Source organism: Rhea americana, unplaced genomic scaffold (genome assembly GCF_003343005.1).
Source record: "Rhea americana isolate MKP2758 unplaced genomic scaffold, rheAme1 scaffold_121, whole genome shotgun sequence".
Classification (NCBI taxonomy): domain Eukaryota; kingdom Metazoa; phylum Chordata; class Aves; order Rheiformes; family Rheidae; genus Rhea; species Rhea americana.
In genome coordinates, this window is record NW_028185273.1 from 2,343,520 (window position 1) to 2,415,608 (window position 72,089).

At 36.9% G+C, this 72,089-nt stretch overlaps 1 protein-coding gene across 2 annotated transcripts; it reads left to right on the forward strand.

The window, feature by feature from the left end:
- The first annotated feature begins 22,428 nt into the window (after window positions 1-22,428).
- On the forward strand, window positions 22,429-50,945 carry PI15 (peptidase inhibitor 15). Of its 2 annotated transcripts, none has more exons than XM_085325279.1 (6): window positions 22,429-22,448; window positions 23,605-23,942; window positions 41,022-41,140; window positions 41,427-41,559; window positions 41,718-41,833; window positions 44,925-50,945. In XM_085325279.1, the coding sequence occupies exons 2-6, from the start codon at window positions 23,670-23,672 to the stop codon at window positions 45,058-45,060; spliced, it is 777 nt and encodes a 258-aa protein (XP_085181405.1). In that variant the 5' UTR covers window positions 22,429-22,448; window positions 23,605-23,669; the 3' UTR covers window positions 45,061-50,945. The 2 variants fall into 2 exon arrangements, with proteins under 2 accessions (XP_085181405.1, XP_085181395.1); XM_085325269.1 differs by lacking the exon at window positions 22,429-22,448 and adding an exon at window positions 22,836-23,046.
- The last annotated feature ends 21,144 nt before the right edge of the window (window positions 50,946-72,089 follow it).

The following is a 72,089-nucleotide window of genomic DNA, read 5'->3' on the forward strand; positions in this document are numbered from 1 at the left end:
TGTAGTGATTMCTCTCCATATCTGCATATCTGTATTGGCTTCTAAAATTCTGTTAGGATAACACCAGTAAAATTCCTCTTCCTTTTCTTCTTCTTCTTTTTTTTTTTCCCAATCTATCATATCAGCAAACGCAAGTGATTCTTCACCTCTTTCATCTTCATTCGTATCTTTTCTGAACAACTTAGCTATTGTGTATGTATAACTGCTATGCTTCAGTTAGTCTACTGAAGCAGTTATCTACTTTCCACTTGCATCCCATAATTCTGTTCCCTTTTTGTGTATCTCCAAGTTGTATGTCTTTAATCAAGTTGTATATCTTTACTAAAACTTTGTGTATAGGTTTCATAAATCTCTCAGTTCATCTCCTCTCATCTTAAATTAAAGATCTTTTGGTTGTCACAACTTCTACCCAAAAAAGGCTCTAACCATATACCCTTGGAAATTTTCTTTTCCTTCTAAATTTCTTTTCCTTTTTTGCTTTTTCCCTTCTGCTACACACCTTTCCTGTCTTCTCTATCCATTCTTACTTATTTTTTGCTTCATGCCCGATGGTCTATTTCTCAAAATCCTTCATTCCTTTTCTCAAATATATGGAAATGATTCTGCCTTTGCTGTAGACCTGATCCAAGCGTACCCACCTAAAACTCCCTCATTCTCTTTACTGTCTCTTTGAAAAAAAATCTGGTTCTCAGGCTTCAGTGTGGCAGCTTATGTCATTTTGGCAGCTTTTCTGACTTTTGTCATGCTGATGTCCTTGCTGTAGGTCCTGGTATCAGTACCACTAATGGCRCTCAATTTGGTTTTGCTAGCAAAAGTACCACTTAGCTTCAGATCTCCTCCAAGGTGTTAGAGYAGGCCGCTGTAGCATAAAACCTACAGGCCAATATAGCCCATAGAGCTACTCATCCAATTTTCCATGTTAGAAGGCAGGATTAGCTGTTTTTTCCTGGTGACTTTGTCCTTCCAAGACAGTGACCGGATAGTCAAAACATTCACAGCCGTGACTATCCATATTCTGTCAGAAAACATACACTGACAGGCCAGGAAGTAGTTGATCCTTATTCTAGTTCACTGCAATGGTTTACCAAAAAAGGAAAAAAAAAAAGTTACTAGAGCGTGCATATATGCATGTACRTAATCCCTAGCTACAGAAACTGCCTAGCTTTAACATAACAAGGATGAAAGCCTGCAAGCACAGCCTCATGAGCACTCTGTGCACTACTAGTAAGAACTCTCGTCATGTTTTGTGTTTTTGTGCTGCATTTGCAGGTGTCTTCCAAAAGAACCTGTTTACCTCCCTGTCCCAAGAAACAGCATGTAACATGTGGCCCTGAGTCACAGGAGTTGCCTCAAACAATTCTTGTTTGTTTAGGGAGGATTCCTTCTTGAAAAATATTTCTTCTACAAAGGGGGGTGATGTGTACTTTTATAAGCTCAACCAAAAGATGTGTTCTGAAAATACATTTTCAATAAAAATAGTTTATTTTGGACTGATATGAGATTCATGTTTTTTAGCATATTAACAAAATGATCTAGTATTTCTGAGTCTTTGGGCATCCAACTGTTGTTGTTTTATTCCATTGCTAGAGAACATATTAAGACAAGGCCATTAAAAAAAAAAGGCTTTCAAGTGACCTGAATGTGATAAAAAAAGTCCGTTCTATGCCTTTATTCCCACTCTCAGCTCCAATTTATTTCTCCTCTTCAAACCAGCACCCTAGGTCTATGTCCTTGCCAATCCAACAAGCCYCTGGCTTCATCTTTCCTTACTCAAACCCCTGTGGTGCTCTTTTCTAGTCCTAAGCCAAAAGCCTTGCAATGGTCAGCTTCCTGCAGATCCTGGAGAGCAGGAAGTCACTGACACATATGCAGATCAGCAAGTATAAGCAACTTAGCAATCTGAGGCCTTATATATGAGTAAAGATGCCGCTGCTGCACGTGTCTAGTACTTTGAAATGATTTGTATTTCCTTTGTGATAGCTCTACTATTGATTCATAATCTAAAAGGGCTGTGGTAACCAGTTTGGACACAGTAATACTATTTTCATTGTGAAGAAATAAGAATGTGGTTAGAATAGCAAATAAATACATACAGAAGACAAAATATTTGGTCTTATATTATAAGAGAATTGATTTAATTCCAAAGCATTTCCTGAAAAGTAAATTAAGCTTTGTTATAGCAGCCATATTTCTGTAATCTATTTTTAGCCTTGTAGACCCAGGAGAAACAGGCAAAACTGTCTAACATTCCCTGCTCTATTGACTCAGCCTGAGCTTTTTGGAAATACTTTATAGACTAATGCAATGAGTGATACGTGATTTGATCCAATGTTTCTTTTGACCAAGAAATCAGAGATCTAAATTCTGGCTACAGCAAGCAACAATAGCTGTTGCTGTTCAGTAATTGAGACCTGAACAGTCTCATGGGCAGAGGGCAGTACACGTATGCTGCATAGGTACTAACCTACCTGTTCTTTAGCTCCCTTTCCTGCAATGTGGCAATAGATTTACCTGACAGACTTTTGTGCAGTTTACTAAATAAAGTATTTTTCAATTGTCACATAAAAAGACTCATGGAGTTGTGAAATGATTTGTTTTATAGAGCAGCAATAAGTAGCTACTGAATTCTATCATCTGTATGACTGTTCATACAATTTATCAGTTATTAAACCATACATAGGTCAGCAGCAGGTAGAACACTGAAGCCAGTATTTTTTTAAAATATATCTTCTGTTGAATTTATATAGGCTTTAATTTAACTTTTCAAATAAAATCTAAATGTAGGTACTTGAAAAAAATACAACCAACCTGTTCCTTATATAGTAATAATTAATTAAACAGAGTGTTTAGTTCGCTGCCATTGTTCCTGGGACTGGCAATATTTAGAAATGACATATCCTCATCCTTAGATGAGAACAGAAATGTCAACCATTATGTGTCAACTATCAACTGCAACAACAGATGAACAAAATGGCAGCGTGTGCTGATTAGACAGACTTTGTTTCATCAAAATAAGAAGTCAAATGTGTGAACTCAAAAAAATAAGACGAMTTCTCCCTTTCCCAGTATTGTCGTATGCTTTCATAAGCACAACTTTGGGAGATATAATAAAATAAACAGATTGTTTTTTAAACAGATGTTCTTGTACTGGTCTGCATGGGAACAGCTGATATATGAGGGAATAGTCTAAGATCCAGTACAAAAATAATATTTAAGTTGGAACAAGCACTCTTGTGATTTACACCTAACATTGCTCTCACTCTGACAAACAGCCAAATGTTAGAGAAAAAATATCCAGTGTGTGTTCTCATTTTGAAGCAGCACAGAAAATTTGTATAAAGAAAAGCAAGAAAGATGAAAGATCCCTTACAGAGTTTGCTATAAGATGCTGTTCAGTGAGTTGTACTAGGCTTTTGACTACAGCTTGTACAAAAAGCTAATCTACAAACTTTAAAAAGCTATATATATATACGTGTACTTAATAACTAGTCTAGCTTTAAGACTGGGAGTTTCAAAAGTGTCTAAGAGAATAAAATATTAAATTATTAAATTCCTTTTGAGTTTGACTCCTTAGCTGCCATTCAAATAACCTGATTCAACAAGGCCCCTGGGAGCTGAGAACACAGAACTCTTTGCTGGATCAGATTTTATGTCAGCTTCTAAATCTTTTCCATACTGTGCTAACTGCTAAAGCTGCATGCCAATGAGAGATCTCCTTCTTTGCTAAAAGCGCTATTTAATGAGAAGAATAAGATGCTACAAGATGGAAAATTAGTGTGAGGAACATCCTGTGCAGTTAGAGATGAGGAACATTACACTGAGTGCATTAGGAAAGTTTATCTCACAGAGGACAAAAGTGTGGATCAGTGCAAGACATTTAAGGATCTTAGAGGCAAGGTCTGATGGGTGCTCCTGTTGGCCTTCTGTTAAACAGGTGGAAGAAAATGTACCGTGACCAGAGTCATGCTACATGAAGAGAGAAACCAGTTCCCCACTGTCTCCAGCCCTTATCATTACAGGGCTGCCAGTCAGCATGCAGAAGCTCTTATTCTGGGCAGTAAACACGATGCCCACATTGGAGATGGGCTATGGACTAATGACATTTAAAAATTTGGCGGAATATTCAGACTGGCCCATAGCACAGAGGAGTAAAGAATTAAATTCTTCAGGAAAAAAAAAAAAAAAAAAAAAAAAAGAGCCTCAGTAAGGGGCAGTCTAAAAAAATCCCATCTTATATTTGGCGATTAAAATCCTGATAAGTAAATGAAGGTGTGGCCACACAAGTACCTGCAGTTTTTACTTCATTTCAGAAGATCCTGCCATGCAGCACAGACATTCCATCTGTTGAGCTCTGACTGTGGAGAGAGGAGTGATAACATAAAAGCTTGGAATTGAAAAAGAAAGAAATGGCCCACATCAAAGCAAAGGAGAGAATGTCATAGCTTTATTTTATGAAGTCAGGCATTYCTTAGAGCTCTGCAAGGAGCTCTCACAGAGGTTGACTTAAAGCAGAAACCAAGAAACCAAGGAGATCAGGCGGAGTGGCAGGCCCTAGGTTAATTCTGTAGTTGCTGCCAGATCTCTCAGTGAACCACATTGCACAGTGATGGCTGTACTAGATTCTAAGATAATTTTTTTAAGAGTGGTTCTGGAGTGTCTAGTGCAGTGTATCATGAAAATGCCTGTGCCCTTGCCAGCATGGATCCAAACGAAACATGCATAAGCCTGGGTTACCCTAGAGCTGATCTTACTACCAAAATTCCAAGCACAACTCAAAATATTACAACTGCCTTTTTCCTTATTTTTTTGTTAAAAAAAAAAAAAAAAAAAAGAACAGACTTTTTAGAAGAGAGAGAGAGAGTAAAAAATTCTAAGTGAAGAGAAAATGTTGCATGATCCCTTAGCTAGACATCTGGAAGTCAGTCAGGCCTTGAGACAGTCTTGGACTGGGTATCTGATTCCTTTATCTTTTTTTATCCACAAGTCTAGTTCATGTAAATACAGATCAAAACCCAAATTCTACCTTTGAAGACTCAGAAATATATTCCAAATATTTTTAGTTGCCTTTTGTGTTTGGCAGAAGACACCGAACTTGGATGAAATTATCTTTCCAGCTTGTGCTAGGCTGCAGTTTTCAACAGAACTGTTCCCTTTTTAAAATTTTTTTCTTTCTTTTTAAAGCAGAGATTTTTCAGGAATATTGGTAATTTAAATGGTAAAACATTTGGATCCATTTTACTTCCTGCTTTTCTACTCCTGAGCTGATAATTCTGTAAGATTGCCACCAGATGGCCAAAACATTCAAGTGCTTTCTAGATACAATTCTCCAAAGTGCTCTCCAGAATAACAGGCAGGGTAGAATTTGCATTATGAGCTCTGTGTCATAGGCTTTCTCTTAACCTAGGGTATGGTACAGGCCTTTTATTCATGCTTCCAGCACTCAGGGTTTAAATAATGATCCAATCGCATTGGACAGAACAGTGAAGGCAAAAATATTGATAAAGAACCATACATCTTTAATAGGAACATAATCTTTCCACCAAACATCCTACATGAAAAAAAAGATATCAAATTCCTCTACTGACCTCTACTCACTTACATTTCTTTGACTGACTTAACTTGATATTCCAAGTACTATCATCTCAGGTCAATTAATTTTATGCTATTTAGTATGTTAGGTGCCAAAGAGATATTTAGTAATAGCAATAATTCAGCATGTAATGTGATATACTAAAAAATCTATGCCTAAGTTCTTATGCAAAGAAAATATAAGGAGCTTAAGGTACACTTACAAAATACAAAGGGAACAGTGTTTAAAGCTAAATTTTGTTTGTATATGCAACTTATTCTGTCCAGCATCGGCTAAAAGATGCCCTCAGGTAAGAGCCCAATGAAAACTGGTCTTGAAGAAGGCTCTTTCAGATTTATCTTTTGTAACAAAAACGTAGAAAAGCAAAATAGCAGACTAGGAAAAAAATTGCCAATACAACAGGGACCGAAAAAAAAAAAAAAAAGAAAAGAAAAAAAATGATTGCAGGATTCTGCTCTATTCATATTCTCAAAGAGCCTTCATCATGTGACGAGAAATGAGCGCGAGCATGTGCCTTGACTCACACTGGGTCCTAATTCCTCAGTCATACAGGTCAGAGACTTGATCACAGGGTGCTACAAGTCACTTCCAGACCACTGGAAAGAGATGCTAAGCACAAGGAGGGCTGCGGGGCTTCTGAGTCTTGCCCTTACTTGGGATCAAGAGAAGGAGAGAACATGGCTGCTGATGAAAGAACTGATAGATGTAGCTTAAATTACCCTCTTCAGAAAAATCTCTCTTGCATTATTAAATACATTGGGAGCCTCAGGAAACAGAGGAAATTGGAAAATTTTAAAATGTTCTCTCTAAAATCAGTGGTGGTAAATTAAATTCCTATTCTGAAGAGCTCCTCTCTCTGTTGACTAGCAGGGGAAGCTAAGGTAGAGCCTCATCAGACTACTTATGTGACTCTCCTTCAAGGCTCCCAGTGTTGGTATATAAAGTAAGCATTGAAATTAAGTGATAGACCTACCCTATATTAGCACCCTATATTCTTTCTGATTCATCCTTCCCTCATGGTAAGACACTAGAGCATTATTTTACTGTGTGCGCTGGATGAGTCAAGGTCAAAAATATGTCTTGTTCTCCTACTAGAACTTAGTGAGATTTGTAAAAGACAGTGATGATGAGGGTAGTTCTGGGGGCATTTCACTCTGTGTTTTTGGACTAGTCCCCAGGAAAGCTATTCATCCAGCGCAGACAACAAATAGCAAACAAATAATAGTGTTTCACTTATAATACTATCTTTCTTTGAGTTTAAAAATGATGCCTTACTCACAGGTCTGATTTATGTGTTTGCATTTTGAATCATTTCTACTTGATTTATTGACAAAAATAACATTTTTCTACATTTTATTCTTTTCTCTAGAGCCAGGGTAATATGAAAGATGGAGTTGCACATTCAGTTCTATTTCTTCCTTCTCAAATTTGAGATCTTGAGAATCTCTTTTGTATCATTACCTACACATCGTTTTGGGCATTTTTGAAAGAAAGTCTAAGGCTATGCCCTAGTTTTCATACAAACAGGCACAGGGGTACAGAGGTGACTCTGGTCATTTAATTTCACTTAATGAAGTCTCATTACCAGTGATGATACTGGAAGAAAATCAGTATTAACTGAAGAGTCTAGGCTGAATATAGTGCTAGTTAAAAGCAATACTTCTGCTTGGGAAGTACTGTGGTTGCTCTAGAAATCATTGATATTTAATAAGCATCAAGTATCCTACTGTTTTTTTTTTTTTTTTTTTTTTGTGCCAAAGCTATACCTTAAAAGTTGGGGATGGTAGCATTTTTAGCGTAATATTTCCTGCTATGCTGTATAAACTCAACAGTTCTGATACATAGAAGTAATTCATTACAAATAACTATATATTTCTTTCTTGAATTTAAAGTATTTAAATCATTAGGTCCTGTGTAAGTAAGTTTTCCTCTAAAGAGAAATATTAAGAAATGAACACTACTAACATAAATGTCAGGATTTGTGGATCTTGTCTTAGTCGTTCCAAAGGTTTCACAAAGTCTGAATTGTCCTTACAGTTTCAGGATGTGATAATGTCAGAAGAACTTCACTGAATATCAGCGAAAGCAGTAAACTTTGGTGAAAACCATACTTGAAATGAAAGTACGTATTACAGAAAGATTCCCAGAAAGAGGACCCAAGTTCACTCAAAAAATTAATGTACTATTTGATAATTATGAGATGACTTCTAAGTATCTGACAGTACTGCCTAAAGGTCAGAGATTTTGTAATGACGACTTTTCATAGCTCCTACTATTAATCGCCTGTTACCGACACACTCTGAACAGCAGAATAGCGAAAAAATTAACCTGAGGTGTGAACTCTCAAAGAGGCAAAGGCATCTTGTAGTTTCTTTTGTACAGAGCTTTTGTACAGATTAGGACTTGGCAACTTTGTAAAGAGCTTACTTAAGTAAATAAACAACTAAATAAATGGACAAGCTGAAAATGCACAGATGTTGACTGGAAATGCTTCTTCCATAGTAATGGCCTGGTTTTAAGCACRTTATTTAAAACAAGGAACTTTAGCRGCCAAAAAGAAAATTGAATGTCATTTATGTCACAGTGATACTCAACTTTGGAAATCTTCACTTCAGATTTTACTTTGGCCATTCAGTTTCCTCTTGTGGATGGAGTAGTCAGGACATACTAAACCTCCTTCCAGTTGTCACTKAGTAAAGTTAATGTAGTAGTATTGTTTTCAAAACATTTACTCAATTTAAGTTCAGGTAACATACCTCTGAGTATAGCCCTGAGTACTGGTATCAGTTTGAGATAACTGTTTTTTTCAGATTTTAGTGAAAATAAGCAATTCAGTGTATGTGTCAAGCTCATTACAGAATGTGTTTAAACTATCTTCTCAATTATTTTTCAGCTTTTAAAGCAGCAAAGAAAGACTTGCTTCTTGTTTGCCATTGCTAAAACAGGTGTAATAGCACCAGCACTGAACCACATTAAGGTAAATCTAGTGAGCTTGATTAAGGACCTAGGTTTCATCCAGTTCAAAGAGAAGATGAAAACATGAAAGAATAGAATAAAACATTTTCAGTGCAAAATTTGGTGTGATATAAATGATACTTATCTCTTCTTCATCTTGCTAATATCTCTTTAATATTTTAAGTTTCTATTTAGAAACATTTCAGGATGCTAGGACAAGCRGTATTTCCAATTAAACTTAGGAAAAGACTGGTGATTTTCCTTAAGCCAGTTCATGCGTCATACTGCTTTCATTTGTCCAGCTGCTAATATAAATGATGATCTGCTGAAGTGCATCTCTCTTGGCAAAATATAAAGCTGGCAGGGATTTCCGGACAGTTGTGTGCATTTACTTTATGAACAAGTACGCCATTCTGYGCACCGGCACTTACTGCCTTGCATTAAACAGTTTTAGAAGTCTGGGGTAACTTTTCTGAGAGATTTACCTAACAAATCTTCTATTGCAGGAGTCTAAGATGATTATGCAGTGACATTTTATCAGAAGCGATACGTATCTTTAAAAATTACCACTCTGAAATTATGAAAGAGAGAAACTAAGTTAATTTGAAAGTGAATAAGAGAATGAATAGTCTTCCTTCTTCCCTGCCCTATACCAAATCTACATATACCATAAATATCTGGAATGAAACTATGCCAAAATTCTCTGACTTCAGTATATCCAAGATTATGTCATTGCTMTACAGAGTTCTTTGTGCTTAGAGCAAGAATGCTGCTATCATAAGGTACACTGAGGTAGTAACTCGTTTCATGAGAATGATTTGTGCATACTGCTGGGGGACAGCAGTCATATATTATGTGGAAAATCATTTGAAAATGTGATAAATTGCCTTGGTTGAAGATCTGCTCTACAATGCAAGAGGACAGTAAGATCTGATCCTGACTGATAAAGATTCAGGTTTATACCAGGAAAATACTATTTGTATGTGGGTTTGAAAACCATGTTTCCACTCTCTTTTTAACTTTTAAATTGACTAGCCTGTGAGAATTGGACCCTGGCCACATCTTGGAAGCTAATAATATGTTACAGAGTATACTGGAGGAGTGTACTGGTTATTTGCTTAATGAAGAACATTAAAACTGCAAAGAAAAAAGAAACCCTCATCAAAGATTTTCCCAGTTGCCTGTCCATCATGGTCTCAATTTATGCTGCAGCATATTTATTCATATAGTCTTTTAGAATTGTGCTGAAAATTTAGAAATGCTTTTCTAATATGATCATCGTTTCAAATTATGCTGTGGAATGGAAAAGGTTAAGAAAAATACCCATAAAATCTCATTTTCTATGTCACTGTACTTATTGCACCACAGTTCACTGATGGGCACAGTGCTGCAATTATAAACACACCAGTAAGAGTTTAATCATTTCCATCAGCAGTGATTTCATCCATCCTCAGACCTTTTTAGATGGACCATCTTTGAGCTGTACCACCATAATCTACCAGTTCTGCACCTGTTCATTAAGGAATAAGGCCATCTTCACTAAAAAGAGGTTACTTAGCATCCTGTTACCTTAGACTTTAAAATAACTAAAGGAACTATAGTCAGCATATAATTGTTACCATTACGCATTTTCATTGCTAGAGTAAGTGCATAAACACGAAAAAAGCTTCAAAGTAAGATTAAGCAGTAGATGAACTGGTGATTTAGCTTGTGGCATTCATCCTTGTAAGTCAACAATGAACTACCGGTCATTTTGGACTCATTTTCCTTAAAAAAATGAAATTGAGGACTTAACTGAGTACAGTCATTAAAAAATCACACTGAGCTCTGCAGAAGAGCATGGGTATTCTCCTAAATGTTTTGGCTGTATTCTAGTTTGGATGCTTATATTCAACCCCAAATTTTCTCTGCTGATTGACAGGAAATGTTCTAATTTTTCATCTTTTGTTTTWTTCCATTGTGTTCTGTTGGAAGTATTTTGTGCTGACAGGCGCACAGCTAGCTTTGGCACAAAGAGATGAAAACCATTTCAAGATAAGGGTGGTGGAGCCTGTTCGTCAGATTTGTAGTTGAGGTTATAGATTTAATCAAAATAAAATGTTCATCTTCCTAGCATATCTGGAATTTGCACCTGCAAGTAACTGCTGGCCCGTAGTTGGCTTTCTGGTAGATCTAAATGCTATGATTTGTACTGGTATTTGAGTTAGGGGTTTTAGTCTAGCTAATTTTCAGTGCAACTCAAGTGATTTAGACACCTTTAATTGCCAATTAATTGAATTGCAAACCRAACTTTAGACAAAATAATTTTTCTGAAGGGCTAAAGTATTTGTAACATGCCCRTTGGGATTACTCTCTCAGACTAAAGAAGATACTTTATCCCTTTTCCTCTGAAAACTTTCCTTCATTCCTGTTGGCCAGAACGTTTTTGCACTATCAGGTGAAGGCAACACAGTTGAGCTTACAATATATCCTGTATTATGGAAATTGTTATATAGCATGAAATTTGCTTAAATAAAGCTTCTATTGTTTCTCCAGCACATTGACACAGATTGTGATCTATCAGCTTTGTATATTTTGCAGAATTGATTAAGTTGTTCCATCTAAGTTACAAAACATGTTTAAGATGGAGTTTTCTGATCCAATACTCTCTCCTAAAGCCTTCTGTTGAAATAAAGATTACAGTTCTTAACATATATTGGGATAGACCATATCATCCTAACTTCAGTGTTCCTTTACAGTCTCAAACCTCTCTTCAGGGTGAAAGTAGATGAGAAGCCAATAACTTTGCATTATAGGTACAAACTAAGTTATAATTTTAGCCTTGGAGTGGCATTAGAACATTTTGGGATCATGAATGATCCCTGTGGCTTTAACTTTCTTCAGGAGTACAAGATGAGCAAGAGGTGTCTCAACAGGTCACAGCTCACTGATTCTTTATGTTCTGCAACAACTATCAGTTATTTTTTCTAGTGTTCAGGAAATACTAACTCTAGTTTTTCTGTGATCAGGTAAAAGATGTTCTGAAAGATGCAGCAAGCGTATAGGGTCACTTGTTAAAGAGATATGGCTGTTGTAATCAAGGAGGTTCAATGAGTAGCCTGAAGTACAAAYGAAAGCAGTTATTATATGGCGACTGAACTACTACAAGGGTCTAAAATGACAAGAGATGTCCATGCTTTCAGCTTTACTTGGGTAGACCATATGTGGCCTTCCAAGTCACTTTATATCRCTGTTTACTTCAACACATGCAGTGTTGACTATTAAAAGCCTAGCGTTTCACAGTCAGTTTAAGTGCCTGATTTCAGAGGCCAATATTCCCAGTAGGAGGTTGATTGAAATAAGACTGGCAGCATTTCWGTGCTGAGAGAAGCTATTCCTTCATATAACCTGTAAAACACTTTATAATCATCCTAGAATAGGGTTGTTATAAAATAGTATGCATGCAGTATAAAATARTTATTAGCAAATTAATTAAAAGGACGCACATAGTAACTACGCAAATACAGAGGCAAAATGAAACCCTGGTGTAATCAGTGGAATTTAATTGATGTCATATGAGCAGTGGAGGTAGGCTTCTACTGTAGCTGAACTCATTTGTATGACCGCTTAAAATAATTCTATGAAATCAGTCTAATTAGCACAATATCAAAATGTTTGATTTTTTTTTACTAAATTAAATAATTTTAACATCAGAAATGATTAGATTTATGAACTTGAACTTTGATCAAGAAAGGAATGCCATTTTCGTACCAAAAGATCAGCATTGTTGTATACAGCTGCAGAAAAACATTTAGAAGGGCATCAAAGAATAATATTGTGCTCTGTCTCATGTTAATACAGAATGTGGAATTCCAATTTGCATTTGCATCACTTGGCAAACCTGCTGTAAAAACAAACTCAACACCACCATTCCCCTTTTTTAAAATATTTTGTCTAGTTGTATTACCAGAGATCTTTGTTAAAGATCTTTGCTTGAGGTCAAAGAGGCCATTGTGTTGCCTGTATTCATAAAAGTGTAAATAATCTAACAGGACGTAGAAGATTGACATGAGTTAAAGGTGTCTCCTTTAGTCTTCACCATTTTTTTCCAAAATTGAATGCAGATGTGTTTACAAGAAAGCTATTGATGACAGGAGAGATCTCAAAATGAAGCAGCAAACAGGTTACATTTCCAGTGATAATATTTTTAATTCAGGTGATATAAATAATTGAAATGCATTCTTTTCAAATCTTTTAGCCCYAAGGAATAAGTGCTACAAAATCAGTCCTAACAAATGAACAATAAAAAATATACCTTTGCCCAAGTTCAATACAGATTTCAATTCAGGAACAGGAATAATAAAATCACTGTCACTATTTCAGTACAGCAGTAGGAAGTGCCTTTTACCAATCCTGTCTGCCTTACAATGTACGATTTTCCCAGAGTCCTTCCAGTTATTGGCTTACTGACAATTGAAAAGCGTCATTTACCTCTTCCTCCCTAATGAATGTTTATATCAAGATACTGCAAACCTAAGAACCAGCTGAGTCCTACATACCTTTCCTAAAATGAAAGCATTCTTAGCTCAATTGAAGCATTAAACATTGCTTGTTCTTTCCACCTTTCTGTTGAAAGTAAGGGCTTTTATGCATTGTTTAACAAAACGTTTTGTGAACCACATTTGGTCATGGGGTTGCATTTTTCAGATTGTGTAGAAAACAGGAACCAAATGAGAAAAGTTGATTTACCCAGCAACCAAAGTATTTTCGGTATACAGCAATATTCAGGAACAAAGTCACATAAAGCAAAAATTCCAGAGGTAACCAATGCCAAACATATGTCTGATGCTACTGGGCTTCTCTGTCTATTCATGTCATAAAGACTGGACTTTTTTCTGAGCTTACTTTGTTGAGTAGAAGACCAGATGTAACCAGAAAGAGAGAAAAGAGACAATGAGAACTGTGTTTCTTCTGATGTAAAAGTGATTGTCTCATTGAATGTTRTTACAATTCTCTTCTCTTCACAATTACTGTTGAACTATAGGGAAGCAGATGCAAAGACAGAGGAAAGGGCATATAGTACAAGCTGCAGGCATCTATAGTTAATGACCTATCTGAAGGTCTGTGATTGCAGGGGTATTTTGGCCTTAGGCCTATCCTATCCTTATGGCTGAAGCAGGGACAGTATCACCTCATAAATGGGAAAAAATTGAAAATCTTTCTGATTACTAATTCTTCCATAGAAATGAGTCAGTCCCACTCTCAGAATGAAGAAAAATTACACAATTTACATGAGTTCAGTCTTTACCAAAGTATCATCAAGGTACTCTGTAAAATGTAAGTTTTCGCATTTCTCATCACCTTTGCTGTATGCACAGTAGGCTAAATTGTAGTCACTGAAGTCAAATGAAACAAGCAGATTTTCTTTTTCCTCTGTGATGTGAAAGTCTTTTCTATAGCAACTTCATGGAATATAGCTGTTGCTTGACAACACATCTATACTTTCTTACTGCAACTAACAAATGCAACTGATGTTTTAAATTTAGCATAGTTTAGTGTAAAATTGTTTTTAATGCCATTCAACCCTTATAGATAAAGTTAAACTATATYGTATTGACAAGAAATAATTTTACCTCTGTCTAAAGCATAGCACTGAAACAAGCTCTTCAAAAGCTTTGGGAACCAACACATGAAATCATATTAGAAATCAGAGTGACTTGAACTAAGTCCAAAGAGAGTTAACATGTTCTTCCTAAAATGGGAAGAAGCCTGCTGTAGATAGACTGTTCTTTCCCCTGAGTTCTAGTGTCATATATCATAGGGTTGAGAAGAAGTTCAAAGTCAGGCAAAGTCAATATCTCTGACCTTCCCTTAGCAAAACAAACACTAATGGTGAGTGTCAGTAACAGCTCAATAGCAATGAATGTTTTTTCTTAAAGGTAGAGTAGAGTTAGGGACCCTGCTCTCCCTTATTTTTTCTGAGGATGAGTCTATCCCATTGCTGGAAGACTGCAAAAACAGCTCAGAAATTGAAGAATATCCACGTAATATTATGATGAGATCACCTCCATGGATATGCAGGATGAAAGGAAGAAGGATCTGGGGGCTATCAGTCTTGTAGTTACTGAATGTGAAAGTCAAGTTCTTGTCTTATGCTCATACAAAGTGAAGGAGGAGAATCTTCATAGAAGCTGTAATTAGACACTGATACTTAGACTACCTTTTCTTTATCTTGTGTTTAAACAAATATTACTTTGGTGTGAAGCTTTTTACTAATTTATACAAAGGTTTAGAAATATTGAGATTTTTTAGATTTATTTTATGGCATTTGTCCATTTGGCTTTTCAATTGCTACCTTCATTCAGTTTTACTATACTTTAATGRTATTATTTTCTCTCTGTCTTCATGACTTTTTATTATAATCTCTTTTAGTTAGACCTTCTGAAACAATTCTGAGCTTTCTTTTTTGAGATTTTTTTTTTGGCTTTTACATTAGTTAGTAAGAATTATCTTCCTCCAAAATGATTAAACTTACCYGTGTTCCAAGATTTGATTTTTTTTCAAAATCTTAAAATTTCATATATGGCAGTGATCTATGTCCTTGGGTCTCACTTATAATGAATAAAGATTCATGATATAAGTTTYATTCCAGTCTCTGGAGGTAGCTGTCTCCACACTAATTCTTGTCTGTTCCAGAAGAAATGCTGTTGGTTGCTGCTGTATTCAGCTGTGTCCAGTATTGCAATTGTTATCTTCATGTTTAGAGCATTCAGATCTTATTTCTTTGTAAGTGCCTTTTTGATGCCAAAGCACACTGCTGACTCATGTTCATTTTGTCCACCTAGACCCCCAGGTCCTTTTTGGCACAGTTGCTCTTTGCCAGCATCCTTGTAGACCTAGCCTGTACAATTGCAAGGGGTCCTTCCCAGATGCAGGATCTGGCCTTTGTCCTCATTGAGTCTCTGCTGATAATTTCTCTGGCTTCTCTCCTATTCCTCCAGTATTCTCTCACTTCTCCATTTACCACTCTCTGTAGTTGGGGTACAGGCTGTTATCTCTGCAGGGTCTATGTGAAGATCTTGTTACTCTCCCTTTCATCTTCCTGATGGTGTGCAGTCTACATACTTCTTCCCATAGCTCAGTAATGTGATGACCTGGGTCCTCAACCAGCACATGGCTCATGAAGCCAAGGACATGCCTTCCCCACCCTGTGAAAGGTGGCAGCCACTGCCAGTAGCCTGGGACCTGGATGACTGTGTCCTCTCTCTAGAGCTCAGCCCAAGTCAAGGCCTCCATTGCATCAGGTCCAGACGATACTGGGGACTGTGATCTGTAGCTGTTATCAGTTCTGCACTGTATTCAGTTACCAGTCCCCTTCCACACATCCTTCTGCACAGGCTGCTGCTTCTGGGAGTTGCACTCTGAATTGGTGGCTATATAGGTTTCCTCCGAGCGCCAGTTCARTGGGTGCCCAACACATCCTAATCAAGAGGCAGCTGAAGATATAGAAATAATCACMTATTAAATGGGAATAGTTGACAGAGGGCCTTAAAAATTGCTAGCGTTGGTAGAAGAAAGAGCYTTGAATAACTATCCTTCTCCTAGCAGCATCTGGCATGTTGAAGTTGCTAGAAGAGTTCCCAGATTTGCCCAAAGATCCCAGAAGAAGTTCCCAGAAGACCTAGAAGAGTTTGGAAACTACTCTGCAAACTGCAATGCCTGTTGGCTGCAATCTGGCACATTTTAGTTGTTTTTATTTAAACTAGAGTCACATTCTCCTGGCAATTTCATTCTCTATTTTAGGCCTCTCATTCTTATTACAATTTAGTCTTGAATTAGGGATTCCATAAAACCTCAAAATTGCATGTTTAACTCAACAGTCTCAAGTCTGTTGTAATATTTCAAAAATTTCTTCCTCTCTTTGAGTTTTCATTGGAAACTGATATCTTTAAAAGGCTCACTCTTTCTAGATCTGTTTTCCTAAAATATCTGTAGKATAGTTAGTCTGATAACTGCCTTACGTCATTGCACTTTTCTGGACTAATACATGCTTCTCATATCTCTGACCCAACAGTATCAAAAAAGAAATGCCAGAAACCTTTTGCTTACTCATTTTATATTTTTAAGTTGATCTGTTCGTCCTTAGAAAGAGACAAARTTTTTGCTTAAGTTTTCTGTGGCATTTCTGGGGAATTTTTATTGCATTGAAATGTTTAGTTTATTAGCTATAGCAATTTAATAACYTACCACTTCATCTTTCTTGTTTTGAGAAGCTGTTTCTTCCTCCATTTCTGGTACTGTAACAGTTCTTAGATAATGATCTGTGGGGAGCTTGCGTCAGAACATCATCTTTATAATGCTGAGCAAGCTAGCAAGCATAAAAGCAAAGAGGTTATGAAGCAGAGAAAGAGAGAGAGAAAGATCTTAGTAGGCCTCTACCACAATAAAAAGTTAATGAAAATCACAATACTGCAACAATGCTATATTTTACCCCAGGCCTTAAAAGGATACCTGCTTAGTACAATTAGATGAGATAGAAAAAAGGCACAGGGACATGTAGAGTCACAGATTTAGACTTGTGCTTGAAGTTACAAAGCAATGAACTAAACTGCTGAGAGTCATAAAGCAAGTCAGCAACAGATCCAGAAACTGATGGTRTATTTTCTGCTTTCAGTACAATGACCTGGTCACTAGATCATATTGCCTTCAAAGTAAATATTTAGATACTTTTTCAGGTTAATTATAGTTTCATTAAGCAAAATTAATTTGGGGGTATTTTCAGGTCAAACACTATTTTGCAGGTTCTTTTGCTCACAGAAGTTACACATGCAAAAAGATGAATCCTTTAAAGGTCAGGAAAAATACTAAAGAACATACACACCCATTCTGCAAGGCTGATGCCAAGTTGCTGTACATCTTTTCATGAAAAAAAGAAGAAATATTAAGAGTGTTGAGTAATGAAATAGCACTAGAATCAGAACCTCATTTGCAGCTGACAGACATAGAACATCTATCCAAATATTCTTTTTCACTTCAGTATTATTCACAGTGCTAAAAAGGATTTGTCAGTCCAGCAGAAATGAAATATAAATCTATGTGCTTGGTATGAGAAATGGTGCTTTTGTAAATAGCGCAATACACCGGATTTTTCAACTGCATCTTCAATTATAAAGGTACTTAAAGGACCATATAAAGGGACTGCATTATCAAGGAGCTATGAGARAACACAGAAAAAATGCTTTGCTTTGGTTATGGTAAGTCCACAAGACAAGCACTGCAGACACTACATTAATGATTTGGGAGGTTTTGTTTTATAATTTATCTATCCAAAGAAGTTAAGCACTGATGCATTCATTTGTTTTCATTACTCCTAAAAGAACATCATAGCAATGCCCAGAGAATTGAAATGTGACACAATAACCAAAAGCACATCTGGAAAATGTATGCTTAATATGACAAGTACACTTAGCCTAGTAAATGCTTAACCCTTTGGTTTCTCTCCTCTATGGCAATGGTTCCGGTTGATGTGTTAGTTAGAAGAATTCTGATTTTGTAAGTGCCTCAAAGTGTGCTAATTACCTCATTTCTAAGAAACGTTATATTGTGCCTGGCACCACCCTTTAGCATCCACTCTGCTCAGCAGAAATCTTTTGGCAAAGTAGAGTTCTTGCTACATTTAATTAGCATTCCCTCCCATTATAAATAATTGTTCCTCATTTTCTACTAATTCTTTCTAGGCCATTGATTTCCAGTAACAGTAGACAAACCTCAGCAAATTGTTTCATGATCCTTCCATGTCAACTTTGTTACTGCTGCCACCCACCCAACCCTCTGCTCCAYGGTATATTAACGCTTATATTTAATGGAAGATAGATACTAAAACTATTTGGAAATTCGAGCTGGTGCATAAATGTGGCCATCAGGCTGGTTGGAAGAATGTTTATGTCAAGAATATGGTTGCCCATATTATGCTTGTATCTCCTTTGGATAAGACTTTGATTTCTGAGTGGTATTTTGAGCTATTACATGTTGATATAATGGATAAGATTTAGTTCAATAGGAAGACACCGATAGTAGTAACTATGTATGGACTATGTATGTGTTTAAAGCCCCTGTGTAGTCAAGGGAGATGTGGTCAATATAGTCAAGAGTTGTTGAAAGAGTTATTCAGGTAATCAGCCAGTAAAGCTGAGTGTCTGGTGCTATTTGAGATGATCTGATCTGGCCACCCACTGTACTCCAGACAATCACAGATCTCTTTTAAGTCCTGTGTCATATCTGTCATGCAGATCTCTCAGATGACCAGAGTATCTGAAATGAAGCTAGAAGTCTATGTAAGTGAAAGTAGTGGTGAGTTGTATCAGTTTCCAGGTTACCCTGACCCTCAACTGTCATTAATTTGTCACGATCTTAGATAGTGCTCCGGGCACATATATTTGGGTGTTATAATCATAAACTGAAACTACATCTATTGGCCTGACTAGCTTGGGATTTCAGACTGAAGGATTCATCTCTCTCTGTGACGCTGCTGTATTTGATAACATTTCTGTCACCATGGTGCCCCAGGGAGGTAGATATTACCAAAGCATTCTTGACTGAAGACCTTTCATTTCCTACTCTCCTCTCACCCTGTGATAAACAGGCCTTTTTTTGTTACTGAGATAGCGAGACTTCTTTCTCAGGATGATTCAGAGGTAGRGGTAGATCTGGAGTCTAGAACTTGGCAGAGCTCAACTCAAGTCACTGTGCTCCATATAAATCCTGGGTGACTATTCTACTTAGCTTCTCAGTGTTTCACTGGACTCTGATAGATGGATTCCAGTGTGATGAATTACTAGAAACACACGGCACAAATCTGGACTTATGAGACTTTTTTCTCTTTACTATTCCTATTGAACAGGAAAAAGATACACTTTGTTTTTTAATGTTATAAATGAGTTGTCTGGCATTAAAATTATTACATCAGTAGTATCTGGAATCCCAGGCAGGCATTTCTAACAGTAGTTAGGAAAAAATAAGTTATACTAAATGTTTCAAGCTTAATTATACAATATTAGGAACCAACATAAAATTATAATGATGTAAACGAGTATGATAGCAGTTCAGCTTCTACACACTGTCAGTCATTGATTTATTTGCTAAAATACATATTAGTTAAAACAGTAAAGTTCTACCACTTTGCTGAGTAGTGGATGGAGAACCCCTACTGAATAGCAGACTTTCAGCATTCAAATTTGAATTTATCTTCTTAATCAAATCTCTACACAACAGAAGAACTTAGAGTGTTGAGTATCATCAATCCTGTTGTACAATAAAGGACAAAGATGGTGAATTTCCTAAACTTATACCTTGTTCTCTTTCTCTTCTCTTCTCACATGCATTTATACAGCCTATCTCCCTGGTAAATTATAGCTCTTATGCTAATATACCATATTAGCATAAGACATTTCTTCTTTTTTGATAAATGTGAACACTCAAATCTCTCAGTGAAAGGATAGACATGTTCCGGTCAACCCTTTAAGTCTAGTCCATTTCCTGGAACTGAAAGAGTCTTTCAGAAGGTTTGAGGKTTTTTTTTTTCCCCCTTTAAATTGGTTTCTTCTAAATTCTTTCTCAGTCTTGACTGTATAACTTTTTTCATTGGTAACATTTGCCATCATTAAGTTCAGGAAGATTTCCCCATCTTTTCTCAGGCTTTTCAGTAACCATGTTGTGGCTGTCTCTACTGGCACATTCTGTTCCTAATTAGGTTTACAGATATTTTGACTCACTCTCTGGTCTCACTAATGCCTCTTTCTGTCCTGTAATGGCATTTTGTCACTGGTCTGAGTGTCTTTCTCTTTTTGACTTTTCTGAGTGTGTTGAAGAGTGTAGAAATAATAATTCTTTCCTTTTATATATATAGAAGATGGTTCCACGCATTTTTCATTTTTCTCCTTATAAGCTTGCAAATGTCTTTGACGATTTTTCCTTCATTCTTCCTTATTTTATCCACTCCTTTCCTTGGTGTGGACTTTAATGAGGACTTTACTTAGTGTGGATTCATTGGTCCTTCTTGGTAATTTTCACTGCATTTCATCATTGACTCATCTCCTTCAGAACAAAACTGAATGTACATGTATGTATGACTGTATAAGGTCCCTTAATTGGCATGTTTGAGACCTATTATTGCTGCTTCGTTAATAACCACTGCTTCTCATTTGAGAACTTATTACTACAAGGGCAGTGGGTCAAAGCACTCTCATGCCCTACAAGGGACTCTCATGMCCTAAGACCTTTCATATTTGCAATATGTGTTTTGCTACTGTGCTTGCTAGGATTGATTGCTCATAATCTTTTTTTTCTACATTTAGATGAGTAGTTACACTCAGTGCCTGTTAGACATGGAAACAAATAATTAAGCAATAACCACAAGTAATGGAAATAAAAAGAATCACATCAGCTGGCTTGTTATTAGGGAAGTACAGTTCAGTTTTACAGCTGTGAACATTATGGCTGTTTTACAGCATTTGCTCATATATCCTAGTTGTTCTGTGGCTAAAACTGTAGAACCCTGTGTGTCATAATAGCCTTTAAGTACTGCCACAGGATGACTCTGAGGAAATGATAGCAATCTAAAATGTGACTAACTAGTAAAATTTGTCCTCTGAACTTTCTGAGATGTTAAATTGGACTCTTCCCTTCAGTAAGTTATTGCAGCTCAGATGAAATCAAAGATCTGTGGTAATTCAAAGGATTTAAGAATTGTTCCCATTGTATCCAAACAATGGGATGACAGTTCTTAACATTAACATAAATAAATATGTGCTTCATTTCAGAAGAAAGAAAACTGGGTGAGATGAATCATTCAACATCTGCTCCGGCAAAGACAAATGGTGTTTTAAAATTTCTTGCATAAACATGTAAAGGAATATCTATACCTACAGTGTAGGCATCACTGTTGGACAGACTGGGTATATCTATAGTAATAAAACTAGTGATGAAACCTTATACTTATTTAACACCTTTCATCACTAAGTACATTATCAAACATTAATTATTCGAGCCTCAGARCATGTCTGTAAAAGACTGTTATACCATTGTGCAGATTGCACACAGAGATTAAATAGCTTGGTTTAGGCCACACAGCGAGAGAGCAGCAGAGCCAAAAGGAGAGCATGAGTGTTGGCTTCCAGCCCCAAGCTCTGACTACTGGACTTCACTTCCTTAATACTTAATTCCCATATTGCTTCTCTAATACCACTACTGAAACTATTGAACATTTGAGCATTTCATAAAGTTTGGTGTAAAATCAAATTGGTGATCACGTTTCTCTCGCCTGTCTCCTTTACAACATCACAAAATATTTTTATTGCATTTTTAGATGCCTCATCTTACACTGCCCCAGGTTGCCTAGCCCTGGTGGGGAGCAGCCTGACACTGTGTTTCTCCTGTCCCCTGTCCCCAGTATACACTGCTGGCTGCTGTTGCTGCTTTGCCTTGCTAGCTTTCTTCATGGCCTCAGTGCTATGCCTTTAGCTCTGTTGTGTGAGTGGCTAGACCAATTTGTGCCTAAGCAATTCCAGCTATATGCTCGTTGATGTGAAACAGATGTTTCTCAGGCATGGGCAAAAGCTTTCAGTATTGCTGTTCCTGTAGTTTACACAAGCAGATGACATATTTGCCAGTCACAACCTTCCTTGAGCTTGTGCTGCAACTTTGGTGCACATGTGCTTATGTGAATGTGAACAAGTGAAGGAGGAAGAAGGAAGATGAAGAGCGGGTGGCAGACCAGTGAGGAGAGAGAATAGTACTCCAAGCATCTGCCGCTCTCAGCAATGAATGAAGTAAACGCTGCTTTTCCGTGCTGCCTCTAGCGTGCCCTGCAATTGCCAGATACTGCTTAGTGGGAAATCACTCTCTTAACTAATTCCCACAGGCTGCTGTGAGTACTCACTTGCTATGCTGCCCCGCGGTTTTGACAGCTTTGCATAGGTTCTGTTTCCTGTGACTTTAATGACTTCTTTATACTCTCTATATTTCATGCTGCTCCTTGCATGTTCAAGAAGCTGTATAAAATAACAGTAGCAAAGCCAACATGATGTCCATGAAATAAGGAAAAAAAAACAAAAACAAAAACAAAAACCAAGAAGAATAAAGGTAGGAAGTACTGAAAGGGAGAGTATTGCATGTTGCCTCTTTTTACTATAGAAACAGGGGGGTGTGACTGAATATCCAAACCACCTACACTCCTGAGATGCCACCCAATCGCCGTGTGTGTGTGCTTTGCTGTGCTCCTCCCCTCTTATTTTGGCTAAGCAGAGTCCTTCAGAGAAACTGCCTGTACTGGATCATACAGACTGTAACATATAAAAGCTGTTAGCAGCTCCTGTGGCCAGAAGCTTCAAAACCGGCAGAGCTTTGTTCTTTGGGAGTTTGTAATAAGAGACACTCCTTCACAAAGGTGCATATCAGCACACAGGAGAGTGCTATATATACTGGGAGAACAATAGAGTGTGTTCTTTTTTTGGTATTATCCAGAGGTAAGCCATTCAGCTCGATAAGCTTGTTTTGCATGCAGTTTTATCGATGTTCATCTCATCACATTTTGCTGAACTTAAGGTCTGAATATTATTTTTAAGGTGTCCTGCTTTCATGCTTTATGTTTGTTGCCTGCTGGTTTATCTGTGTGGTATTATCAAAACAATCCAGGCATAATAGGAAAGGCATAACCTTGGATGTATTTTTCATTTTCAGCACATAGCATTCTGTGAGGTTTGTAGCAGTCTTCCCATTTACAATATACAGTGTCATTTATGAAATTATCCTGTTTGATAGCACGGTCACTGTTTCAGGAATACTAGCTTTGATCATGGCATTCATGGTATAATGATACTTCATTTGGTATGTTTGCAGTAAGAACATGTTATCATTTAATCATAATATGGATAGTGAATATTGTTCAGTAACACGTTCTGACTGACTGTTTTTAAAAATGGTCTGATGGACAGAAAACATTTGTCTGATCACAGTGTGCCAATGTACTCAGTCTTGCTCTCCAGATGTACAGAATCACACCTCTAACATCTTCTTTTCTACAGATCTGTTTTCCACTGTCCTGACTTAAAGCAGAACATCTCAGTGGCCTTTCTCCTTTGGCCCCAAAATGACAGTAATCTCTGCAATCAGTTGTGCTTTCTTATTTTCCATTCTCTGTGAAACAAGTGCAATAGCATTACCCAACTCCACTGACCTACTCCTGTCAAACAGTAATTTCACTGACATTGAGACGGCTTTGGCAGCTCATCTGGACTCTGCAAAAATTCCCAAAACCAGGCGGAAGCGATACATTTCACAGAATGACATGATTGCCATTCTTGATTATCATAATCAAGTTAGAGGCAAAGTCTTCCCACCTGCTTCTAACATGGAATACATGGTAAGTGAACTTAGTTTACTTCAGAGAAGAGTAATGTTTTAGAATTGCTAGAATACATAACAAAGTATAAATCTGTGATTTCATTTTCTTAAGTTGAACAAACTGTGGGTTTGGGGATTTTAGTTAAGTACACAAATGATTTTTAACTATTGCTTCTTACTAAAATGTTCTTTCACATTTTAAATCTAATTAACCTAAGCAAGCAAAAGCTAAATGCTAAACTCTGAACCTTTTATTCACCTTGTTTAATTTTTATTTCCATGAGTACTCCCATTGCAGCTGCTGGGGCCCAAGTAAATGAAGTTGTGAGTTAACTGCTTGTTGACATGAGGAAGGCTGTGTGATTACAACATGGGATCACATGTGTTTGAGGTGCTAGTCATTAGTAATCCCACTGTAAAAATGTTATGGAGTATGCTGAAAGTCATTACCTTCATGTACCCAAAAAGACAGCCAAAGAACATTGCTAAATACTTTCACACATAGCGCTTTCAGAGAGAATCTGGTAAAACTGTGTTTAGAAAGCAATTTGTCTGATGGACAGTTTGGCTCATATTCATGTGTTTTACTTCTTCCATATTGTTTATGTGCAGCTAATACTTTAAGTTTCTGGTCAGAYACAATACTTACTTTAAATATTTCTTTTCCATGTGGAATTTCAGTCTGCTTAACATGCTCTGTTTGTGGTCAGTACCTTTTCCTCTTATTGGCAAATGCTCTTTATGTGAATTATCTGTTCCTGCAGGTATGATAAACGTTATTCACTCTGTGTGATTTCATACTTGGCACTAAGATAATAGCTAAGCCAGTGTATTTGCTATTTTATGTTCCAACTTTGAATGCACGCATACTGTGGAGCATTAATGTTAAAAATAGGTTAGCTAAGCAAAACTTTTTGTACCTTCTAAGTAAGCCATCTATAATTTTTTAAAATCAGACAAGTTGTGTAAGCAGTGTAATATCTGCTTAAGGTCACAGAGCATCTTAGGTGACAACAAATAGTTAACAGGTTCAAGAAACAGGACACCTTCAGCCTGACATAAGAAGGGGATAATAGTAATAACAAATCCTCCTCTTTAGCAGCTACTGACTAACAGTTTGGACATCTTTCTATCACAGATGTTACCTAAATCTGGATTTGATCATACAATCTGCTTAGCACATCCCAGCAGCACCTCAAAGAGCTGAGTGTGCTCACAGCTTTGCAGGATGAAGGCCTGCAGCCATGCAGTAATCTGAGTTTGAAGTTTGGTTAAGTGGAAAGGTCAGAGACAGAAAAAATAGAGGGGTCAGAAGTCAAGCTCAGTCATCATTTTCAGTGCTGAGCTYGGTGCTGACGTTTTCTTTGATTCTGCATAAATAAACTTTGTTGTAATGTCTGAGGGAATGGCAGCCTACCATGCCCTTCCTTTGGCTTATGTTTTTTTGAAATGTACTCTTGTAGTTTGCTTAAGTGAAGCCAGCACCCTGTCACATTCTCAAGAGTTTTGTAAGTGCAGTCTTCTTAGCCAGTTCAGTAAAAAGACTTTTAAAAGAAGAAAACCTTCCCCGATTAAATCTTTTTTTTAATATATGCATAAATTTCCRTGGTATCATCTACATTGGTTGAGCATTCTGCTGCAGCTTTGCTCTGCAGTACTGCCACACAGTACTAATCTTTGACACAAAGATTAAGACTGGAGCCACACTCTTTACAGGTAGTGTGCTACTCTTTTCATTGGCATTCTTACTATTGCTTTACCAGAACCAACACCGGATATCCCTGTGTTCCTGACAGCACTAGCCCCATCACTAATCACAAGGACAAGGTTTATAGCTTTCTCTCAAATTTGGTTTCCAGATTTAAAGTACTTTATTCTTGCTGCAAAGTTCGGAGCACTACCTAAAGTGACTTCAGGTAATGATGCAGAGTTTACAACTTGTACCTGGATCTTCAAATGACAGTTAAGTCAGTTGCCACAAACCTTGTTGTAGAATTTAGTTGATCCRTGTTTCCTCATGAAACTTCGTGGAACAAAGAAAGTTCATTAGTCAACATCACACATAGCTTTCTCTGCTGTCTGGTTTGTAGCAATGGCTGCCTCTCTTTAACTTTTCAGTTGTATGGCTATGGAAAGGTTTTGGTAGGAAGGTTTTGAAGATGGCAGAGTGTTGGAAAGCCACAGACTGGGAACCCTTGTTATTATCAATGACTGTTTGAACTTGCCTGGATGCTGAATTAATTCTTTTGTCTCTGCATAATTTCAGTGTATGGCACTGCATCTGCTAGGTCTTATGGGGACATAAGATCTCTGCTATTATACCTAAAAGTTGTTGTGTCATTCAATATTAATTTCCATAAATAAGATAATAAGCATATTGTCATCACCAGAAGACAATGTGCACCGTGGTGAAAGTGTTACAGAATGTGTCTTCCCTGTTTTAAAAATTATGAAAAAATGTAGTGAGAAAGTTACCTTTCCCATTCACCTAAAAAGGATGCCGTAAGTTAGAAAAGCTAGAAGTAGCTTTTGATGCAGTAGCTTTTGGAAACTGCTTGTAAGTACATTGAAATAGAGGACTAAGCAATTTGGAAACACAAGGAAAAGGTATCTTCCTTTCTCTATCCACAATCAGGCTAAATTGTGTTTTGCTCTGTTTTGCTAATTCTGCTATGTTTTTCTCATAAATGACTGTATCTCATTCTCACCTCTGCATATTTCCATTTTCTTTTTTATTGATAAGAGTTTAGAACTTAACGGTACGGTTTGATTCTTATGATTCCAGTTCTCCACACATTGCTTTTCCTCTTGACACATTCTATTTTTTTCTCACATTGAGCCTGCTTCTCACACACTCAGTGCATTTATAGATATTTTGAATTCTTTGGGCATTATTCTGTCTGTCCTGTGGAGACATCTGTTGCRTTGAAAATTGTGTGCTATAGGACTTCTGATGAGAGGTCTCAACAATTTTGAGTGGCAGAGAGTGTTTAAATGTGCACTGCAGCAGCAGAGTTGGGACAGTGTCTTACCTCAGTTCCAGAGATGTGGACCGAGTGCTGTTCCAGCCTTCTGTTGTATACAGTCTCTGATGCTAAGCAGGTATCTAGGGAGTTACAAGCAGTTACGAGATTTTTCTGTTGTGAATCCGTGGTGAAAGGAACTGGCCTGTTTTATGCACAATGGCTCAATGAGACTTTGACTAACCTTTCTCTTCGGATGTTAGCACCCTATGAGTGAGTCACACTTTAAAGCAGTCTCTTTTTGGTGCTGGTGCTGTTATTGCTGATGTCTTCAATTTTAAGTTTGATCGAAAGGGCAAAATTAAAGTGACTGAGTACGGCAAGTAAAAGAAAAGGGGAGCGAGAACTTTCAGGTTTGTATTGTATCAGTAATGACTTTTGCTTCAATAAAAGCCTTATCATGTATCCTTCATGCCTTCTCAGCCTAAGACTATCATTCTCAAGTCTTTACTCTTGCTCTAAAAGTTGATGCTCTACATACAGAAAGAAAGAGGACACCATCCTTTTGATCTGGTAGAGGTCGAGTTAAAATAATCTACAAAGCTTTGCACACTTTTTGTACAGAAAGCAAAGAGGTTCTATAAAATTTATGATTCAGAAAAAGTGAGGTGTAAAATTTCCTGCAGCTGTCTAGTGTGAAARGTATGTAAATCCTCAAGTCCAGGGGAAGTCTATAAACAAATCCCTTTCTCTGAATGCTAATTCTGTACTGTAGAAGCCTGTATTGCCTTTCTGGAACATCTCGGCTACTTGGTAGGCCAGTAGAGACATGCAGTACCCTGCTGGCTGAAATTTGAGCCTCCAAAAACATGCCATTTAGTACCCATTGTTACTATCTGTAGGATCCCAAAATATTCTTTAATGAAATATCTGTTATGGTGAGAAACAACTGTTATTTTTACCTTCTATACAATTGTTCTCACTTGAAGCCAGTTTGCCCATAGGCAAACGAGGGAAATAAATGATAGCATTCTAAGGAGATTTCCATAACTTATTAAAGAGCCATAACGAAAGAGGAGCTGTGAGTGTTTCACYGCTCAGTTGCAGAGCTTGTCATGTGCGGTTCTGCAAGGAAGTGTCCTGAGTCCCGAACACAGTCAGTAGTAGACTGGCAGTTGCAAGTATAAAGATGGTGTGGGATTACACTTTTTTTTCTATTCAGTGATTACATAAATACACTTTCATATTTATGAATATGTCACTCTGTAGAACTAAAGATAGTGAAGTATTCCCAAGCTCCCAAGAAATAGCTTGGATACCCAGGAGTTTTTTCATGGCACCATAGCTTACAACACTTTACTATAAGCTGGTAGCAGAAGAGGTGGAAAGGAGTGGACAAGTTGAGTTTATTCATCGTCACAGGTAAATCAATCCTACATGAAAGACTATGACAAAATGAACAAAAGTAATTCCTGTAGTCGCATGAGCTAAGAAAAATTGTAGGGGAAATCTGTTCACTCTTTAAGGCCCAAGAGCCACTTTGCGTGTGGCTTTACTGAGATGAGTTCAAAGTTGACTTTGGAGGTAACAAATTGGGAAATGTTGATTCCCGTCCACAAACACCTACAGACAGCTTACAAAATCAATTCAGAGAAACAAGAAAATAATCCACTTAGTGATCACAATACTATTAGCTGTACTGCAATTGCAGTCCTAATGTGAAACTCTTGATAAAAGTTTCTGACTATCCAGGAGATCTTAAAAATRCTCTGTGACTATGCAATAGGTGATGGATAAGACAAAAGGCAAAAAAGTGTTTTCTAGCAATTTCAAGTTTTCCAGAGTCTTATTTAATACCTGAAAGCCTTTCATAYGGACATGGAAAAAGTGAGTTAATTTGTTTTGCTCTCCAATTCAAAGTATTTCTGATAAATACTAACCTAAATACTAACCTTCTCAAGTTGTTTACTTACTTTTGCTGTTGTCATGTTATGTTTCTTACAAACCTCTTAGAGGACATTTTGTTCCTTGAGCTGTTTGCCCTGGCTGATCTGCATGGTCCCACTGAAATCATCTATGTTTGTGAATAAGGACTGCAGGACTAGTTACTTCAAGATTTATGTCTAATGACTTGGATAGGATCTCWATTCATATAGTTTATGAACTCCCTATTGCAGGACTTCCTTCCACATTAAATACATATGGTTTTCATCTTGTCTGCTCCTGAAAATATATAGTGATGCTGTCTCAGTCACATCTCTTGGCAAATATTTTACCTTAGGAATAAAAATGATTTCCAAATGTCTAACCTAAATATTTCTCTCTAAAACTCAGATAAATTAATCTTTCTATGCACTTTTTAACTGCTTAATAGAATTTCTCTTCTTGTTTAATTTCACACTTTACATATTTTCTGACATTTTTCTTGGCATTAATTAAGATGTATGTATGCATATAATATTTCCTTAATTTCCATATATGTGCCTTCCAGTACTTCTGAATGTTGGGGCAAATTACAGTTACACTCTATTTACAGCTCYTTTACTAGATCAGCCTGATCTGTAAGATCACCCACTTCATCACTGAAGAGCACCCTTAAGAGTCAAAGGCCTATCATTTTAACTATACATGTTTAAAGACACAAGAGCCATAACTCAATGCAGAATTTGCTCGAGAAGGTACTGGCAGCCTACATGCACATGGAATTGTAGTGTTCCCTTAAACCCTGTGCACAAGATGAAGGTTGAAACAAAGTGATCAGAAGATGAGGACAGGTTCAGAAATCTTAACATCTTCTAGCAGCTTCTCATCATGCCAGAGTGCAAAGTAAGTCTAAGTATAGCACATCCAGCCTTTCAGGAAGGCGACTATYGAAGGGCTCAGAGCTCCCTCACTGAATTTTCCTGTCTCAATTAGCCATAACTGTCGTTTGCTCTACATGGGGGATTCACAGCAAGTGAAGTGAGAACAAATGAGAAGGATTTTAACGATGAGATGCGTTTATTGGCTTCAGTTTCTCCCTCCTAACCCTTAAGTCTATGCTTAGACAACYGAGTCACGTCCTTTCTATCTATTGCCATAACCCACCAAGAAGCATGTTTGAAGATCATAGGCTAGTGAGTTCTGGAATATTACCCTTTTCAGAAAATTAGAAGAAAATAGAAAGAACTGAAGTGGTTTACCTGAGTGCAGTTAGGGAGTTTCCATCTGCATGACTACACTGTGGAATGAAAGGAAGCAGTTGTTTTACAGCATGCTCAGCCTTTGCCCACGGCAGAGACAGAACATGTTGACTGACAGAGTAGCTGAAAGTAAGCTTGAGTAGCTGGAGTTTACATGATAGAGTTACCCAGTTCTCTTTTGGCTAACAGRTAAGTTTATCCACTTAACTATTTCCCATTGCACCACTGTCAATAACGCAAGTCAGTGCTAATCAGTAGTTATCAGTGAGGTGCAGAATGCTGCCAATTTTTCTGAAAGAACTTCTGCTGTACAAAGTTAGGAGCCACTACCCAATCTCTGAGGCAGATCTGGTGTTCAGCTAGGTTCAAATCAAAGTGGTTATGTCAAGTACAAAAGCTGTAAGTTCAGAGTGATGGAAGACTGGTGTAAGAAATGAACAGAAAGGACTTTTCCTGGAAAGCAACTTCTGAAAAATCTGAAGAACGTCCCCRAAAGTGATTAGGAATGATTGTGTTAAACTTGCTTTCATATTAGAGTTTCTTTCGCTTGTTTTAGGCATAAATATTTTTAAACATCCATTTTGATGGCATTTTAAAAGAGAATATTTATATTATTTAAATTTAGTATTAGCAGAAAGCCTTCTAGGAGTTTAAGTAAATAAAAAACAACCTACTAAAGTCTCTGATAGAAAATCAGCCTGCCCAGAGCCCTCAGAATTAGACATTCCTTTATTATTAAATGTTGCACCTCTTGAACTTCTTGGCTAAAAACAGAGACAGGGCATTTTTCACAAGAACAGTGATCCAAAGTACACAGTGCTTWGTTTCATACATGAATGGAGATGATAGTAACCCTAAACCTCTCAGTATTTTTGTTCTCTTTCCATATCTGAAAAGGAGAACAGGCTATTCAAGTCTATGGAAACGTATGTCCTAAGGACAGTAAAAGATGGAACTGCACCAGGATAACCACTTGCTTGCCTTTTGGACACAGACTGCTGTCATCACCACATGCATCTCCATGTGCAAATGCATCCCTAGGTATTCTGTGATGGAGTCCAAGGTCTATTTTAATTAAAGTGAGAATGACTGCTTTTTTTTTCATCTCCATCTGTACAGGCATATCTATTAATTTGTATCAAGACAGTGTATCTTATATTGAGCCTTCTTATTCATAGAAGTCATAGAATCCGTAAGGTTGGAAGGGACTTCTGGAGATCATCTAGTCCAACCCCCCTGCTCAAGCAGGGTCACCTAGAGCATCTTAGACAGGCAGGCTTTGATTATCTCCAGAAAAGGTGCAACAGGGACCCCCCCTGACTGAAACCCAGRCTTAAACCAGAGACCTTTAGATTTTAAGTCTAACGCTCTCCCAGCTGAGCTACTTCRGCCCCTATTCTAAGAATAAAGAATTCTTGTTCTTATATTTTATCCTGTAGAAAGAAGAGGCTGCAATGTGTTTTTGTTTGTGTTATGCTGTCATATATTTCAGATAGAAATAATTAGAAATAATATGTATTTTCTTAATAAAGAATAAAGGAATTAAGAACTGTTTTTGTTTTAATGAAAAAGTCAGTGATTAATAATAAAAAAAGTAAAGAATGTGGACTTCCTCCTGGAAGAGAAACAAAACACTGCACAAGAAACAAATTTGCCATTCACATTTTGTGTTTTTGAGAACAAAGCAATTTGCACTGATCATATTTAAAATGAAAGAGGTCAGCCACCTTCATTGTCAGACTGATGGCAAATTGTCAGGGTGACATGGAGCTAGACAAAGTTAGGTCCTTTTCATTGCCACTTCTGAGGTAAGCTCTTGCCAACTAAAATATGCCTTGCAGTAGGTTAAGAAAGCACTGAATACTTTAAGATATGTAGCTCTGATATTTAGCTTTTCCAAAAGATAAACAAATAATAGCATATCAGGGAAGCTTATTGTTATTAAATTTGACAGCCTACCAATTTTCTTTGTTTCTTATTGTTTAAAAGCTTGGTGCCAAAGATGAAAAGAAAGGCAGACAATCCTTGGAAGAAACAAATTGACTATTAGCAGCAGTCAAACTTCAAATGGCAGGAGTYTGAATTTGGGTGAAATAGATGTCCAGAAATACACAGTTCTATATAAAATGTAGACTAGTAATAGACTTCAAAAGAAAAGAGTTTTTGGCAATAAGATTTTTTGGACATCTATCTAGTGATGCCCAGAGTATAAAAAAGACCTTCTAACGTTGAGCACTTCAGAAGTGTGGATCAGATGTTTGGAGGCTTGGATATGTGAGAGTAAATTGAATGTAAAACATTCCACAATTTTACTTTGAGTTGCAGCATAGGATTGGACAAGCAGTTTTACGTATTAAACCCATATTTATTTGCMAAAGAATAAAATACAGAACAACAATTCCCATCTTATTTTTTTTTCTCTAGAGGATAGACTCCAGAGGAATTTGCTGTGTGAACTTTCTAATAAGTACCTAATGAATTAGGGAAAGGATTTGCATTTGCAGTGGGCATCAGTCACAGAATGCAGAGTAAGATTTCTAACAGGTGGCAGTTGAGAGCAAAATAAATTCTTATTCTTAGAGAGAGAGAGAGGGCCTAGACTCCAGATGATCTCACAGACCAAATAAATACATAAGGTTTGCCAAATCTGGCTATAAATTCCAATGAGATCATATGTTTTCATCACACAGTATTCACTGAAGAAAAGTGAAGGCACAGAGACGAGGCTCTTTCAGAAAGTCTGCTGAAGAAGTATGCAGGAAGAAGGGCTGGTGGCTGCTTTATTAAGCTTTGTGCTAGATTTTGAGTGGGGGGAATGAGGGTGTCCTACTGAAAATCTCTGAGTGTTAAAAACCTTGCGTTCCACTGTATGAAAGACCAGGAGAGAAGCTGCACAGGGAACTTGTGCCTACCCTGCATGCTGATGTGGGATTTCAGCGAAAAGGCTACTGCACATGCAAGCAATAATGCTGGTGCAAGGCTGAATGACCCCGAAGGACAAGACCTGCATATTGGGGGAGTAGCAGACTGCATCTGCTAATCCACTCTGTGACTTACACTAGCAGCTGTGGAGTCCAGCTGCACAGATGGGCTGGACCCTTAGGATTTCATTGCCCAGCTTCCCAAAGTTTTTTTTTCTCACAGGAAGAAATTGCTTGACTCCAGGCTTTTTCCTCCCCTGTTTGTTGGTGTTTTGGATTAAGTGCTTCTGATCTTTAGTTGGACAAACAAGCAAAAGCATAGCGCTAATGGAGAATAAAATTAGAAATCTGAGGTAAAAAGGCTGAATTTTAACTGACCACTGCTAAAAGTAGGTTCTGCTGGTCATCTTTCTGAGGGCCATAGGGACCATTATGGTTTTGATAGTGCTGTTGGTAGCAAATAACAATCTGAAGATACTAATATGACACAGTAAGCAAATTAATGTCAAATAAGATCACAACACTGAAAAACAAATTGGGATTTTCTGTAATTTCTGTTGCAAAATACTGCTTATTGCCACGCAACTGTATTAAATCTGCATATCCCAACACTTCATTTGCAATCTCATTATGCAATTACAGTCATGTAAGTCAGCTTTTGAAGATCAGAGTGGTCGATACAGCTATCTTTAGCTGTTCACTCTCAGTGTGTGTTAAAACCTGTACTGGGTGCCTGACAATCCCACTGGACAGTTGTTTGCAGGCAGCTGTGGGACTAGTTATGTCACAGCTCCCCGGGCACCATGGGCAGCAGCAGGCACATGTGACAGCAGACACCTGATGAACACTATAAGGTATTCTTAGGATGGTCTTGRGTACATATTTCGCTCTCTGGTTGTGCAACACTTAAAGTACTGGATTTACCACTGAGAAATATGTAGCACCTTATCCTAGCTAACATCTTGTATTTTTAAAAAGCCCACAGTTTAGGCTAAACTACTGAGAGTTGCTGCTAGTACTTAGTGTTCAGAGCAGTGCTTTCCTGGGCTTCTCTTGTACCCTTGTGTAAATGATGGGAGCTTTGTTGCTATTGGCAATAAAACTGAGCTGGGAAAGATTAAGGATTATGATGGCAAAAGAAGAATAGAAGCACACTTCTGTATTGCTTGAATGTTTTAAAATGAACATTAGGATCATACTGTCATCCACCCTAAACCCACTGTCAGTTGTTCTTTCTCAGCTGTGGCATTTCTAATCGGAGCAATTTAAAAGTGGGTTTAAATCTACCTTTTTATCTCTAAAGATATTACTAGTTTAAGTGTGTGTTTTGTTTGAGATGTGTTGCACTGCTTGAAATCAGCCCTTTGTTGTCTGCCCATAAGAAAGGTGAAATAAATATTTTTAACTGCATGAACTTTATTTGTACCTTGGGAGTAGAAAGTCATTAGAAAACAAAACAAAACAAAACAAAAAACCTAAAACCCAGAACAATTCTAACAATGTTCTGAAGGGAAATAGATGCAGTGAAGTGTTGACAGATCTTGCTGATGAGTTTGGAAGAAGCCAGCAGTTGCTTTCTGAGAAAAAAAACAAAAACAAAAACAAACACCAGAGAATGTTTTGCAGAATTCAAGAGTCAGATTATAAATCTAGGATAGGTATCAGCAACATGGAAAGTGAAAATTACAAATCTTCTTTCTTTTTTTCCTTTGACAATGTGTTTAAGAGAAGTAATAAAAAAAGGATCTCCATTTTGATGTATTTACTGAGTGGCTGCGGATTTTTCCTTCTGGTACCTTCTGTTATATAATGTTGGAATTCTGTTTATTTTCCAGATAGGGAGAAGATATTCTTTTGAAGAAATGGGAAAGAAGTCATTCATACTCTAGTATATATAAAAACTATTTAAGAATAAAGCATTTTTACACTTGCAGGGGTGGGAAATGTCTGTTTAACTTAAGAAGTGTCCATCAAGGGTTAGTGTGGCCCTTGGTGAGGTTCCAAGGCATTCCTCTTTTTCTTGCTTGACTTAGACATGCTTTGGGTGATCCAGAACACTCTAGAACTCATTAGAATCACTCAAAATATGAGGGAAAGCTTTGATATAGCATAAGGAACCTTCCTCTTCCTTCTCTTTTTACCAAAGTATTTTAAAAGTTCAAGTTGCTCTACAGCAATGGAAAACCTGCAGGCATGTAATYAAGAAACTAAACTAATAGTTACACATGGCTACTTTTATCTGAAGCAATTGTCCAGAGTATTCAATCAAATTGTCATCTTTCATTAAATATACTTGTGTAAATGTTTTGTGTTTCTAGCTCTTCCAATTGTGGAAAAATCTGCCAGGCTATCACCTGATGGAGTCCTTTCTCCAAGTGTCTGCAGTCCTTTGGATGGTCAAGCTGTGATCTAGGAGAGGTATAGACTGCTCCCTATAGGTTGCTGGACAGCAAATTCTGGCATCTCAGAAATGACAGCTCAGTGGTTTAATATTGGTTCCAAACAGAAATACGGGTTCCTACCATGTTATTGAGACAAACAAATTTAAGAAAAAAAAAGCAAAGACATGAGCTCCACTGGTAGCCAGAGGTCCTGAGAACTTGCACAATAGAAAGACTTATTTTCCTAATCTGTATGTACTTATTATACAACATAAGTAATGCTTATTACTTAAGTAAGTGTAAGTAATAGGAAACTGGACTACAAGGACTCTAACCTGTTATACAAGGAAACTATGAAGTACTCCACCAAAAGTCTTTAAGGAGGCTGTGACATTAATTATTTCACTTATGGGTAGTCATACTGAAGATCTGTAGTAAATTTGAGACCTTCTTGTATTAATAAAGGTACACAACCAAAATGGCACATGATCCCTTAATGCCATCAAAATCCTGAGGCCTGATATTTGATTTAACACCAGCACTGTGCTTCAAACTCTGAGAGTATTGCTTTTAGTACGTGCTCTGTTTTGATCAGTATCATTTAACTATGATTTTATAAATCCTTCATTCACAGATGTCTCAGCAAAGTTTTCATGTTCAAGCAGTTATTAAATGTTGCACTAATGCATTTAAAACTATGAATATGACACATTCTTCTTTTCAAGAAAAATTGAAATAATCAACAAAGTCTAATGTTTAATCTTGAAAAATTATCAGAGGGTAAATGTACCCAGAGTAGCAATATGTTTGCAGTAATTCAGCCATCCTTTAGAAAGTTTTCGGTAAGAACAGGTGACTCAGATTAAAGAGCTCTATCAAATTTATTTTCAGTATATTTATTTAATGTGTTTTGCTTACAGATAAATAGTGTAATTTTTATCTGAGGTGCTTTGGTGCTTTCAGTTTCAGTTCCCATTCTCCACCAGGATCTATCCCCAAAGACYTGTGTGAACAGGGTAGCAAGAGAAAGCCACTCCATTGAAATGATTGATACTAGAAGTACAAGTCTGACCATAATGAGAATAAATGGAAGGACTTTGTTCCTAAATTCAGATTCTATGTTAATAGCTATGAAGAGCATTTCTCGAATTAAGGCACAGCTATCAATTTAGGAAGGGAAAAACTAAATATCATTTAGCACATGCTCTGGAAAGATCTTTGTAGAATTGTAACTAATTCATTTTTTTCCTTTTTCATCATCAGAACATTTCTTGAATTTCGTCATCCTTTTAGTAACTAACAGCATCACTCTTAGGCCACCATAGGATTAAAAGCTAGACCAGGACTTCATAGTATTAAAAGCTGTTTCAACAAGGAACAAAAGGGCAACTCCATCCCCTTTACATGTAAATTATCTAAGAATAACTGAGAGACAGGAAATGGCTATAGACAGTCAGGGAAACTGTGACACAACATTAAAAGGCAAACACTTAGTGGACTTCAAGAAATTTCATTCAACATTAAAAAAGATTTCCTTTTAAGCTCTATTGTTTGTTATACTTCATAGAAAACACAGACTTTATTTCCCTATTTGCTTAGAGAGTAGGGGGAAAAAAAGCTTGGGTAAAATTCTGGCCTTACTGGCAAAACTSCTGCTGACTTTATTAAGATTTTATTCCTGACACTCAACTAGCATGTGCTATGTGAGTGCATAGAGCACCCCAAAGCCAGATGATAAAGCCTGTGGTCTCTGATATTGAAAATCATATGGAAACACTAGCCTTTATCAATACCTATTACTCGTTTTCAGTCCATTTGACAATGCTCATGTTAAAGCTTTTCTAAAGCGTAGTTTAGTAGAGAACAGTGCAGATATTACAGTCAGACAGCTTTCTAGGAAAATACTTTTTGACTGAGGAAGCAAAAATAAATTGGCCTAGGGATGTGCACTTCAAGTTGCCAATGGAACTGTGGTGAGAGATGCTTTAACTCTATCACAGCTCAGTTACACTTGGGTGAGGGGTGGGGACTTGGGGTCCACTGTGGACCAAATCGGTGGTCTAGAGAGTTTGAGGGGCTTCTTATTTTGAGTGGAATGAAGGTGACAGCTTCCCCAAACACTGGTGACCTAGCAAACAAAGATAAGGTTTCCCCAGGGAGAGAATGAGCACTGTTTGGCAACTGGGAGTTTGCATGATTAATGCATGAGGATGAGTCATCTGCTCAGATCTTGATCTGCTGTGTATGCAAATCGTTTTCCTTATTCCCTTTTGCAGTTTTCATGGCAAGCAGCTTTCTTTAACATACTTAATAGGAAGACTGTATTGGTCATCATTACACAGTTCATTATTTTATCAAATCATTATTTTTTAATCCTTTGCTTGAGCCTGTTAATGTTTCCTCATACAGAAACTGCYCTTCAGGCTTTCAAGTTATTTCAGATTCTCACTTTAAGACATTTTTCTATTTCTTTATATCCTATTTCTTTATACACAACAATGAAGTCTTATAGATTCAAAAAGCCCTAAATCTCCTTACTCTCTTCTCCAATGTGCCCAATGCAGGAGACTGAACTGAGATAAAAAATGAACACAAGTGTGAGCCCATGGTCAGTCTTCTTTTCAAAGTGTTGAATGGTATAGTTTCTTATGACTAAGAAGATTTTAGGTCATTATGAGATAATCATTTTTCTGCTTTGGCCTATATTACTTACTTGTCTTTTCTTGTGGAGAAAATCTAGTGCTCACCCTGGARGGAGTGAGGCTATTGCTTTTCTAACAGAAAGAAACTTAGGGAAYATCCTAGTGAAGTTCTTCATCTTCTCCTATGAAATACAAATGATATATATAGTAACAGGGGACCCTGTACAAGCATGTTTCACCAGCTTGATAATGTAGAGGCGGAGAGAATGAAAAGAAGTTACAGATGCCCCCTTCCACGTCTTTTATCTTTTATTTCTTATTCAGTGATTTCTCTGTCTCTGTCTCTGTCTCTCTTTATATTTGCAAAAAACTTCGTATGCCCAGAGGGTAGTCAAGAGTGAACAGATAATGGAAAACAGGGTGTACTATGTATCACAGTGATGTTTACCTGCGTTACCCACAAATTTTTAACTGAGTTTGAAACAGCCCCCTGAGGCTTTCACAGGCATATGCTACAAATGATGTCTGAGAACCAGAAAAAGAATTTGAAGAGAAGTAAAAGTCGGTGAACAATTCTCTTACTATSCAAGGCAGGGGGAGCACCCAGTTTACAGATAGCAATAATCGTGAAAATCTGATCCAATCTTCACACTTTTAATCACCTAACATACTATTTTGCAAAGCAGTTTAACGTGTGAAAATATGCTGGGTCAAAATCAGGAGCTCAGTGCTATTTGTGCAAATACAGTACGCATTCGGATTATTGTGGGACTGCAGCCAGGTCACTTGGGAGCAAGCACGCAAACCTCATGTTCAGCCTCCTGGCAGAAAGCATTCATGCCAGAAGCATGATTAATCCCAGCAAAGAAGGGTGTTTATGGGGTGTCACAGTACTGGCTGAACTGCCCCTTATGGTTGCACACCAGCCAGCTGTGTTTGGACCCACATGCTGGATTCATGTACTTTTAAGTTCCCTTGGGTCTGGGCAGGCTCCAAACACAGTCAGTCTGTGGCTATGGCTTCTCAGGAACACTTCCCAGGCRCAGTTCTCCATTTGTACCTACTGTTGTCCCCTCTTCAAGGCCACRAGCACTCTTTTGGGGACCACTGAAATATCACAAAGTTTATAAAAAGTTATTCAAATRTTGGTCACCTTCTGCTAATTGGCTAAACAGCAGAGATACAGATCAGCACTCCRTTCTCTTCCTCTTGGACCCAGGAGCATTTTCTGGATTTTGAACAGTATCTTAACAGTTCCAGGGTGCTTCTCTTGTATCCTAGTAGTCCTACCTAGTCTTCTGTTTTCCTTAGTTATAGTCTTACCTCTAACACATACAGGAAACTCYCTTTGTTTTTGAAAGCTAAAGTCAAAATATTCCCTGACTCAAGGGATATTCCCTCTTAGTATGCTTCTTCCTAACATTCCTTTTTCTTTCTTTTTTTTTGTCCTGTTACTGTTAATTTGCTTTTACTTCACTCTGGGACCTGTTATTACTGTTATTAACAGGCGTAAAGTAAGTCTTTCAGCTTTAAGCACAGTATTTCTCCTAAGGAGACTTCACTTGAATGGAAGATCATTTGTGTTAATGATCCACAATCTCTGTTACATTTCTTATGTTTTAATTTAGGATCTACCTCGTCTCCTCCATATTAGCAAAAGCCGGATTCAATGATATAGCAAGTTCATAAAGTTCAGTAAATTCTATACTTTTCACTTAGAGAAATTTCTCAAACAACCTTAGAGAGTCTGGGACACAAATTACTGTCCTGTTCCATGATCTGTGGTCAGCCCTTTCTTCAGATTTGGAAACTTAAAACTATGAATTCARTGTTTTAGAAATCTGTACTAGCTCATAGTACAGAAAATATTTGTGTTGTGAGCCACCTTACCCTTTGATAAGTTTATTTCTGACTTTGCCTCTTATTTCATACCTCACAGAGTATATTCTGTTTAGTAGCCACTCAAGACTGAGCTTCTCTTTGTATTTAAAAAGATGCTATGGGCTCGGTAAACAGTTTTACCACATTCTGTTTCTGTCTTTCTAATTTCAATTCACCAAAACACTCCATTTGGGGTATTCAAAATGCATGTCTAATTCCAGGATCTAGAGTCTACTTGTACATCACTTAAAAACCAAGATATATGAGGATTTGTGCAGAATTGTAACATAACAGCAAGATATTCCTTACCTAAGGCTCCAGGATTGCAGTAGGTTTTATTGCTGTAGGTTCTATTGCTGATATCTTTATTATTTGCTGTGAAGAAAACAGTAGAGTTGCAAACCAAGCATGTAAATAAGCAGGAAACGTATTAGAAAAGAAAAACTGTTTAAGGTCGCTTGTCACGTTCTTACCACAAGGAAATGACTTAGGGAGTAGGAATGGTTAAAACTCTCCTTATAGAGCTGTTTTCTTTTTTATTCCAATCAAGGAGCAATATCAGCTCCCATGCAAAATAAAGTGATGCAACTTATACTGCACCTGGAAACTGTTCCTAGTTTTTGCTTTGTGGAACCCCTTTTCTTGACCTTGTGGCCTCAAATATGGAAAACTGCCAAGTGCTCTCTCTAGCCATGGATACTGCTGAGATCCCTTTTCAAATATGTCGAGGTTTTGTGGAGTATGTAATACCTGTGCTAAAATGCTCCACCCTGTGTGTGTCTCCTTCACTTTAACCTTCCATCTGAGTCCCATCCAATGTTCTACTCCTCTCCACATATGGATCTCATCAACACAGAGGAAGAATGGTAGGAGAATGGAGGGCTTTTTGAGCCAACAATAGAGGATCCGAATACTTGGATTCTTCTRATGAAGTATGTGATTTAGTACAGATCCTATTAGGTCCTGTACATACTGGACCATGATTTTGGGAATTCAGGAGGTCTCTTTCTAGGTTACAAACCTATTGTGCTATGTTATTGCACTTAGGACTTAAAATACCTGTTTCTTATATTGCACTGTCACATGTGTTTGTTTTGTCCTGCTGCTAAGGATTTTTTATTTTGTCAGGTCTGGGATGAAACTCTTGCCAAGTCTGCAGAAGCTTGGGCTGCTACATGCATTTGGGACCATGGACCTTCCTACTTACTGAGATTCTTGGGCCAAAACCTGTCTGTAAGAACTGGAAGGTAGGCAGATATCTTACAAAACAGTTATTYTAATCAGTCTTTAAGGTCCAGATCTTAGGCTGATGCAAGCTTCTTCCATTATTCCAGCAATAATTCATATACATCTATAACTTAAAAAAGTTCTTCATTTAGCTTAAGACTATTATTGCTTGATATTTTTGCCCCTAAGGATTTCTAGAGAAATGTATTTTTAGGTGACTTGGGTTGTAGAGATTAGCAGCAGARAGTTCCAAAATTATTAGATCTGAAAGGCATGTTGTGCTTTCTATGTTTTAAACAAACCTAGGTATCGATCCATTCTCCAGCTGGTAAAGCCATGGTACGATGAAGTGAAGGATTATGCTTTTCCTTATCCTCAGGACTGCAACCCCAGGTGCCCCATGCGATGCTACGGACCCATGTGCACACATTACACACAGGTTATATAAATTCCATTCTATTCAAAATCTGCTATCCAAAGCTGGACTTTTCTGTGATGTATTTATAGTTTTCTCTCATATAAATGTGTGTGTATATATATATATATATATATATTTCTTTTCAATTTGGACTTCACCAATAACGAATATTTATTCAGATGGTTTGGGCCACTTCCAATCGTATAGGCTGCGCAATCCACACATGCCACAATATGAACGTCTGGGGATCTGTTTGGCGACAAGCTGTTTACTTGGTATGCAACTATGCCCCAAAGTGAGTTGCTCTCTTTTAATATTGTTTATTTTTGTATTTCATGCATGTGTGGGTCCTCTCATAGGACTGCTTACTCCTTTTTCTGCTGCTTGACCTATATTTGCGCTTTTTCTGTGGGCTGCTCATTCATCTTAACATTACACCTAACAAATATACAGCTTTAGAATACAAGGAAGAGAAAGAAATAACTTGAGGTGTATGGAACAAAAACTTGTTTTCTTTTATCATTATTAGTATTTTTACTGTAATTCTCATGCTTTGTGCTAGACTCTACTTTCAATTCTTCATCTCCTTCCTCTGTTATGGATACTTAGGCTGAGTTAGACTTCCTCATGTACATGATCATTTTGTAGATCAGGCTTTAAGGAACATCTTTACTGTGCAGCTTGATTTTCTGTGAGCTCACATTGTTGCCCACAGGATACCTTTTCTTATGACCATACTGCATAAGGGCAGCCCTAAGGGCTTCCTATAAGGTCTATCTATCTAAGCTCAGTGTCTGCAAATCTCATCTCATCTTGTAATATTAGAGTCCTTCAAAGTATATGTCATAGATGCACATTGATGGCCCTATTTCATTTAGCAGTGCAGAGATCTGTGTTAAGCTGAAATGAAGAAYGGAATTTTCTCTAAGTGTTTCCTGGACATCTTTTCAAGCTCACATATGGCTGCAGAATGAATCAGTAAAGTATGGATAGAGGAGAGCTTGGTTTTGAGGTTTAGTTTGGACCAGTGCTTCAAAAATAACATGGACAGTGTAAAAGGCCGCTGGTTTATCTGAGTATGTAATATTAGGCTAAGCCATAGTTCTGTATAGAAAACTAAATATAATTAATTGAGCATGTTTTCCATAAACTGTCAGTGGCACAGGTCCACTTGTGGTAAAAAATATGCAAGAGAATGAATTTGAGTCATGTCATTATTCTAGCTGCTCCATGAGCATGAAAATTTTTAAAGGTTTTCCATCTTAAAAATAGATAGGATTTGGTGAGAAAACTGACTTGAAAAAAAAAATCTTCCTTAGGCAATCATGAAGATTTCTATGTTYTTTTCTCTTTAATATCTACTAGAAAGGAGAGATAAGAAAAGAATATGAGAGGTATCAGGCAGCAAAAACTGTATCTGACTTTTAGCTTTTAGACTTTCAGTTCTACAATCTGGACAAGGTGTGAACAAAATTTATAAGAATAACYCAGATACTATTTTTTATATATCTTCATTTGTAAAAAAAAATATGAAAAGRATTGCAAACATTGTAGGACACTTTTGTCATTGTATTCCGAAATAGCAAAGGAATGATGTCCTATATTAGGCATTACTGAAAATGGATGCATTGCTTGTGTATCAGTTAACAAAGTACTAGTAACATTTTATTTTTTCTTGGTCGAAAAATCCCACTATGCTCCCCTGAAGTTTTAAACTTCTTCTCTGGAAGAGATTTTGGATAGAACTTTGATCTATAGGTAGCTGAATAAAGATTTTCACATAGATTTCTTGCACAGTCACAAAAAGGTACTGAATGGACTTCCGTGGCTTAAGGTCGTATTCCAAAGAATCAAGAAGGTTGGGTTAATTATGTTAGGTTTAGGGTTCTTGAGCACACATACAGACATGTCTTTGCCAGTGAATAAYGGCTATGTCCCTGTGAGCAGTCAGCTTGTGTGAACATCAGAATACAGGAATATTACACCCCCTGAGTTATTAAAATTGGAATTTGGTAAAGATTTGGGGGTTAGATCTCCAATAATTTTAACTGATGCCATGCTGTAATGCTGAAAAATATTTGTGCTTCTGAAATCAAGGGGAAGAAAAAAAAAGTTAAGAAGAATAGTTAAAAGGCTTACAAATGCCCTGTGTATAGTTAACTAATACAGGCTCACACAAATCAGTTACATGTTGTATAGGGAATAAAGCAAAAATCAGCTTTCAGTGAACTCTTTCTGGATTTCYATATCTGTTATCAAACTAAACATATTTCCTGAGCATTCAGTCTGCTGTACCCATTTGGAAGAGAAGTAGGAATGAGCAAATTATTTGAGAGATTCCTACTTTCTTCCAAGGCACATCCCAGACCAAGGCTTTTGATCCAATGTTATTGGCTAGGAGGTAGAGGATGAGAAAATGTTTCATAAATAGTTGCATTACTCACTGCTATACCACGTCACATGCAAACTACAGGAAAGTTCTCTGCTCTGTGAGACATAACATTTAAATAAAAAATCTAAGCTTACTTAACTTACTTTCTGCCTGCATCACGAGTGATACATGAATCTGTAAAAGCCTAGAGGTTTATATAAGCATCTAAAATTCTCAATGCTTTTTTCAGATGTTCCCAGGTCTTTCAGAGTTACCTCATTTCACGTGAGCGCTCTCCCAGACTTGAGCTCCTTTTCCCCAGAGCTCTATTAGAAATTGCATAGCTCCGTTTACCAGATGGGAGCTCGTGGCCCTCCTCCTCCCACTAGTACCTAAGAGACCCCTGAAAACTCACAAATATTTCTCTTTTTAAGACAGTACTGTTGTGAATAGTTTTCATCTTCCCTTTATCCTTTACCACCAATTTAGCCTCAGAGCTTCACAATGTGAACCCAGGCAGTTAACCTGATGGTAAGACTTWACTCAGTTGGTCTTTCCACCTTCCAATTACAAGTTTTTAAGATATCCTGAAGGACAAAAATGTCCAAGGAAAACCTTGCACCAGTATTTATGCTACTAACTTCCCATGAAAAAGAACCTGCTAGCTGATTATTATGTCTCAGATGTAGATTCAAAAGTCATCTGAGGGTAATAAAAGCAAAAGAATTGGGACTTTTACTTTACAAAWAGGACCCATAAAGGATATGGAATGGACCACTGGCATAGGATGACATGATCATTACCATCTGTATTTTGTTTTTTTTTTTTTTTGGAATCAGTAGATCAATATCTGTCAGTAAGCAGCTATAGGAATATAGTCACATATTTTGTGTAATTGGGCATTTATAGGACATCACTCAAAACGGGTACCACTAATGAATAGATTTTTCTCCTCAATATAAAATAGACTTTTCTATCAAATGACTAAGCATTCTTTTTCCTTTCTTATTTTCAGGGGGAACTGGATTGGAGAAGCACCATATAAAGTAGGAGTCCCATGTTCTGCCTGCCCTCCAAGTTATGGAGGCTCTTGTACTGACAATCTTTGTTTCCCAGGAGTAACATCAAATTACTTATATTGGTTTAAATAAGTTAACATGTTTACATATTTTTTTAATGGCTGAATAACAAGAAGCTTGTATATTGAATTTTGCACATATTATATATAGAGAGATTTTGTGATAATACCCTGATGATTTCTTTTTGTATGCTTTGTATAATTAGCTTTCAAAGTATAGAATTAATTTGTTTTTAACACTTTGGAATTTATGACTCACATTAACCATTTTAGATTAACATTRTGTAAAGAAGAGAAAACTAATTTTCACCTTAGCAAGTGTAGCTTTCTGAAGATTAGGTTCTATTAAAAGCACATTAAGAAATCCTGTCAATTTATATATAAAATATGACTTCCCTTTTAAAATGGTAGGTCTAAAAAGAGAGGGGTCATTGTTTTAACACTGTGCTTTAAAACAGAGTATAACATGCAAAAGTAACAAACTGTCCCCCCATTACCAGTTACTCCCATTTACACCTGTGCTTTCATCTGCCATGTCAATGGGACTCTGAGAAGAGGAAAACATATGTGCAAGAGAAACTGCAGGATGTTACCTACCTCATGCACAACAGTGATGGATTTATGACATTTCAAGAGCTCAGCACACGGCTGCTGCTATCATCAATAATGCCTGTGTGCACATGGGAAGAGTAGAGAATAAGGAACCACACTGGCCAACATGCGGTGGCTATTAACTCACACACCTGAAGTCTTACCTAACCAGAGAGCTACACGACATCCCTCTAAGTATACTGGTAAAATCAATGCAATCACATTTTTCGTTCCTGCTCCCTTGTCCATCAGAATATGGTATAAAAAGTACTTTGCAGCAGTATATTTACTTCTGTATAGAAAGCCAAGAAATATATTGCTACAAAGCAACTTTAAATCAATACACGACATCCACATCAAGTCTTTTACCACCATATGTTTACCAATATATGTGCTGTCCCGCTGTCTGAAACACAGCCAGGTGAAACTTTCAAGGATAGTWTAGACCTAAAAGTAGGTAAGAGCATTTTGCAAATAAAAGACTACAAACTCATTGGGCTTAATTAAAACTTAATACARGCTTGTGAGAAAAATTCCAAATTACTAAAGCAATTGCCAGGGTCCTTTAAAATATATTGTGCTATTTCCTCAAAATGTTTGTATGAATTTATAAAAAGTGAATCTATTTATTCACACTCTTCCTGCCAAAAACTGAATGTCTTGTGGGTCCTTACTAGAACATTTATAAAGAGAGCCTACACTTTATGCCAGAATATGGTAAAGGTAGTTTCTTTGAAAAGCAAATCGTAAAAAAGAGAAAATCCAACATCTGCCCCAACTACTATGTATAACTGTCATTGAAATGTTTTGGCTTTATATTTTTTGGCAGAAAGTACTCCCCATTAAATATACATGTTTACTCTGCTTGCACTGCGAAGTTTAGACCTCTGAAATTCGTGAACTTTGACAAGCAATATCGACTAGAACGAACATAGCAATAGAGCATAGTTTCATGAGTACTACACATGTATGTTTCTTTACGTCACTAATTCAGTGCTTACGAGGGTGTTTAAGGCAGTCTGTCACCAGAATATGAAGTATCATATTAGTGATTAAAAAAAAAAGTGAGAATTTTTCACATTAATTCATTTTTTTTTTCCAACAAGATAACCTTAATGGGTGGAATGGGCTCCACAGTGTGTTAAATGCAACAGCCCTTCTCCATCTATCCATAATCTGATTGCTCAGAGAAAGTCAGCAGTTGATCTGTAGCTCTTCTGGTTAGTGACACTGCCGTACCTGACGGGACAATAAAATGTGTCCTTGCTCTAGAAGAACAACACCTGTGATATTCTGCTAACTTTTATCCTTACAATTGCAGTATAAACATCTTTCCTTATAGTTTGAAAGTAGACAGTGTTTGGGCAGTGCTCACTCAGTGAAGTGCTTAGGCTGAGTAAAATCCAGTCCTGTTTCGGGAGTGAAACACAACCTCTTTGCATCATTTATGTACACATCAAAAGAGTTCTGTGAGACAAAACTGCTAAGTGGGTCATCAGCCCTCAGCCAGAGCAGTTTTGAACAAAGCTGCATGGAGCAGATGCATTTTTGTTCTGCAGAACAAGTCTTTTTTAGAGGTAAAGACAGTTATAGTTAGAACAGTGCACCTTTACATTGCCTCGCACTTACAGTATTTTTTGTGTAATACAACATAGGAAGTAGAGCATAAATAAGAGTTCAGGTTAAGCTGCAGAACCTACAGCAGTAGGTCTGATATATAACTATGCACTTTGGAACTTGCAACTTGCATGTTGTATGGTACACTTTCCAAACAGGACTAGACGTTGTAAAATAATTTATAATTCTGTAATTCAGCTGAAATTATTATAACGGGTATATATGTTATTGTATCTGTTACTTTTTAAGTTTCTACAAATTTTGTGGAATATTTTGTTTTCTGTGGGTATAGGAAACTTTTTACAAACAGGTATGTAGGTTTTTCACATCCCGTAATGGTGCTAGGGATTATCTATTGTAATCACACTGTAGTTGACAGCAGTAAAAATAATCTGGGTATAAACCATTTCATAAGAGCAGCTCCTGATAAAACCAGCCACAAGCACTCAAGCATTCATCTGAATATTTTTAATTTAACAGAGGCGATTACAGCTAGTCAGACGTTTGACTACCACGTGAAATTTGCCCTTCTGCTTTTTTAATAAGTGGTTTACTGTAGGCCTTTCTGTATTATCTGTTTGAATCTCTTTAATTTCTATGATCATTTTTTCTTGGGTTGGATGACAATGCCAGCAAACATCTACTTTGATTGCCAGTGTCAGCGCTGCTTCGTTGGTTATGTGGCACAAAGCACTGCAACAACAAATGTGCTGAAATGTACTGAAGACTTCATTTGTTTTTTGCAGAATATATGCGCTGATACTGAGGCAGATTCTTGGCGAGCTCAAGGTTACAGTGAGGCAGTTTGCCCCTGGTTGCTGTTCTGATAATATTAAAGGTCTGAATCAATTCCTTCTAAGCAGAGTAGTATGCCTTTAAAGATAGCCTGGCCACTGAGGGAATTATCTCAGACTTTCATTCTCTTCTAAATATAAAGCTATAAAGGTTTACATGTGCTAAAATAATGTTAAAATATTTGTGGTCAAAGTATTATGAGAGCTATAAGAGTAAAAAGGAAGTAATTGATATCATTAATCATTGAGTGCAGCTGTTTATACCATAATAACTGCTTGTGATTTTTTGGCTCATTTAAACTTCAAAGGTGATGGGTAGCAATTGATGCCTTTTGGTGCTAACCTGTGTTCTGGTGCTGAAGTTATATATTATTTTTGTGAAAGATGAGGTTTACTTCTGATATTACCATACACACTCCAGTGTTTGTGAGTTTTTTTCTGTTTAAACATATAATTTACCAAGTCAAATTGGCAAAGTCCTTTTTTATAGTTGTTTCAGGCTCTAATGAGAGTTTTACATGCATCAGAGGGGAAAGTGTATTCCTGTTCAAAACCAAAACAAACAGGAACCTCCCCTCATCACAACAGCCTGTGGAAAAAATTAAGGGCAGACTAAGACCTCTGACAGTAATGATTTCAGACTGATGTTAAGCAGATTTTAGTGATCCCAAATTCTCTCTCTGGAGTAATAAATGACTTCAGAAAACCTGAGCTTGACCTTGCACACTTGAGAAGCAGTATGTTCCCTTTCTCTTGAGATCAGCTTGTTCCTCTCTGAAGTCAAGATGAGTTGGATCAGGCCCCATTGAAACTATGACAGGTTTGATGTATCCTTTGTAGGAGTGAGAAAACTGGGTTCCACTAGAGCTATACAAACAGCAAAATTAGACCTCGGTGTCATGTCCTACCAACACGGGGAAATACCTAGGAATCTGAAAGAGGAAAGCTCCCACAGCAAAAGTATTCTGTATCACAGCTAGGACCTAATGGAAAGACGTGTGTGTGTGTGTGTGTGTGTGTGTGTGTGTGTATGTGTGTCTACTCCTCAAGGAAGAGGTTGTAGGCATGGATGCCCTCTTGTGGCTGAGAATGCTCATATATTTAGGTTTGATTTACTATAAATCCAAAAGGTTTTAGATTTTTTTTTAAAACAAACACATACCAATTTTCTGTTTATTTTCTTTCAAGTTATTGGCATTGATTTAAAGACATGTGAACTGGTCCTTTCYATTTCATTGAGATATAAGGCCTATCACATACCACCTCTGTTTCTGTTTTGTRTACAGAATTCAATAACAATTGCATTTGCTTTCGCTGTTACTTAACACACAAAGTTTCCTGAGTATGAGGTAAAASAGAGCTAATAAGATGTCAGAAGAATTTTTAGGAGGTGTAAATTAGATATAGTTCTTAAAAAGCAGGGGATAGGAAACCTAATTACTCAGATACTAAATCTTACTGATACCTAAAAAAATATGTTCCCAAATAAGACCAAATAAGGGTTTAAATTTGCTTATGACAGCTAAGTTTTCAAGACAAAACTTATTTTTCTCTTCTAAAATGAAATGATCTCATAGAATCTGAGCACACAGCATTTTAATGGTGTTTTTTAAAAATGTGCATAATAAAAAATTCTTATGTTCTGCTTGTTAGCTCATAATTKGTCTGATTATCTTAAAGTACATAAACCTTCACATTTTTGTTTATAAGGGGAACAYTATTTTTCTCTCAATAGCAACCTGAAATAACCACGGCCTTCTCAAATTGTTTTCTTTCAATAGAAAATAAATTTAAAAAGCAGAAAAAATAACAACAAATACACATCTGATTAATTCAAGATCTGATTTTTAATTAATCTTTACTGATCATAATTTCAAGACTTTCTGCTGCTTAATCTTCAGATACTGAGTCTGTCTTAGGATATAGCTAATTTCTGCTAATGGAGAGCTTTAGCTCACATCACGAGCTTTTTTAAATTCAYACAAGTTAATGGAACAGGCATATGGAACTGTTGATAGCTACCCATACTCTGCCGAACTACACTTTGTGAAATACTGCAGAGAAAAACAGATTGAAATGGTTGCAATTCAATATTATCTTCCTGTCTTCTGCCAAAAGACAACARTGAAAAAGATTTTATAATTCCTCCAGCTTTTGGCACCTTATCATTTGGCAATCAGGTGGCAAATTCTTTTAAAATCCTTCTTATTGTCAATCCATATAAATTATGTGTTGGGTTTTTTTTTGGCCGGCAGGAGAAGAGAGGGAATGTCCTCAGGTTATATGTTTAGTTCATAACAGTCAGTAGTTCAAATCATTGGGCTGTACATCATGCTGCAAACTCACTRGATCTTCAATACATCATCATATAAGTCAGGAATATCTTGGAAACAATATTTAGAGTAATAAAGTTGTTCCTTGAGAGTGGATGGTAATATTGGATTCTAACGACTCTGAGGAGTTAAATGTCTTTGCTTCATGTGGGGTGCTCTTATGTAATTGAAAAGGTGCTTAAAGGCAGGCTTCACTTAAGAAGCAAACCATTTACAGCTGCTTTTCTATTTTTATATGCAGTAAAAAAATAGAATTTTTCTGAGGATTGAAAAATGTTGAGAATTGGAAAGTGATGACATTTCTACTCTTTCTATCTGAACCCAAGCCAAAGCAATGTTAAGTATTTATGCAATGAAGTCCYTTTCCCCCTTTCATCATATATTTTCATGATTTCCTGCTTAAATTTTTTTGATAAATGTGTGGGCAGGGTTGTTTCTGGTTTTTCAGAGAAGAGAGTTTGTTCTGTAACATACGTCTTGCAGTGAACTTACCAATATTGTATTATTTTCATATTGTCATATGATGCTATACATATTATACCTGAGATATGAATCTGTATCCCTGTTTCAACTTCTGATATTATGAAACCATAAAGAAATGTACATCATTTTGATCCATTTTGTAACACATATGCATTTAAATAAATAATTAAAATGATTCTTTGATGTTTCTTTGAGGTATCTTTTGTTATTTCCTTTGTTGTTTTGCTTTATTTTTTCCTATCTTAATAGAAAAAGGAAAGTTTTCAGGAACCTAGTAAAGGGCATATCTAAACCTCAATTTAAATTCAGTTTTAATATATCTAAATAACTGATCATGCTTCACATTTGAGATCCGTTATATCCTTGAAATCTTTTGTATCCACCACATTGACATATGCCAGGACAATTCCTATCTTCTGGTATCAAGAACTTGAGCTCTTCAGTAGAATTAGTGGTCAGAGGATGTTTTCTTATGTGCTTCTGGCCAGGAAGACAAATCTGAAATGCAAATTCATTTATGAAAAAGTACCATTGTCTACTTGGCCAAGTTCTYTTCCACCCTAATTAATGTAGTACAAAACACAGTGGTATTTACATTATGCCTAATATAAAACTATGTGCTCTTAATAAGCATTTCAGAAAACCTTCGAAGGGTTCAGAAATTGTTCCTAAAAATTACTTAGAAGGAACTATGCTGTGGTAAAAAAGGAGAGCAATTCTTCATCAACTAAGCAATTTTTCTTCCACCTGTCTTGGTAGAACCAAGGCTGTAAAAGCTATTGTTGAAAACAAAACACCAGAAATATATATTCTGTCAAAGAAAAAAAGGAAGCTATATCATGAGAACAAAGGAGAAAAAAAGGAGGAAGGGAAGGCAATATTAGAATAGTTTCTGAACACTTTCCCCCTGGATATAGGAAAGGCCTGAAGAAAAATTTAGAGATTCAGCTAGGAGGAAATTGTGTCTCAGAAAGTGGGGAATAGTGGAAGGAAGAACAGATTCCTTGGGAAAGCCACAGCAGAGTTTCTCTAATGTGTTCTTTTTTGTTTACTGACATTGTGCATTCTTCATCACGCCTGTCTGTGGTGTAGAAGTAGACTGAAATTTGAAATGAATTTGTACATGTGAGTAAACACAGTCCAAGCTGTTAGCTCACTTTTGTCCATTGCAGTATGATTATATCAAATGCAAACTGATGGCCAGCAATATTGAGCGCTGTTGCTCTGCTCTTCTTAGTCTGTTCCYAGCACTACTTGAACTCCAACTGAAAGAATGGTGTTTTTTTGTTCAGTTGCTTACCTCTGGATGGCTATGATTTGGTTTCTTGTTCTCCTCCTGTCTTACTCCTCTCTCATCTTTCTCCTTGAACTGTGAATTATCTGCAGTTTTTGGAAAGACAATCCTAARCTAAATTAATCCATTTAATCCATATTTTCTCCATTTTCTCCCTGTTTTCATTTTCTCTGCATTTTCCTTTCTCTTTGGGTTTCAGCACACAAACTAAGCAGTGATAGTAAGTTGTATCATGTTTAAATCACCTATAGTATATTCAGACATCATCAGAATGATAGATATGCTTATGGCTAATAATGAAATGTAATTAAAAAAAAAAAAACACTATTAACCTAAATGTATATATACCCAGAACAGTAACTAATGAAATGGAGTTAGTTCTGAGACTGAGTCTGAACTGGCGACTGAACATTTCCATTGTGTGCTGTGTGGGTCTCCTAGTTTTCAACATATTGGTTTAAGGTCTCCATGCCTTAACTTTCTATCTACAGAAAGCCATACATGGAGGAGCTGATACATTTGTGACTTTCACCTGAATATAGGGCTGGATGCAGTCAGAGTGTGTGATCTCRGGTGTAGGGACTTAGAATCACTCACAGAATCCACTGGTCAAACTTAAGAGGTAATCTAAACTTTAATTTGGATGGGAGAATAACATCACTGTTGTCCAAAGGCTGCAAATCCACTTATTGCACTTGTACAATGATCTGGGCTGCCTTTACCTCACTGCACTGGGATTCTCTTCTGTAAATTAGTAGATTCTGTTCTCCTCTTTCTTGAGAAAATGTCTACCATGGCAATACAGCCAATATATGCGTCCACCTTGGTGACAACTTCATATATCCTCAGGTATGCCAGTGTGGCATCCCAGCCATTTATAGCTTAGGAGAGAGGCAGAGCGCTTCACTCTCATGAGATCACACAGTGCCTGGAAGCCTAGTCATACCACTTTGTTTGGCTTGTCTTAGTTGTCCCTTTACAAATCTCTAAGTCCCCAGAGATTTTGCATGAGAAATATTTTTTTTTTAGCTCTGTTTGTTTTATTTCCAGCTATTAATAGGATAAATTAATAATTACTTGATCAATCAGACTAATTTTTCCTATGTTGTCAATGTAGTCCCTTTTTTTTCACTGGAGAACCATCTTAGTAATTATTATTCCTTATGTAAATGATAGGTCTTTAGAGCATCTTCTTGAAAATAAAATAGAAAAGAATATGAAGATTTCGCCATAATTTATAATAGGAATTGAGAATACACTTTCACAAGTCAGTAGTCCTTATAATATTTTTTTACTTGCTGTGAGACTTCATTTTGAGCTCTAGCTCCATCAGGTTGAATTCCTCTTTTACCTGAGACAAGTTAGGTTTATTTGCTTTTTTTTCTGTGAAATTTACCACTTGATTGGCTCCAATGCATTTTTTTGAAAAAAGCTTGAAGGTTTGTCTGTAAGCCCAAGACTCTCTCTCAAGTCTTGCTCAAACATATCTGTTGCTGCAGCCTTAGAGTGCTGTTTTGCAGTCTTCTGCAGACATTGGCAACCGTGAGCGATGGTTGATTTGAACCAATACAGGCCTTGGATAATGATAGAAGATTTTTGCACCTAGGTCACATCCAAAGCCTCCTCTGTAACTGAATGTATTGAAATTCATGTTTTTATTAGCAACTTTGGTAGATGAGTCTAACATTTTGACCATATCATTTTACTAGCACGAGATTTTAGTGTCTCTAAACCTTTAATGTCCCTATATCCATTTAAGCACTGTAGAAACCCTGGCTTTCAGCTTTTGGCTGAATTCAATCTTGGCACTATTTTTCCTGCATCATTCTTTATAGAGCCTTTATATCTCTTCCGTGTTTTCTGGATCACATGCATTGTTAAATGCTTCAAACTCACTGTGATCTACCTGCAGATCTTGCCAAATTAAATTCTCCCCATGTCTGCTATTTTCATTAAACAGTAGCGGCATTTTTCCTTTTTTAAACTTTCTTCAAAACCTCTATTTCTTTCCACAGTGGAATGAGCTTCTTGTCATCTTTTTCACTCCTCCCATGGCCATGTCTGCGAAACCATCACACAAATATAGTCTTACTGGTTGTATGACACAGCTGCCGCAAAAGGTCTGAATTTAAATACCTTTCAGAGTATATTGCAACTAAGAATCAGGTGAGAAACATTGTTTGTATTGCTTTCTGATTCCTAGAGCTGTGACTCTATCCAGTTCCTCTGAAAAATCAGCTTATGATGAAGGGACTTATCATGGGTACATGGACCTTGGAACAACCTGGCTGTAGATGCTCTGCAATGACAGGGCTCTTGAAAACAGCCTCAAATTCCTCAACTGTTTTGGCTCTTTTCTGTCCTAAGAATGAACTTCTTTCATAAGGCCAATGGCTTGATATGCTTTTAATTCCCAAATACATGCTCTTTACTCCAGTTCAAGTACAGTTTCTTTCATTTCCATGATTTATTCACCCAGATATTGATCTGTTATTTTGTAGGAATCATCCTGAATTTTAGCCATGTACCTTGTACTCAAAACTTCTTCTGCAAAGTTTTGAGGAGTCTTTCAGGTAAAAATAAGGCAATTTTTTGACTATCTTTCCTTTCATTCATGCCCTTTCATGTAAAAAAAACCCACAAACACGGTTTAGCTGCTGTCTGCAATATTGGTATGTCAAGATATTTTTACCTTTTCAGGGTTTTTTAACCTATTTTCAAGTTTTTATTCTTATACATATTGTTATTTTATTATTATTATTTATTTTTTTGCCTTAAAGCCACTCCAAGTTTTTCCTAGAGGCTTACGGTGGTTCGCATAGCCTTTAGTGCAAATGATTCCCCTCCCTCCCAACAAACTTTTCTACCAGACTTCAGATATCATTTTTCTTTTCTGTCATCTTTCCTACCTGTCAGTAATGCTTGGTCAATATCGATGTCATTGAATCTTCCTCATATTTGATAACTTTGTGACTGCTGCTTGCAAGAAATCAACTCTTTCCCCTCCCCCCAAGTCAGTATCTTACTGACTGTACATAACAGGTTCATAGAACCCCACATCATGGTGCTTTCTGTGAAACTCTTCTCTTAAATACTACTGTTTAGTTATATATACTGCTATATAAGCATACAGCTAAGGAGAACAATATGGAGTCAAACTGCAAACTTTGAAATCTATGAAATTTGTATTGTTTATTCCAGTGGAGCTAGAATTTCACCTATGCTAAGCCGAGGCTTTTCCAGTCTTTTCTAAGTAGTACTATTTTACCTCGGTTAAAGAGAGAAGAAACTTTAGAGATAGCTAAAATTCACTTCTATCCACTTCTCCAAGAGTTGTGTAAGCGGATAGCAGAGAAACAGGGGTTAGGAAATGAAGAAAATATATCAGAAAGAACAAAATGCCAGCTGAATCAAACTAAGCAAATGGAAAATATAATGTTAGCTTTGAGTCTTTGGAAATTTTGCCTTTGGCACAAGCTGTTTATTCAGGTTTTGTGTAATGAAGACATCATAATGTGGAGTTGATTTTAGATGTGAGGACATTTCTGTAATCCTAGCAGCTGGGTTTACAAAAGCAACAGAGTCATTAGAAGTATTTAACTGAACAGTATAAAATAAGTAAAATATTAGATTTGAGTCAAAAACTTAACTCCATCAAAACTTGTTATTTTCTAACAGAAAAGCAAAGTGCTTTATGTACTGACTACTTTTTACTCCTAACTGGTGGAATCAAAAATGAGTTCTTCATGCCATCCTAAACTCCTACTCTAAATTGCTACAATCATATTGTATTTATGCTGCATGTTTTCTGCAAATACATGTTGACTTTTATCACTATTTTAAAATATATATCTCCATCTACACTGATGCTATTATATCCTTGACAATGTTAAAATAGTCTTTTTGAGTCCCAACCAATCAGAAAATACTGGTTCTTAAAACTGCCACAGACAATTTACTGTTTATTATAATATAAATGATTTTTTTCAGAGCAACATAAATTAAATTAGCTTCAATTCTTAGTTCAGACTACTATCTCTTTTCAGAATTGCTCACAATTATATTCATGAATATCATATTCCTCTGCTTATGAGAGGTATTAATATGATAGTCCATGCATTACATGGCAAAGCAGCTGGGAAGTAAAGTTAGGATCCAAAAAAATCACTTGATTATTTAAAGGGTTGCTTAAACAGAATATAAGTGCCTAAATCCAACAAAGTGATAAAGAATCTTCTTTCCCTCCTAACGATTTCTGCATATGCTGCTGTATACACAGAGCCTGTTTACCTTTTTCCAACGGGGAAAGGAAAGTTCAGTTTTGCCATCCCATGCATGAAGGGCTGCAGCCTGGCATCTTGGCACAGTTAAAAACAGAGGCTCAGAAGAGCTCTAGAAAATTAGACTTGGTTGCTTTGCTGTCAGGGAAGGAAAAAGGAGGGTAAAATGGTAGTAGGTAGTGCTGCTTCTTTAAAAGTTTGGTCCTTTCCTGTAGAGCCTATGTTTTAGACAACTCACAAGGGAAGCAGGTGTCTTAGAGGTAGTTTCTTCTTCACCCTGAGGGGAGTCAAGCCCCATCTCACACTCAGGGGACTGTGCTCTGTCTAACGCCTTGCTCTGAGGCAGGTAGGTAAGCAAGGAGAAGTAAGCAAGGAGAAGCCACAGCCGAGCAGCCAAGTATGAAAGAGTCATGCAACTATGAGGAGACCGAGGGAAAGGAAAGCAGTCTCCTCTTGTGGTTTGGACACTTCACTTGAAGAGTTATGGATCCCAGCCCCTGCTGTCATGGCTGTGGCTGCTGCAGACAATGATTTTAGCATGTAATATGTATAACATCACACGTTCCTTGGTAAACATAACATAAAACCGGATTGTCCTGGGAACACAGGCTAGACCTCATAAACCACTGGGTTTACTCTAAGAAACAATATATGTCTTACCTGTGAGGAGAGAGTTCACTTTCCTTCTCTCTCTTACATAGACTGGGTGAGCCCTGAAAAGATCTAGGTAAGAGTTGGCTGTAAGATGGTTTTTGCTTATTCATATATGCACAAAAATTCCCCAAAGAATTTTTGGAAATAAGCTGAAATATTTAAATTGATGAGTATGCTCTCTTGGGTGTTTTTAAGCTCAGATGATTGAACTGCTCTTTAGAGAACCATAAATCTTTTCTTACATATTTTCTTATTTCTACTAGAATGGCAGGATTGAAATAAAAAGRGGGGCTTCTCAGGCTAGAATGTCTGAAGTTCAGATTTTTTCACTCTTACTCCAGTTGTGTAGCTGAAGTATGACTGGCTGAATTTAGTAGATATAATAGCAGAATAACATAATGCAATGATAAAGGCATGGTGGCAAAACAAAGAATCTGGTATTTATCTGTGCATGTTAATATATATGCAGATCTGCATATATTCCTAGGCTTTAACATTCCATATCCATGAGAAGCTTGGCAAACCTGAGCATTACTACAAAGAGTATATATCAATCCATAAAACTTACTTCATAACTTTTTTCTCCAGTGCTTTAGCCAAGCCTCACCATGTGTGTGCATTAGGAACTCTTGACAAAAGCCAGCTGAGGCCTGAAATGTTGGGAATTTGCCCTCTTCACCCTTATGAATAAATCTTTCTTTAAAAGCAAGGAAAAAAAAAACTTGGCTTGGAATGTCTCAGCATGCTGACTGTGCACAAACTAAGGTTGGAATAATCATGCATTACTGTGATTTGTTTTTGTATTGACTTCTTGTCAAGTTTTTAAAAAAGAATACAAGTATTATAATTTCTTATTGCTGTGTACTGGGTGCTTGCCAGATAGTTAAGAAGGGACAGCTGCTAGCTCTCAGGATGTGCCAGTGGATATACTGAGATTTTTTTTTAACCAATGCATTCAGAACSCTATAACATTCCAGCAAGCAGAATACCATTTGCTTGCCTTGAAAGGGAGCTCTAGGAAAGCACTCAATGCAGTTGTAACTGTCATTTTAGAGGAGGACAGAGGTGAAATCTGCACTGTGAGATGAGCTAACTCTTTGTGGACCACCAGCGAGTGCTCTGCAAGCCACATTTTGTGAACCATTTCTGTGAATGATGCAAAATGAGTGCATGGTCTGGTAAAACCAAAGAAAAATGTTCTGTCTGTCTCTACATACCCGTAAGTGTAGACTCTGCCAGTTTAACCCCAACARCTAAAACAAAAATAATGCTTGCCACCAAAATGAGTCGGTACTCACAATCAGGATGTCTTACAAGTGTACAGTACATATAATACAGGTGCAATGAGGGACATGGCAGCTATAAATGATCAGAGTCTAAACACTGAAGAAACACTTTTATTGTGTGTGAGGGGGAATGAAGAAAGAAGCAGTTGCTCTCTGACTGAACTGAGAGGTTGAGATGTGCTGGAGGAGAAGAGACCCGGGCAAAGTTCTCCATAAGTGTGCTCCCCCTGTTCCTTTTAGACATAAACATGGGAGAGTATAATTTTTCCACTTAAAAATAAAGTCTGTAGGAGTCATTTGGTGTTGAATCAGGAGATAAAACTGCATCTATTCACACTGTGAGTACAGTCAACAGTATCATGGTGATATTAGTGGCTCAACTACTTAGGAAAGCTGTATATCCATAAATAAAGCATCAGAAAGAACTTGCTTAAATACAGCTGGATAAATAGGTTATGTAGATAAAGAGAAAAGAGATTACAAATCCTAGCATCTGGCCAGTCTCATTCTTGACATGGTCCACTGAAAATTAAATAGACAAATCTATACCAAATAGCCTGCAGACTTTTTTTTTTTTTTTTTTTTCCTGAATAGCTTCCTGCTCTTTCAGCAGGATTGAAATGTCTTCTGAGACTCTTATATTTTTTTTGAGAAGAGAAACCATTTCAGTTGTTAGAAGGAAGGTTATTTTTCATATTTTCTTGAATAACTTCTAAGAGGGCTCATGTACAAACTTAGATAAGTTTTAAAGAAAACACCTGTCACTTCCTTTAGCAGGTAGCTTCCCCTTGTGTTTCAAAAGTTTAAAATTTGCATATAACTGAAGTATGAACCTAGACTATTCATACTAAAAAGGGAAAAGTAAGCTCTTATTGACTTTTCCCTACAGTTTCTGTCCCTTGCTCCTGAAATCAGAAGGAAATGTTAAAGATACAGGACAAGACATAAATCTGACTTAGAATTTGAGGAAGAAATTAAAAATATAGTCAGGGATTTGTTTACACACAGATAAACTTTCAAAAAGATTTTACATAAAAAAAATGATCTAGTGGATCAGTAGGAGAAGGGAGTCATGAAAGGATAAAGCTGCAGGATTTGATCGACAAAGCAAGATGAGAACTGAGCAGGCATAGAGCCCGGGAAGCCAAGAGAAGGAAGAAATCAGAGAAGGTGAGAGAAAGAGGAATTGCATAAAAGGTAGAGTCAGAATAATCATAAAGATGATAGAAGCATGCCCATTAGATTTGACTGAAGTGACAGTTATAAGAAACCTCTAGCTTAAATTATCTGTTGGCAAGGATAAACCATTTTTGGTAAAATCATTTTTAATCCTTGTAACTGGTAATTCTATGGTCCCTTTTACATACCAAAATAAACTTTATTCCACATTCTGTATCACTCTATCATTAGGACTGTTATTTCAACTTTTCGTTTTGAAAAACATTCAGCCCTCTAATAGCCAGTCAGAGACAGAAGATTTATTTTATCCATGTTTTAAAAGAAAATGGTCCTGGAAGCCAAACTTTACAGAAGAAAAGTGCAGCAGGGTAGTTCCAATGCACACCATTTTCTCCAAGTACTGTGAAGGTACAAGATAAGTCAGTCACATAAAGCACAAGATAGTACTGAACAAAAGGAAAGAAGTGATATATTGTTGAGAGCAATCCTGCCTTGGCAAGGAGGCAGTTTAATGATCTAATGAGTCTTTTCCAGTTCTAACTTCTTCTATGTTATAGCTCTTCTGACTGTGATCAAGTAAAGGAAAAAACAATGTGCAAAAGTGGTGTCAGCGTTAAACTGAAATATGTTCCCCAGGGGGGCAAAGGCTAATGCATGGCTTCTCTTTCCTATCTGTGTGTTGAATCGCATGCATTGCCACCTAGTTTAATCTTTAGACTTCTCATCTGTTTCCCGGACAGTTGGCTTACTTCCTTGTCCCTAAAGCCAGCTCCTCTTAAAATAAAATTTAGCATTTTATTTTTATTTAAGGTTTCTCTATTAGTTGCATGCCTGATAGGTTGGCCTGCTGATTTCCTCACTGTCTCACATCAGTTTTATACCACCGGGCTCTATTCCATTCCTTTCAGCCCAGAGACTGCAGGTTTGCACACTTGTAGGAGAGCAACACATAGAGATTTTTTTTTTCCTCTCCAGTTGCTCAGCTCCCTGCAGTTCTATTGCAGAATTTGTAGCCAGACCCTCGTTCTGGCAGCTGACAGCATTGAGTGTCTCCACAAAGCCTCAAGAACTGGTAGTCTGTCTGGAAGGGTACTTTAGTGGGACAAAGAGCCTCCCATGGCCAACCTTCAGGAAATAAGAATGACAAGCAGGAATAAATTATTCATGAACCACTAGCTTGTATGTCAGCTATTGCAATTTGCTGTTAATAGGGTTTTATTTGAGAGATGAACCATATACTCAGTCAATGTCTAATTCGATCAATTTTTTTTTTTGGGGGGGGGGGGGGATGAGGGGGGAGGTCAAACCTGAATGCACTTTTTCTAATAATCTTTTTCAGATGATTACCCTACCAGGATAGATTTTCAAGAAAAGAGGAAAAGTGTTGTGATGCTCCCAATTCACCATGTAATGTTCATGTGCTCTGTTTCAAGCACAGAGAAGAAACTGCCAATTTTGCCATCACTACGTTAGTGATGTCCAGCTATGGTCTGCCACACAAAATCTCCATCCACGGTCTGTTTGGGCATATAGAAAGTTGAAAGTGATGGGAGGCATTTCATATAGCCAGAACGAGTTATATTTAGAATGTGGAGAGTTATTCYCTAAAGACCACAGCGGTCTGAATTCAGTCAGTGTATAGAAAAACAAGCTCTGTCTGTACTAGGGAACTATGGGAATAATAAATAGCCAAGCTGCTGGAGAAGAGAATATGAACACATTTGAAACAAGTGCCAGTAAAATCTGTGTAGCTCATGATATCTTATTTTCTGCATACTCTGTCTTCAAACAGAAGAGCTATTTATTTAATGGTTTAAAATTAAAAGGTTATTCAAACTGATTTTATATGTTTTGTCTGTGATCTCATAGTCTCAAAGGTCCATCTGCGAAAGCTTTAATGATGCACTTTTAGCAGATAGAGCATCCAAGAGAGTTGAAAATGTGAAGAAAAAAATCCCTAAAAACTAAGATTTCTCTCCATAATGAGCCTTCTTGTTCTCTACCTACTAAATGAGATGTGAGTACAAAAACATCTTAAAGATCATTTGGAAATCAACATGACTAATCAAAGGTAATTTCACCTCCCACTCTTCTTCCTTAAACAAAGTGTTCTAGGTAACTATGTGTAAATCCATGGGATGCAGTACTACAGCTGTCATCACAGTAAGTCAGACAATATAAGAATCATCATTTCAAAAGTGATATTAGCCAAAATATATATTACATGTTTTTTATTGCTACTCTTTGCTTAATTGTGCAATATTTGCATTGGACTAATACTATAAAGTGTTCAAATTGTGCAATGCAGCTTATTTTACGCTACTGTTGGAGTGTCAGTAATGCAGTTCTCCCAATTATGTCATCCTTGTGTAATCTTCAAATTTCACCAATGCACATTGCCTCTCATTGTTTATTAACATATCTTATAATCAGATATTACAAAATCCTATAAAAGAACAGTCTGTACAAAACCTAATGCTTAGTCTGTAACTAGAATGCCATTTCTTACAAAATAAATCTAGGAATTGTATTAATATGGTAGAAGAGTAAAGAGAGATGATAGGAGCCTTAGGATTTCAACTTGAAGCTTCCCTACTCCTTCTTATAAGAACAATTTTCCTTATCCTTTCTGTGAAAGCCAAGTGATCCTTCTGACAAAGGCAGTGAACATAAGAGGTCTCATAAAGCGCAGAGAAACTGCTAGAGCTAAAACATCCACAAAACTTATTGCATTCATAAATTCTGTATTGGTGAAATCTGTGTTTCTGTGAGAGCATCTTAATCTATTTTTTTTATTTCTTTTGGGAAATAAAAAGAAATTTGGGGGCTTCAGCATAAGCTTTTGTTATGGTGATATTTTTTAATACAAATATAATGTTTTAATACATGAAGTCAAAATCAGAACAAAGTATTTTGGCTTATTCAAARTGTTTATTTTTCTTTTTTTCATGTTTTCATTATATCACAAGTTGTAAAATATCAGAATTTTGTATTTCCAGTTTTACCTCTATTAGTTTATTTAAGTTTATAATGTTTACTTGCAACATGGATGAATGGATAATTTTATCTGTATATTGGTCAGCTGGTACATGTCAACTCAGGAAAGAACTGCYACAGCTTATTAGCATGTAGGAACTGTAGCTTTCCATGTCTATCTTACAATTTTAATGCTACTGGTTAGCTAGCACATACCAAAATGCATTTTTTGCCCAAAGTGAGCATAGCTTGCAGGAGGGGCAAAAAAKAGAAAAATGGCCACAGGAGTGTGTATCTTTGAAAGACAGGAAACTGTGACCTTCTCAAAGAGGACAGTCTGACCTTCTTCAAGGAGCAGGGCCTTGGAGCCATCTCCCTTTTGTACCCTGGAAGGAAAAGGTTAGTAGYGTGCAATACAAGTGTCACATTTGCTGCTGCCTCCTAGACCTACTTGCACTCTGGTGCAGCAAGAGCCTTTCTGGTTGTTTCCTTTCTCTACTCAGAATCTGGGAGYTGCTGTTGGTATTCTTAAGGCTTGTGGAGTGCAGACCCAGTGCTCTTACTTGCTAAGGACCTCCTAAAATGGTTGAGCGAAAGGACTTAACTGCAGTGAGGATGGGATTTGCAGCATTTTTAGGTAACTTCTTGACTACAGAAGTTTATGGCTTTAATTTCAATCTGTGTTAAGTATGTGGGTAGTATTGAGCAGCTAAAAGTTGGGTAAGAAACCGTCTAAAGCATCTATTAGCAAATGTTGAGACAGGAGGAAAAAGGGCCATCTTAAGCTATTCAGAAACAAAGGTGCTTATTCAAGGTTCAAATTCACCCTAGAAAATGGAGTAAACTGAATCCTTACCTCTCACATTCAAGCTAATGTTTTAAATATGGATCTGATGAGATAGTGGAAGCAAAGATATCGCTATCATCTGTGAAATCAATATTTTGTGCTAAACTTTGTCCTGTAGGTGTGCTCTCATAGCATGGGCTCTTACTGAGTGCCTTAAGCCCTTCACAAGAGGCAAAAATAGGAAATCACAGTAAGAATATCACAGGGGTGCTTAAATATCCTTCAGCTCTATTAAGATGCAAGTGCTTTTAAGTACATCCAGATTTCTAGGGAAAATTTGCTGTATCCATAAGGATAGGGGGTACCTGGGCAGGAGTTCGAGGCTCCATGTTTTGACATAGTCTCTTAAAGGGTAGCTAGGCCAAGCCTAAATGTCTTCATTGTTTTGTGGATAAACTGCAAATGCGGAAAGCTTAGGCCTGGACAGTTGTGCAGGAATAGCTCAAAAACCATGAGTGAACTCAAAGCAAATTCCCTACTGAGAAATGCAAAGAGATGTTTATTTTCAAAGGAAAATAACAGTTGGTTTCAAAACAATCTTGTATTTCCAACAGAGTTATTTGCAGGAAAAAATTAAATGAAAATATTGGAATGAAGTGCCATCACAAGAATGTAGGCTGAAGTTAACGTTTTTACAACAGCAAGGTTGTCATTATGAAATATTCTAGGATTCAGTCTCCACTGCCAAAACATACATAAATATATATAGTGTTGTTAATAAGACATATGCTTCTAACACCAGACTATAGAATTATGTGCAAATATTATTATAAAAGCTAAATAAAAGCTAAATGGATGTTAACTGGGCATTTCCTTTTCTGCTAGCCCCTCCTCCTGTCTCCAAGATGATTAGCTTCTTCATGATTACCTTGCCCCTCACCACAAGACTGGAGGGAGCTCCAGGCAGTCAAGAGATGGAAAAGGCCCAACAGTTCCACTGCGTGACTCCATCTCTAGTGTTGAATAGAAGACAGTTCTTTTAATAATACTCCAGCACCTCTGTTTGAGAACATGCTATTAATTTGTAGCTGTTACATTCCCCTGGAGCTGGCAGAAGGACATAATAAACACCACTCATTAAAGGAAAAAATCCTCATYGACTAAAAGATATATATCTATCCTTCGTGTAGGAGCAGGAAACCACAAGTGAAATCAAACCTCCTATGGTGTTGAGTTAATGGCACCTCATTATAGAGGCATTAATGATGAGCTATATAATCATGTTTTTACAATTTAATGGGTAGAAAAGCAGCATTTAATGCAATTAATTGCCCCTTGGGAGAAGACAGTGACCAGTCCTGAATATTGAACACTTTTGATCTCAGATTTGTATTGCTAACTTCTTGCATAAGATTTTGAATGTGTTTGATAACAAATTCTTGGAGCCTCTATCATTTAAAACTTCCAAAGGAATGCTTTTGCTTTTATTTCCTCTGCTGATCTAGAAGCAAAGTATGATCCAACTATTTCACTATTAAAGCTTATAAGCTGCTTCGAAAAAATGAAAAAATGTTCTGCTTTTGTTCCTGTGTCCACTGTTTTGRGGGCTATTTTGTTATGACATAAACACATCTGTGTATACTACTCAATGAATACAATMATTGCTACATTTTTTTTAGTGTGTGACTTTCATACTTTTTTTCAAAAACAAAATCCAAAAATGAATATATTGACTGTTTTTATAATGGAGTACACAGCAAAAAGAGTTTTTTTAACTTTATAAGCCAAAAAAAAATTTTTTATTATTACTGGAAAAAATAACTTGACTGCTAAATGTAAGCTGGAGGCAAAAATGAACTATCAAGACTTTTCTAGTTGATATTCAATCGAATGGATAATACACACAGAGAATATCACTGCTAAAATGTTATCCATTCTGGATTACTAGTGATGACAGAGGTGCTGAAGTCCTCGTTTTAGTGTTGGGACAGTATAATTACAGGACCCTAACAAACATTAGGATTACTCTGGGCTAGACAATATACAAATGAAGACCTTGAGGATGTCCCAGTAACCTCACCGCTTAGGTTTATGAAAAGCAGAAGGTGAATGATAAGCAGGAGAATGGGCAAGAGCATTATTTATTTWTTTATTTATTTATTTTGGTGCAGTGAAAACTTGTCTGAGCTCAGCAGGCTGTCTTATCAATTTATACTTTTGATTATCTGTTTTCTTCAGGCAGAAGGAACATAAAGGCACTGAGCAGTCCCAGGTGTGATGATGGAAAAAGAGTGTCCTTTCTCAAATGGAAAAGAAATTCTCTGACTTTAATGAAAACAAGTAGGTACTGTACTTAGGAAAMCACTTTTCTCAGTGTCATAAGACAACTTTGTTGTTGGAGGACTRAAGGCTTCTAAGGCCTGACTCTCAGAAGGAACTCAAGCTCTTCACAAGTGAATAGGATTCACAAAGACACAAAGGTAAAATAAGGCTCCACATTACAGCATTTTTCCTTTYGAGACATTTCCGAACGACAAAAAGTCATTCTGAGAGGTGCCTAGATTTCTTCCAAAATATTGGAAGAGTGTTCAGTATCTAACAATGAGGTTTCTGCTTGCCAATAAGAAGTGTTCAAAAGGGAAATATGGTGTGAYCTCTGTGCTCTTCTGAATCTGGACACCTGAGTACTTTTAAAACATGGTGATGTGGATCAGTTCTTTTCAAAACACCAAAGGAAGTATAGTTTTAGTAATAGATATATACTTCACTTCTCAGTGCCCTTTTTTGAGTGTGTGAAGATTGATTTCAAGGTCTAGTTCCCTTCTCTGACTGATGAGAGCATAAACCAGCAACTTTAGGATGCTGCTTAACGCTATGGTTTTGTGTAAGGCTCTAGCTTCACCTGGCTCCCTTGGTGAAGCTGCTYCAGTTTACAAGCAGTATTTATTTAAGTAAATGGTCTCGGCCTGCCCTTTCCAAGGAGTCCCTCAATTCATGGAGGATCATTCTTACCTTCTCATGCCATTTCTGCTTCAAGATAAAATTAAATATTCTGCGTGAAATACAACAAAAGGGACAGGGACAGGGAGGCCATCCTGGAATATACCACAGCCTGGCTGTCTATTTTCTCTTCTGGAAGTGGAARAAAAGTTGTGGTAAAGGAGTGATCAAAAATGTTGAAAGCACCCAGAACTTTAATCACCAACCTATCAAGTAGAGAAGGAATTAATCTTCTTGCAGATAGATGAGGAATGTGTGTGGGAAGAGAAGAGACATGGTGAGGTGCTGATAGACACAATCCCCTACCAATCAGTGTTTTGAGAGAAGTGGAGGAACGCATATTTTTTATGAACCCTGAAAGAGTTCTGCTATGAGAAAGGGACTCTGTAGTTCACTGCTGTCAGATGCCAGGCAGATGTATACATACCTAGTAAAAAGTTTTTGATGCCATAACGATACAAGTAATGGAAATACAGTCTCTGAAAGAGTTCAGCTCTGATAGTGTTAGGTGGTTGTTTTGCGACAGTCAGTGTTGATATGAAACAATGTTTTGCTGGATTTTAGGCGACTGAGTAGCTGTTGTATATCTAATGCTCAGATAACAAGTTAACAGGCAGTCAAAAGACTGGTACAGGAGATGGGAACAAATATTAAGCATGTTTTTATTTTTATTTTTATTTTTTTAAGTATCTCCACCTGAGCATTTTCTATTTTCTTCTGTTCCAGAATGACAGGACCAATAGAATTTTGATATCTTAAACTCATTGACAATCCATTTTTTTCTTAATTTTATTATATTTTCACTAAATTTACTCGAAAGCTTTATGGAAAATATCCTTAAGGAACACAGATATTTCTTAATAAATCTCAGCCAGACGGAGAACTAATTAAACAAGATGAACAAATTCATTTCAAATACTTTGGAATTATAGATTTTAATGGAGAGAAAGAATGTCAATACATCTTTTGATGGATTTTATTTCCAACTTTTTTTAACCCAGTTATTTCCAGCTAGTCACATTTCTGTAATATGACATGATTCAGAAATTTGCCATCTGCTTTTATAAAATATGACATTTATATTCCATGTGCAAGGAATTATGGAGAGAACCCTRTATGAATTTCATTAGACTCATTTGAGTACATGAAGGCTAGTTTGCAAAATTCCTTTTAACTGACAGGAGCTTTTTGATGCCTCAGAGTTTACACCAAAGATGACTTGTTTTTTATCATCCTCCTCTCTTCATTTATATCCATGATGTTTATTTRCAGCCTGTGGTGTAAATACTGCCCCTGGGAAAGTTTATTATAATACAAGCAAAAACGAACTGAAGAGTGTGACACAGGCTCCTGATGAAGACTAACCAGATAAAGAATTTTTATTTTCTGCAATTTTAATAAGTTTTTATGGAACCTTGTCAAGGAAGGAGTTTGTTGCTGGAGCTGATAATCCTGAGTGACATAACTTGGTTTATCAGAATTATACCCTCTCTTCCTCTTTAGGCAACTTTGCTTCTTTGCCTTTTGAACCTTTAATTTTTTCCAGTCTGTCCATCACTTACTTTCTATTTATTTGGCTCTATCATAGCACTCCACCTCTAGTTATAAAGATAGAAAACACTGAATCAATATAAATTAGGCAGGACTGAGAAGAGGCTCCAAAAGGGACAGTAGCCAGGGAGATGCTGGACTATTTAAAAAGAGATCAAGCATGTCCCAAGGCTGCTGTCAAATATAGCTCTCCCTCTGCACTGCCTCTGTCTGTGCGTAAGGAGCTTTTATTTTGCTTAACCTTCTGGTACCTGCTAATGATGTGATCCCTGAAGTACACGTGCTGCAATAAAAACATGATGCACCTCATGTGTTTGTTCCTCAGTTCACTCTGTTAACTGATCTAGTAGAGTTGCTGTTTTAGCTCAGTGGGTGGAGGTTTGTGGTTTTGGAACCCACATTTAAATCCCAGTGCTATRTTTGCGGTTGGCTGATGATCCTGGGGTCAGTATGTCTGTGGTCACAGATCATTACTCCCTGCAGACAGCAACTCTCATAGCACATCACCAAAAATTATACCCTGTGCACASAGTTGTGTCTTCTGAACCATCTGAGTGCTTTACATCATTACGATTTTGAAGATCATGCATGATAACTGGTTTGGGAAAGGCACATTTTACAAAGTTGACTTTTTTGCACATTTTATGAATGTTATGTTTTTACATTTGTTATTTTCTCAAGTTTGATGATGAGCAGCAGAGAAAGTTAGTATTTAATATTAACATATGTCAATAAAGTAGTTTCAGAGCATCTGTTATGGAAAAGAACACAATACTTCTGAGAGGTGTCAGATTGGTCCCTGAGCACAACACAATGTCAAACTCCAATCACGCAAAAAAGTTAATGAATTTAATAAATATACATTGTCAAAGAGCTCTACAGAACTGGTTCTTACATTTCTATGTAAAAGAGGCAGAATCAAGTCATAGAGCTCCTATTTTCAGAGCAAAGCAAAAGCGCACATGCAGCAGTCTCTTGTATTTGGTAAGCGGGTTGAGCGTCCTTGCAAACTTGAAGATCAAGCTGTAACCTGAAGCTACAGCATCTGCCACCCAGAGATCTGAGTAAATATTAATTTACTGRAATGCATTTCTGCTTTACCAGAAGAGGCAGAGGCCTTCTTATGAGTCTCTGGATTTTCTGTAACTTTCTGTAATTGCTGGTTAGACATATTTAAACGGTGAGGTGGTTAAAATGGGTTGGCATATGCTGGTGTGCTATCGAGCATCCTTTATGGGTGAAGAAATAAGAGAATAGTGGGATTTCATTTTTTTATACAGGTATTTCTAAAAATGCCTTTCATTGTTTTTAAAATCTCTTGTTAACCACTCCATACAAATGCATGTGTTTGAGCTCAAAGCACTTAAACAGAATTTGAATCTTTTGCTTATCAGAACTACTCAAAAAGCTGTAAGAACAAAATGGAAAGTTATAAACAAAATTATTTATTTACAGATCTGTCAGGATTGTCGGTGCTATCTTTTAAAGATATTTTAGGAAGACAAATCAGTAACAGAACTCAAATTTTATAAATCAACACCATTCCCTGCAGCTACGATCTTTCAAGGGACCTATGTCATACATGTTATGGATCAAGTAACCACATTAACCAACCAACCAACCAAATAACCAACGAAAAAAAAACAGGTACTTTAGTAGCAACATATTTTGGATTGAACGATATTATAGTGTTTGTAGAGTATTATACACTGTAGAAATGTATCTTAACTCTCAAGAAACACATCTAAAACTTATCTATTATGGAATAATTATAATTAGTTCACTATAAAGTGACTTATTTCCACATACAAACTTTCTTTAAACTTAATAGGGTTAGATTTAGCTCAATTGGTTAGTGTGGTGCTCATAATGCCAAGGATGTGGGTTCAATCCCTGTATGGGTCACTTGTTTGAGGGTTGGACTAGATGATCTCCAGAAGTCCCTTCCAACCTTACCAATTACACGAACTGCTTTTTAACAAATAAAGTAAATAAATAAGGGCTCTAACCTTTTCTTAAATAAAAGACATTCCATTTTCCAGTGAGTTCATTCACTTTAGGTTTAAGGAATTGTGTTTATAACACTTCTATTTAAAACAACTGAAATTTTAGGCAGGAGTGATCAATTCAGTAGTACTGAGTCCCATGTACTAAAGGGACTTGCTTGCATTTATATATTTTTATTTTTGAAAATAAGTATTGGCCCAGTCCTTTTGCTGCTCTGTGATGGGCTAATCATTTCCTACATGACCCAAAGTACAAGGTTGTCTGGCAAGTCTCAGAATGAAATGAATCCCTTGTAAGTATTGTTAGGCCCTGTGTCTATCCATCTGGTTCTGTCTAAAGCCACTTTACTATGAATGTCCTTCTCAGTTGTTCTTCATTGTTTTGTATTTTGACTGGTCTTGCTCAGCTCTTCCAGAATTTTACCCTTCACTAGGTAGCTCAGAGAGGCTCAGGAAGTCATAATCTAGAAACACAGAGACAGAATACTGTAACATCAGTCAGAGCAACCCAAAACTCTGTGACTTTGCAGATATAGACATTGTTCTGCCTAATCATGAAGAGAGCCAGACTGCCACTATCATCATCACTAGCTTTCTCCTCAACAAATCTGAAAATACTAAATTATACTTATAGGTATTTTATGTAGCATTCCAAAAATATGAAAGATTTAAATCACAGTTTTCTGGATATGGGCTACCTACATTCATGCTAGGCAGAGCTAAAAACTACTCCACAAGTAGTTTTCTTCTCCCTGTTCTCCACTTCTGCACCTTTTCTCAGCGTGCTAAAAATGCTGCATATGTCAAACCTCAAGCTTTATTTCCCTGCATAATCAAGTCTCATAGCCTTTGGTCCAACAACCTTCTTTTCCAACCCATTGCTTGCTTAACCTCCCTTCCGTTCAACCATCTTAGTCCAATACATCCTTCCACCCCATCTACCTCTCTCTCTAGCCTTCTCCAATTGTTAGGATTATGAAGATCAAACATATGTGTGGCAAACATACTCCTTTCAGTGGCAAGCAGAGAAGGCAGAACAGCCTCCCACTAGTTAAGTTGCTTCAGATAAATGTGTATTTCATATTCCTGCTCCTCTTCCATTTGCCTTACTGCCATGACATCAGATGTCCATGGAACCACAAAGCCAAATCCAATGGCTACAGAGCTCAAAACAAATGCAACACATTCACCTTAGTTCCACCAGAAAAAGTGGAGTGGACTCTTAACATCGTTAAATTCTCTATTTAAGTGAGCAGATTCCCTGTATAGATGTCTCTAAATTGATAAGCAGGGACTGGAGCATAAAAAGAGAAGAAAACAATCAGGTATATTCAAGATCTATGGATCGTGGGCATCCTGGGGTAAAAAAGGAAAATCAAGCTTATACTTTGCCCTGGTCTCATTGCAGCAATCTCAGTTTACAGCTAGTCTTTTGTTGAAAGAGTGTGGGATTTTCTCGTAGCATGCTAAACTCGGATTTGTTCATGGCAAAGAGTCTCATTACTTTAACACTCTAATTAATGTTCTCAGGGAAGGTGCTTATTATTATTGGCTCTACTTTGTCTGTAATTCTGACAGACTAACAGATTGAAGGAGACTGTGTTGATGTTGCCTATAGCTGTTTGTGGCTTTCCCATTTGAAAGAGTATATTAAAGTTGGATCCAAATCCCAAATGTTTAATCTGGCAAAGAGATTTGGTGGCCTCTAAAACAAATATTGTATCATTAATATAGCAGTATCCATAAACGGGACTGGCGACATATAATGCTGTGTCTGTGGATRTATTCAAACTCTGCTTAGGATCCTTAACTAACCCCACTCTGTGTAGGTATTGCAGTTCCACCTCTTCAATACCTAAACACAACAAAGTAAGTTAAGACTATATTTTTAGCCTTAACTCTAAATTCTCAGGAGTTTGTGGTTTTAAATGAGACCCTTAGTATTATCTGGACTTACACTTCTTTTGTGGTTCAATAGAAAATACACAGTATTCAGTTTTAGCTTTTGGTACATTTTTACAATGGTATTAAAAATAGCAAAACCTTTCAAGTTTATTCAAGTTGACATGATGAACCATAATTACATTGTTTAGCACAGTGTATTGTATAAATACAAGTTATTTTTTCAAGTGATTTTTGATCCAATGCCAGAACAGTTCTTTGAACTATTTATGCTGATCTTTGACATGATATTCAAAGATGTATCATCTCCATCCAAACCACTGAGCTATTATAATGTTGTTATAGGAAAGAGATGTGGGCCAAAAAGAT

Excerpts from the sequence above, each read along its gene's own strand:
- PI15 (XM_085325279.1), top strand. The coding sequence starts at position 23,670 with ATGACAGTAATCTCTGCAATCAGTTGTGCTTTCTTATTTTCCATTCTC. Across the intron at positions 23,943-41,021 it reads CTTCTAACATGGAATACATG|GTCTGGGATGAAACTCTTGC; the intron begins GTAAGTGAACTT and ends TTATTTTGTCAG. Across the intron at positions 41,560-41,717 it reads TGTGCACACATTACACACAG|ATGGTTTGGGCCACTTCCAA; the intron begins GTTATATAAATT and ends ATATTTATTCAG.